This window comes from Epinephelus moara, chromosome 18, assembly GCF_006386435.1.
Source record: "Epinephelus moara isolate mb chromosome 18, YSFRI_EMoa_1.0, whole genome shotgun sequence".
Taxonomy (NCBI): Eukaryota; Metazoa; Chordata; class Actinopteri; order Perciformes; family Serranidae; genus Epinephelus; species Epinephelus moara.
The window spans coordinates 12438375-12510463 of record NC_065523.1 but is presented as its reverse complement, the minus strand read 5'-3'; the positions used below and the strand labels follow the sequence as shown (position 1 = coordinate 12510463).

General features: G+C 39.3%; 3 protein-coding genes across 3 annotated transcripts; 1 reads left to right on the top strand and 2 right to left on the bottom strand.

Moving 5' to 3' along the window:
• The first annotated feature begins 10074 nt into the window (after positions 1-10074).
• On the top strand, positions 10075-22416 carry LOC126405882 (cytohesin-4-like). The gene is made up of 13 exons (XM_050069880.1): positions 10075-10181; positions 10766-10848; positions 11123-11187; positions 14483-14549; positions 15722-15840; positions 17873-17953; positions 18109-18221; positions 18597-18745; positions 19913-20024; positions 20149-20225; positions 20345-20416; positions 20646-20794; positions 21562-22416. Exons 1-13 carry the CDS (start codon positions 10142-10144, stop codon positions 21638-21640), a joined length of 1206 nt encoding a protein of 401 aa, XP_049925837.1. The 5' UTR covers positions 10075-10141; the 3' UTR covers positions 21641-22416.
• A 1444-nt stretch (positions 22417-23860) lies between these two features.
• Positions 23861-45585, bottom strand: fam83fa (family with sequence similarity 83 member Fa). Its single transcript, XM_050069055.1, has 5 exons — positions 45036-45585; positions 34796-34963; positions 31991-32112; positions 28051-28853; positions 23861-26284 (listed from the first exon to the last, which is right to left on the bottom strand). Exons 1-5 carry the CDS (start codon positions 45507-45509, stop codon positions 26235-26237), a joined length of 1617 nt encoding a protein of 538 aa, XP_049925012.1. The 5' UTR covers positions 45510-45585; the 3' UTR covers positions 23861-26234.
• A 4392-nt stretch (positions 45586-49977) lies between these two features.
• Positions 49978-66898, bottom strand: grap2a (GRB2 related adaptor protein 2a). The gene is made up of 8 exons (XM_050070105.1): positions 66650-66898; positions 59640-59801; positions 59453-59544; positions 58950-59069; positions 56662-56851; positions 54226-54318; positions 52233-52349; positions 49978-50607 (listed from the first exon to the last, which is right to left on the bottom strand). The coding sequence occupies exons 2-8, from the start codon at positions 59715-59717 to the stop codon at positions 50428-50430; spliced, it is 870 nt and encodes a 289-aa protein (XP_049926062.1). The 5' UTR covers positions 59718-59801; positions 66650-66898; the 3' UTR covers positions 49978-50427.
• Positions 66899-72089: the final 5191 nt, after the last annotated feature.

Here is a 72089-nt window from a genome sequence, read left to right as displayed (position 1 = left end):
ACATTAATATTTGCTTAGTTCCATAAAGAATGGATGGATGGATGGATGGATGGAGTTCCATAAAGTGTCCCAGTGAGCTATTTCCTGAAAATCAGTACAATCATTAATGTGATCTGAACTTTCCCTACAATGATATGCCAAAATAAGCTCTTAAAAATGTTGGGAAAGAAAGCAACCAGTTAGCTTAAGTCTTGCATGTCTAGTTTGTGTGTAGCTGCAGAAATATTTTTGGATCACTCAGACAGCCTCAGCAGCTGTTGCATTGTTTCCAGGTGTCATTTACGCAGTTCAGTTTCTCTTTGTGCACTGATTTCTTGACGGCCCTGAAAACCAATTACCTCAGTTTCTTACTGCTGCATAAGCTGTTGAGTTCTCATATTTACACACTGTTTTCTGCCAAAGTTACATCAGTTTTTATTCTTTACAAGAGACTTGTCTGTTTTTGGTGGGGTTTTTCCTGTGCTTTTCGCACTGGTTTGAAGAAGGTGGGGATAACTAAGTAAAAGTTGATGTCACAAATGTCTTTGCTTCAATTTGATGTAGCAGTTTGAATTAGAACCTCAGTCTGATAAAACAGATTTGCTGAGTTTTTTAGTGCTTAACTCTTAATAAATGATAACTGGTGCTTTTTCCCCTCAAACTTTAACTTTGAGTGTTGTTGTTGTATGGGTCATGAATATTTAATGTTACAAAGAAAGAGCAGCTTTAAGCTAAACAGGCAATCAGAGAACAGTTAATCTCCTGTATGGTTACTGATAACGGCCATGTCGTGCCAACCTCAGCTGATGACTGACCACAGTCAGCGACTCAGTGTTGGCACAGAGATGGCATGGTGGCAGATCACAGTTGGCAGAGCCTTCGTAATCAGCCTTTGTGGCTGCAGCCATCTGACCTTGGCTGTTTTTTTTCCTTTGTCCAAATTTGGATTTTACTGCCAAGAGACGGAGGCAGCAGCAAGTGAAAATCCAAAATGTCCAAAATATCTCTTTAGAAACTGTAATTCCCAGGTGCTGTGTAAGTGATCTGCTCCTGTTTTGTTTGCAGGTGTGGGCTTTGATTACCTTAATTATTATCCAACGGTGTGGCATTTATTCCAAAATATGCCCAGTTCCATAATTACGCAGCAAAATATGGTCATTTTCACAACATGAGGAACTTTTAAAATGCTTCTGTGAACGCAAACACACTGAGAATATCTTTATCACTCGATGTGATAAATCACAACACCAGAGGGGCGTTTAAGGACAATTTTTCATCTCACAAGCCACCATCTACCCATGGTACTAATCACCCTGCAGCAGACACAAGCACTCCCCGAGGAATGAGTCGGTGTTATTGATGGTATTCCCACCAGCAGGTAACCAGGCATCACCTCAGCCCATTCACCTGTGCTCACCTGTTAAGACCTCTCTCTACTGACTGCTGAGTGTTGAGAACACCTGGTTAAGGCAGTGAAGAGAGTGCCTCTTGTGTATGAAGTTTGCTTGAGTTTTTTTGATTATATTTGAGAAGAATCTCCTGTGTTAAATCCTGCTTGCTTGATTGTAAATTTAAAGGCTTAAAAATTGCGCTCTGTGGTTACACCAGGCTGCAACAAGCGTAATACCCCTTTTCCACCAAAATTAGCATATGTACGCAGGTTGTTTAAGCAAAAAGCTAAAAACAGGCTATAGACCATTCCCATGAGTTTGCCTTTCCTCTTTTTATTTTTTTATTTTTTTTAGTGTTGTGTCATGTTCAACGTCACGGACAGGCTGGAAAACAGGTTAGTAAACATTAGAAAGCAGCAGGAGGCCTGTGAAAATATTACGATGGATACTGCTTTTTATATCTATTACTTAGTCAGTCCCTCTTTCGAGCTTGGTGCTGCTTTGGTTAGGATGGATGGTATTCTGTTGCAGCCCATCGTTGCATCTCGCCAGTAAAGGGGATAAAATCAGCTTGTCCACTTGGGTTTTGTATTTCCATTACTACCAATTGGAGCCGGAGCTAATAACTACCCATGACTACTGCAGATACATCTGACCCAGGTGTGAATGCCGATTAAAACCTTTCCCACTGCATTAAAAAGCTAGATGTAAGTGGGTGTTAGTGGGATTTTTGTGCAGTGGGTAAAGGGCTTAAGATTATCAGCCATGTTAGCAGCTTTGTGCACAGCTAAACACTAATGTCAGCATGCTAATATGCTCACAATGACAATGCTATCATGCTGATGTTAAAGGGGTAGTGCACCCAAAAATGAAAATTCAGCCATTATCTACTCACCCATATGCCGATGGAGGCCCTGGTGAAGTTTTAGAGTCCTCACATCCCTTGCGGAGATCAGCGGGGGGAGCGGCTAGCACACCTAATGGCAGACGGCGCCCCGGACTAACGTCCAAGAACACAAAATTGAATCCACAAAGTATCTCCATACTGCTCATCCGTAGTGTTCCAAGTGTGCTGCAGCCCCGACATAAAAAGTTGTTTCTAAAAACGTCATATGAACTGTTTTTAGCCTCACTGTAGCCTGTAGCTCTGACTGCTTCTCTGTGCTCCACATTCACGTGTGCGCACTTGCGCGAGACCAGCGAAAGCATGAGCTTTTCTCACCCGTGTTTACATCACGTGACACGTGCACCGCAGAGGGAGACAGCAGTAACCACAGTAGCTAAAAATAATTTGCACTACGGTCTTTTAGCAAAGGACAGCCCAACATGTCTGAAGACTTTGAAATTGAGGAGGAACAGCATTTCTTTGTTGAGCCGTATTTGTTTGAACCCGAGTATATGGACGGAACTCAGGCTACTGGACGAAGCAGCCGCCGCAGCTCATGAGCCTAACCCTCAGCCAGCCGCAGAATACCGGAGTCGAGCACTGGAAACCTGGTGGTGTAGTTGTTTCAAATGCAAAGCAATGCCATCGGATGAGGAAAGTCTTTGCTGCTCAGACTGGGAATTGGCAATGCCTGCACTTGAGAATCTGGACATCAGTACTGATGAGACTGCTGCTCTTCCGAGACCGTGCATCACTGATCACCCTGAGTGAGCACACGTGAGCGCGGAGCACAGAGAAGCAGTCAGAGCTACAGGCTACAGTGAGGCTAAAAAAAGTTCAGATGACATTTTTCGAAACAACTTTTTATGTCGGGGCTGCAGCACACTTGGATCACTATGGATGAGCAGTATGGAGATACTTTGTGGATTCAATTTTGTGTTCTTGGACGTTAGTCTGGGGCGCCGTCTGCCATTAGGTGTGCTAGCTGCTCCCCCCGCCGATCTCCGCAAGGGATGTGAGGACTCTAAAACTTCACCAGGGCCTCCGTCGGCATATGGGTGAGTAGATAATAGGCCCGTTTCCAGTGAAGGAACTTCGGGGTAATTTTACGGGGCGAGGGCTGTTGGTGCGTGTCTCCACTGCAGAAACCACCCCCAAAGGACAGAGTTCCAGAACTTTTACAGGGGCTAAACAAGTCCCTGCCTCGGAGTAGGTACTCAGAACAGCCCCAAGAAACTCCTGGCTGGGGCTTGGGGATTACTTGGTGCTGATTGGATATACTCAAGGCGGGATGTGACGTTTTGTAAATAACAACATGGTTATCGTAGTTTAGCTAGGCTAACCGTTAACCGTTAGCCGTTAGCGGTGTCTGTAATAACTCAATAAACGGTCCGTGAAAAAATTTTTTTTCCAGCGGATATTTTAGTTACAACATGATTGAGCTAGCAAAGCAGTTTTGTGTTGCTATGTGTGCCAGGAACTTCTTCAGCGGAAACAGGCCTAATGGCTGAATTTTCATTTTTGGGTGCACTATCCCTTTAAGCTAATCTTAGTTTAGTGCAGGGGCCAAAGACCCCACAGCTGAAAGAGAGATGGAGCAGGGACTGTATTGTATTAGAACTGAGTTGCATTTTAAACTGGGCTGAAGGAGGTTGTCAGGCTGAGGGCAAAATCAGCATCCGTCTTGACCTGTATTTGCTCTTCAGGTAGGTTGTTGCAAAAGGCAAAAATACTGATGATTTCTGTGTATTTTCAGAAATACATTAATTTTTTAGAAGAAAAAACTCTGAAATATTAATCAAACAGTAAGTAACTCTGAGGACTATGGGGTTGAGGACCCCCTCTTAAAGACCCAGGCTTTTGTGTGTTAGCATGCTAACATTTGAACTTAAATAATTTATCTTGTCTGATCTTAGCATTTGCAAATTAGCACTAAAACACAAAGTGCAGTTGAGGTGGTTAAAAATGTTACTAGATTTGCACTAGAAAATGATACTAAAGCACAAGTGCCAAAAACTGCAGTTCCTTGAAATGCCACTTGAGGCTGGCACCCACTTTAACATGCTCAACTTCACAGCAGAAATAAACATTTTTACAGCCTGGTTAAAAAACAGTTTGGGTCTCCATAGCTAATTTCAACATTCATGACTTCTGTACGGGGAGTGAATTTTTTTTTATAACTCACCTGTTTACATATTATGAGAGTTTAAAGTTACACACATCTAAGGACAGGCTGCTTAGGTGACAGGCTGTCTGTGAGGCGTTGCTACAGTCTATGAGTCGGATCCACTCCTCACTTCTCCACAGCTCCACCCTCATCCACATATAGTCACCTTGGGTCAAGATAGTGATGGCCAAAATGCTGAACTTGAGGCTTCGAATAAGGGAAGTCCACAAACCAGTGGGTGACTTTATGGTGTCTATGTCAATTATTTTATATAGTCTGTGGTTTTGCAGAAGTGCTGGCCATAAAAAAAATACAAAAGAAATCTTTGGTGGCGCTAGATGGGGATCATAAATATGTGTACAAAAGTTCATGGCAATCCACCTAATAATTGTTGAGATATTTCAGTCAGGACCAAAGAAGTGGACCAAGTGACAATGCCATCCTTAGAGCTAAGATTTACTTTTTGCCAGCTTTATAATCGTCAAACAGTGCAGTATGAAAACAGAGCAGAGAGATCTGCAGAGGCACTACCCAGAGGGAGCAGCATAAAGATACTGTCTATAATTGGAAGGTCTCAGCGAAGGTTTTTGGAATAACTGACACTTTTTGCGATGTTTTGTGTGACTAGTTGTACTTTCCAACACTGCAGACTGAATTGGGTAACGGCACATAATGTATGCGTGACAAGACAAATGGAAACATGAATCCTGTCACCTCTGCAGCGTCTGCACACTGCCTACATCCCTCTGCTGTAAATAGATCTGCGTGTGCCACCTGAAGGTCTCTGACAAGGTAGCATTTGCATCATGGCTATCAGGTTACTGTGGCAACCGAAAAGAATACACCAGGGCCTCGAGAGGCTAAAGACGTAGTTATGAACCAAAGTTCCACAAATGTGTCAGGTGTTGGATGATATGAGGCAGAGAAAGGGTTAATGCTGGTTGCCATTGTTGGACCCTAATGACAAATCAAAACACTAAGTGCACTTGTTTGTGCAAGCAGAGAGACTCTAAATTCCACAAATTAGGATGAATGGCACCTCAATAATCACATATATCAAGGACAATTTTCCCTCTCCTCAGTCTCACTTTGTGCACCTGCGATTTATACAGCGGGTCCAGAGTAAATGCTTATTCCTTGTGACTCGCTGCTAACTGTCAGCGCAGCAGCTGCTGAGGCCCGCTTTGGAGGCAATTACGTTCTGCTTTGACTGACATAGAGAGTCGAGCAGCATTCTAAACAATGTAAATGTTTTTAACTACTCTTCTAATACTATTAACACTTCTATTAGACATCAAGCTACATTTGCTTTATGTGGAAATTGATGCTATGGATAGATTATGAGACAACTGGGGTAAGACGTAAGAAACACACCAGTCCTATGACTAATGTCGACTTGTGCCTCTTTGTAGTCGTTTTGTCTTAATGATGGTTTTGCATCTCTGTGGTCACACTTTGTCTCTTTACAGTCAGTCTGTGTTTCTTTGCAGTTATATTGAGTCTGTTTGTGGTCGTTCTTCTTATTGTGGTCATTTTTTGTGTCTTTGATGTGTATTTGTGTCTCTTTATAGCTGTTTTTAGTCTCTTTGTGGTCATGTTTTGTCACTTTGCAGTCAATTAGTGTCTCTTTGGCTGATTTATGTCTCCTTCTAGTCAGTTTGAGTCTCTTGATTTGAGTCCCCGTGGTTGTTTGGTATCTTTACAGATGATTTGCTTCTCTTAGTGGCTGTTTTACGTTTCTTTATGGTCATGTTTTGTTTCTTTGCAGTTGATTTGTGACTCTTTGCAGTCGATTTGTGACGTTTTGCAGTTGATTGGTAACTCTTATTGGTCATTTGTGTCTCATTGTGGTTTGTTTTGTCTCATTGCCGTCCATTTGAGTCTCTTTGCAGTTGATTGGCATCTCTTAGTTGTCATCTGTGCCTCTTTGTAGTTTGTTTTGTCTCTTTGCTGTCAATTTGTATCTCTTTGCAGTCGATCAGCATCTCTTCATGGTAATTCCGTGTCTCTTTGTGGTTTGTTTTGTCTTTTTGCAGTTGAGTTGCATGTCTTTGGTTGATACGTGTATCTATTTTGAAACGCTGCTGGACTTTGTTGCCTATTTGTAGTTGTTTTTAGTCTCTTTGTAGTTGTTTAATTGACTTCTTCAGCAAGAGAAGTTAACAATGATCTCAAAAATCCCTTGGACCCCTGGGTCTGTTCTAAGTATTTCCATTCAATAATCCATTCATGGTCAATGTTCTGGCAAGCTTTTCTTATCACAAACTCCTAAATATGAAAGTCTTCGTCATTATGAACAAAAGAAGACAATGAATGAAGCCATTATGGACGATGAAAGCATCACAGACAGAACAAGCGACAGCTGGTAGATTACCTTGTCTTATAACAAATGCTTCTGATGATTGACAGAAGAGGAAATACGCTTAATTAAAAAGGGTCAACTCAGAACAATCCAGCTGCGAAGAATTGTCAGGCTTATCTGTTCCGGCGGGCATATTCATATCTGTGCTGAAATAAGTTTTCAGGAATATTTTGCCTAATCTTTTTCCACATTTTTTGTCATAGTCTGTGCCACAGCAACATAAAAGCAAGTTTGAGCTGACACGATGCATGATGTAACTTTTCTTCTTCTCACACTTGAACAGTATTATCCTCAACTGCTGAATTAAGGACCTGAATGAATACGTATATAATTACGTACTTCAACATATTTGTACTGTCTCTTTTGTGAACAAGGTAAAATGATGCTTTAGTGAGGCGGTAATTCATTTCAGGGTGTGATACATGTAAATAGTTCAGGATATATTTTATGACACATTTATAAAAGAAGTGCCATGTTTTTTGATATATGAAGCTATGACCTTAAAACTGGACAGTTGACTCTTCAGTCAACCATTCATTCACACTATTCATACTCACAGCCAGTGACCTTTGTTTTAACTGTGACTGTGTCATGTGATAATCTGTCACACAACATACACACATCCTGATTAAAATACACACTGATCTTGACTCATGATGTTTAAAATAACTAATGACTTATTGCACAGAACTTTTCCCACACACCTTTGATGACTTGCACTGTCTAAAAGTTTTTATATTATCTTTCCTCATTAATAACAAAAAACAAAAAACAAAAATGCAGTGAGGTAGATAGGAGTTTTTTTTCCTACTGTTTATTTCTTGCCATCTTGTCAATGTCTGATGTTTTATTTAAAGCTGGTTAAAGTATTTGTACAGTTTGTGGTTATTACTGGAGCTAGAAGTGACCATATTTGGGCAAGAGGGTGGAGCTGTGGAGGAGCGACAAGTGGATCTGACTCACAGACTGTAGCAACATCTCCTGTCACTCAAAGTGTCCCGACTTTAAATATGTCATTCTTAAGCTTTAATAAAATGTAAACAAGTGAGTTATATAAAAATTCACCCCCCATATAGTTGTCTTGAATGTTGAAATAAGCTATAGAGACCAGAATCATTTTTTGTACCAGGCTGTAAACATGTTTATTTCTGCTGTAAAGTTGGGCATTTTAACATGTGGGTCTATGGTGATGGAAACTGTTTTGGAGCCTGCCTCAAGTGACTGCAATTTTTGTCACTTCCGCATTGGCATTTTTGCAGCCCAGAGTTTCATTGTTAGTTACATTGTTCCTGTTGGAGGAAGAAACACAGCATCACCAGTGAAATTTCAACATTAAGTCACATAGTAGGATGTAATGCAGTAATTAAAGTAGTAAACTTCCACATAATCCACAAGGCTTTGAGTAAAAATGTTTAAATACATGTAGCATCTACAGTAAATTAAGTTGTAATGGCAACACATTAGCCTCAGACAGACTGGGAAGTACTGGAACACATTGTTGGTTTTGGTTTGTCCTGTTGACAATAATAGAAATACTGAGTATTTATTTATGTAGCCTAGAGGGACAATGCACAATAATGAACATTTCTGAAGACATGCCAGTGTTAGCAAACTAGCTTATCTTTGGACATTTGATGATGTTTTGGAACCAATGAGGTGAAAGTTAAAACTGAAATTTATAAACAGAAGACAACAACACAGGGCACAGGGCATGCAGAGCGACAAGACACAGCAGAACATTAGCACAATAATTACAGCTACAGTATCCATTATTCAGTTCATGTAGCGATGTAGGCAACATGAAGCAACAAAGAGCCTGACCAGCTTTTTTTCTTAAAGGTCCATTGTGTAAAATTTAGGGGGAATTAGTGGCATCTTGTGGTGAGGACTGCAAATAGCAACCAGCTGAAACTTCTCCCATGTGCCAAGCGTGAAGTCCCAGTCGGACTTTCTTCCGTGTTCATTGTTGAGGAGGTTTTTACCGGGAGCAGAATTCTCTGCAAAGGTCTCTTCCTCTTCAAAACAAACGGAACACTGAATAAAGCAGTTTCATGTTACAAATCTCCTACGCTGTTCAGCTTGTCAGAGATTGGTCGCCGGCCCAGCACCTGCTAATGTGTGCTCACCCTTTTTCTCTGATAACTTAAGATTCAGACGTTCTAAAGGTTTTTACAGGGGGCTGAATTATCTGCAGAGGTGCTCTCCTCTCCAAAACAAACAGACCCAGTGATGTAAACCGATGAAACACTGAATAAAGCAGTTTCAAGTTTAAAAAAAAAAATCTGGTGAATGGCACTTTCTAGAGCCAGAGTTTGGTTTGTCCATTCTGGGTTATTGTAGAAACATGGTGGAGCAGCATGGCAATCTCCACAGACAAGGACCAGCTCCCTATGTAGATATTAATGGCATATTTTCAGGAAACAAAAACAAAACAATTCATATTTTCAAGTGATTATACACTAAAGAAAACATACTTGTTATTCTGTTTCTGCAAAGATATCCCCTAAATCCTACACACTAGACTTTTAAAGACACATACTAAATGATTACTTGGAAAGCCTAAAGGCTGTCAGTGCGTGTTTTCATTCTTCTAAATATGGTAAATATGATAAGTGTAATGTAATAATATATCCTGATTTAAACCTAATACCAACATTTTCTGAGGCATTAAGAAGTATAAAGCCCCACTAGGTGGGGCTTTCTATTTAGAAATGAAAGATGCCCCCTCTGTTGAGGTTTTGCTTCCTTCCTGCTTAAGAAGACATGTTTGACACCACTTCTTGAAGAAACAAATGACATGGTAATTTGTTTCCTTTAATATTGTACAAGGTACATTTTATCAGTACAGATGTACTGTCATCACTGCAGCCAAACTACCAGATCACAGTACAATGGGATTGTAGAATATCGGGAAAATGGTAAATATCATATCATAATCCTACCTTATGAAGTAGGACAAATAAACTTTGGCTCCTATTGTGTTCCCTACCTGTATGTTTATGATATTTTATCCCTTTCTTTTGTTATGCACCTAATACTGTTTGTAGTAACAGTAGTACAGGACTGGTTGTTTCTGTAGAGCAAGTATTTGTCATACTAGATGCGAATAATAGTAGTCATGGTGTTGCATAGTTGTAAGGAATGAATGACTTCTCTGTTTCTTAAAGAAATGCCCACACACACATAGACACACACTGCATGTCAACATTTTTTGACGTCAGCAGAAATGTTGTAAGAAACTGTTGAGTGAACTCGGAGTCTCTTCAGTGTCACAGAATGGCAGCGCCGGCCCTTTTTTCACTCTGACACTCAGTTGTTTCCTGTACAGCAGTCAGTCGCTCTGCGCCATCAACAACATGGCCATATGCCGAAAAGACAGCTTCCTTTGGGGGAAAGGTACGATATTGTTATTCCTTTTAATCATTACTTTATATTATTATAAAAAGCTGCTGCTCAAAGACAAATGTCAAGGTTGTTGTGAGATGATTTAAAATAGATATATTAGTCAAATCATTTTTGTGGTTAAGTCTACAGTCCTCACTTAAAATGCTGCTCATCTACATGTTATTGGTTATAAACTTTTCTGTGATGTTTTGTATGCTTTGCTTGCACATATTTGACAGCTCTGTTATCAACTTTTGTCTCATTTGAGACCTGTGATACACAAAACTTGCAATGGGTTGAAACATCCTGGACAAACCCACCTAAAAATTAAGATGAATTTTACTTTAATAACCACAGTGCACTCAAAATCAACCCAATTCATTAAAAAGAGGAACAGAAGGAGCTATTTTCAGATCTCCTGTCATTCATTGACCACTTTTCTAGTGGATAAAGTTGATGCATGCTGGTCTGTGAGAGGGAATGTGGGCGTGAGGGAGGTTGTCAAGACAGTCCACAGTGCTGCTGACTGCTTCATCAAGTATATGCCACCATCCTGAACTGTGCTTGTCTCAGTGCTGATGATTGTTGCCCCACAGCTCCACCAAAACTCCCCCCAGGAGAGAAGAGACAGGGTGGCACCATTAAGATTCACAAGTTTGAGCTGCTGGATGACATTCAGGTATTGTGGTGAATATATCCCTCCAAGGTCTCACATTAAATTCCCTCATTATTCTTCTCTGAGCACCCACTCGTGGCAGCCTCAGCACAGCTCTTCACAGCACACAGAGACATTTCATTCACCAACTTTTAATTGAGATACGAAGGATTTGAAGGTTATTTTAAAATTGTGGGGCCCTGAGTCATACCATTGAGTCTACTGGTGTCTGTGATGTAATGACAAACCTTTGTACAAAGTTACCATCACTGCTCTCTTTCTCAACTCCCTCCCTCAGAAGCTGAGGTTGGAGATCAATCACGTCATGCCAGATATCCACAGTCCTGAGCTGAAGGAGCATAAGTGAGTATGAGGAAAATTTTGGAGCCGCAGCTACACTATGAGTCAGCTTGGCCTCTTCCCCTTAGTGACATCAACAGACTCCCACTCCACATGTATTGCTCAGTTTGACAAAGTCATAAAGCAGCTTTATTGTGATTTTTTTATTGAAGTCAGATGTCAAAATATTTTCCATTAGATGCTGCCTCTGCAGTTTACTCTGTATACCTGCTACTCAAACCTTTCAACCTGATGCTTTTGCCTTTTTTCATGAAAACACTTCACATGTTTCCAACATAGCCCTGTCAGATTAATCTAAAAGTACCTCTTCCATGCTGCCATTTAATTCAACAATTTATCCACTTCTTTAAAGGTCCAGTGTGTAACATTTAGGGGGATTTGGTGTCATCTAGTGGTGAGGATTGCAGATTGCAACCAGCTGAAACTTCTCCTGGTTTGAGTTCCCACAGTGTTCTTGTTTAGGAGGTTTTTAGCTGGGGCCGAATGATCCTCAGAGGTCTCTAACTCCAAAACCAAAACCAAAACCAAACCAAACCAAACCAAACCAAACCAAACAAAACAAAACAAAACAAAACAAAACAAAACAAAACAAAACCAAACAAAACAAAACAAAACAAAAACAAAAAAAAACAAAAAAAACGCAGTTCCACATTAAAAGAAAATCAGTGATATTCATGGAGGGGCTGCTAACTACGTTTGCCAACGCAAAAACGCAAAACCCCGAAAACCCCGAAAACCCAAATGGCCTTATCTAGAGTCACAGTTTGGTTTGTCTGTTCTGGGCTACTGTAGTAATATTGCCATCTCCGTAGATGGGTACCTGTTCCCTGTGTAGATGTGAACATCTCATTCTAAGGTAACAAAAACACAACAATACTTCAAGATTTTTTACACTAAATGAAATGTAGTTATATTCAATGTCTGCAAATGAATACCCCTAAATCCTACACACTGGACCTTTAAGGTAACTATTTCAACACGATTTCAACCATTCACCACTTTTAGCTAATGATTTTAGCTATTTGTCTATTACCTTGAACTACTTCAACTGATTAGCTATCACTTTTAGCTTACTATAGAGAATGTAAAGGTACATGATGCCGTGAGAGACAGGGGCATAATCTTGTGAGGTAGCCTACGTTATCTTTGTTACCAAAGTGTATGCACCATGGATGTATAAAGAGACATGGATACAGCATTGGCAGTGGGACTTTGTTCATTCTTAAGAAAGTTGCTCAGTGATGCACAAAGCCAAAACAGACTGCAATTTCTGCAATATAAATTTCCTGGATGATCTGCACTGCTTCCACATCATTGGGCCCATAGAGCAGGCGTACTAAAGACTTAAGCTGGCTGAGCTGGCTGCTTTTGCTTTAGCACTCTGCTATCCTGAATGGGAATAAAATGATTTAATCTTGCCGCTCTTCTAGATTTTTCTGAATGTTATCGGACTGAATAGATGAAAACCTGATAGCGGAATGAATCATTTCGCGGGGGTTGTGGCACAAAAATAATCCATTTTCTGTGTAGGCCACCATTATAAAAGAGATGTCTATAAAACTGTTAGCAGGACACCTTGAGCTGCAAACAAGGTCAATTATGACTCTTTCTATTCTGAATTTTTGATCTAATTTAGGTTTTATATTTGCAAAACTGTTCTTGAGCCGAGAAAAGCTATTCAAAAATCTGTGACGTCATCCCAATGTCAAGTCTATGTGAGCCAAGCGGGACTTTGTGGGCAGGGTGGGCGCCATCTTGGCATCTGGTATCTAGGTATTATTCAAAAACGTATAATAATACCTAGATACCTGATGCCAAGATGACGCCTATTCATTCCAATGGAGGTGCTCACCTGGCGCATACACCAAGAAATGTTTTTAGCTTCTGTGTTAACTTCCGCAGTATGAGGCCCAATGACTATGTGCAGTAATGTTTGTCTAACTAGCCCCATCCATAAGTTCCCACTCGGCTCATTGGCTTTACATTGTGATGATGTCACAGATTTTTAAAATGCTTTTCTGGGCATGAGGAGAGTTTTACAAATATAAAACCATCTTGAATCAAAAATTCATGAAAGAAAGAGTCATAATTGACCGTGTTTGCAGTTCGAGGTGTCCTGTCAACAGTTTTACAGACAAGTGGACACTGGGAGAAATTGGGCTGCAAGGCTGAGCAACTGCCTTAGGGGCCTGGTATTAGTATAAATCAGTGAGCAGGTGCAAGTAACAGAGTGGGCACCTCACAAGATTGTGCCCGCAAGTTGTTTATCCATTACTTTTAGCAAACTGTTTCCATTGTTTATCCATTACCTTAAGCCACCTAATTCAACTGTTTATCTGTTAGCTATTGTTTATTCATTAGGCTGCTTTGAATTCACTTTTCCAACAATGTATTCATTACTTTTAGCTCACTATGGGTGGTCATCACTGATGTCTAGATTAAAGGGTGCTAGAGGGTGGCTGTGTTGACATACTGCAGCAGCTCTGAGCGTAACAAAACACAGTTACAGAGCACAGTGACAGAAAGTGGAGAGAAAGTTTTGTGACATCTTGAGAACGTGTGCATGTTGCTGTCCAACTACGTATTTGGACTTCCTGTTAGCTTTTGTCGCTGCTCTCAGATGGTGATAATTATATGTCTGTGGTATGACACTGCATTCCCAGCATGATAACCACAGTTTCTCAGTACTGCTGCCCTCACGCCAGCACCCAACACTAGTTAAAACACACCCTCATGAGAGAAAATGCTCTCAAGAGTTTATTTTAATAATTCACTTACTGATAGAAAATGTGTTGATGTCCATTTAATATTTTTGATGGATGTTTTTCTTTGTTTTGTAGAATTAATGATTGTGATTCAATAATTTGGATGAGTATAATAATTAATCTGATGATGTTATTTTGAGCCACAGTAACTTGTGAGGGTTTTGACTTTTATTATTGCATGTCATGCACATATATATACCCAGCCTGCATTAAGTTAATGCTGTATTATCCAGATCCAGAATTCAGTGTACACATTGACAAATATATTACACAATGTCCAAATATATGCAAAGAATACTAATTATACATAGAACAAAGCAAAATACAGTTTGTAGCTTAAATAAAGACTCAGCATAGCAATAGATGGGTTTTTTTTGTTCTCCTCATCTTTCTCTCTTTCTTTTTGATCTGAACACTGAAGCAAGCTAATTTTGATTATTTGTTAATTTGTCATTTAATTTGTTATTTGAAAATATTGAGTGACTATCTGAAAAGTCTGTATGTTAATTCAAAATTGGTGTGTTTTGCTGCAGTAAAAATATTATGAGGAACAGAAGATTCTTACGTGGGAAAAAGAAATTCAACATGGACCCTAAAGGGGTGAGTTTGTATATCATATTTTTAGTGGTTAAAGATCCAGCTGATTTCTCTGAAAGTATTAGATGCTGTGGGAGTGTTAAGGTTCTGACAGGGCATTTAGCTGAAGCCAGTGATCTGCCACATACAGTGTGCAGCTTCATCAGACCAACACACAACAATTTATTTTGGTCACCTGTATACCTGAACACACAGCACTTTCACAGAGATATCTTTAAGTGTGTAACATCATCTTTGATGCTGACTCCCTACATGCTGTTTGATTCAAGACTTTAACTGGGAACACAATGTTACTCTGAGTCACAGTAAAGGTGCCGCAGGTGAAATCACGCTTTCACTCACTTCAGCTCCTCTGGATCTGAAGGTCAACAGCCAGATGACACCAAATATAACATCACACTGAGCGATGCGGATTTGTGTGATGTGTGTGTGTGATGTGCAGAACTGCAAACTGCTCAGATGCAGAGGAGGACTGACTAGCGAGAAAAACCACATCCTGTTCCCTGAAGTGGCGCAGAAGCGCCACTCTACCACAGCGACCTCCGTCTCTTTCTTTGCCTGTTCTCTGTGTCCTCGGTTAAAGACGGAGTCCCTCTGCCTGTGACCGCTCTGCGCTCAGGCCTGAGGACATGTACAAGTGGGAGGATGACAAGTTTTAAGACTTCTTGGGGTTAAAGGTGTTGAGTGCAATTGATTTGAAGAACTAAGCAGAAGCACACACTCGGCTTTGGCTCTGAACACCCTTTGAGATCTAGAGATTAACATCGTTCAATATTCATTCAACCTTTCTCATCTTCTTTATCTGGTGATTAGTCACAACAGCAACTCAAAAAGAGAGGAATAAAACTTTCTTGCTTAACAACCTGCAGAGTTAGCAGCACTGGTAAGAGTTTAGACACAACCACTGACCAACATTTCATATGAAAGCTTGTATGACGTGCTGCTTGCTTCCTGTCCTGTGAGTTCAAACATACAAACATGAAACATATAAAAACTCTGATTAAATGACTGAACATTTAAATTTCAAACAAAACCTAATGTGCCAAATTGTATACTGAACAACCACCCCAAAACCACACAAGTTTCTGTGTGTGAACATGGACATTACCGAACTGCATGCTCCTGGTTCCCAATACTTTTCATAAAAATCTGACTCCCATCCCTCCTTCCTTCAGGGTGTCCATTACCTGGTTGAACATGACCTGTTGGAATGGCGAGCAGAGTCGGTGGCCGAGTTTCTTTACAAAGAGGAAGGACTGAACAAGACCGCCATTGGCAACTTCTTGGGAGAAAGGTACAGTACACACACAAGTTAACATGTGGATGTGATCTCAGAGGAAAGTCAAGGCTTAAATATTCTTTTGTGCCACCACTTCTTGTTGAAAAAGCCAGCTACTTCATCACAAAGCAGAAGTAGTCACTGGTACAAACGATCACTAAACAGACAGCAGCAGAGGTGAAAGATATAGTCTGATCCTTTCAGCAAAATGAAAAGTGCAACAATGTAAAAAACACTCCACTACAGGTAAAAGTCCTGCATTTGAACTCCTATAAATGACAGCAAAGAAGCACAATGTGCTTAAATTATCAAAAGAAGAAGTATTTTTTCTGCAGTAAAATATGACTGATGCATTACTGTATCATATCTGACGTTATTAGGTAGTTAATACTGAAGCATCACTGTTGTAGCAGCATCTTTATTGTTGTAGCTGCTCGAGGTGAAGCTATTTTTAACTGCTTAATATACAGTTAATTTAGTCGAGTGGTTCCCAACCTAGGGGTCAGGCCCCCCCAAAAGGGTCACCAGATAAATCTGAGGGGTCATGAGCTTGGTCATGAACAGTGGATCTGGGCCAGTATGTGTAGTGAGTGCTGGTTAGGAGATGGGAGGGAAGCCCAGGAACAGGCGAGTGGATGAGTGGGCCAGTCAGGGAAAGAAAGGAATGTCTGAGGACATCTGGTGGAAGGACCTGAGGAAGAAATACTCAGGTAAAGTACAAGTGCCTCAAAATTGTAATGAAGTACAGTACTTGAATATGTGTACTTTCTTAGGACAACAGAGAATTAGGTATTGCAATTACAGGCAGCCGAAGTTGTAGTTACATCTCCAGGTGTGTGTTCAAGTTCACTGAATGTCATCTAGTGCAGCAAAACTTCATGTCATCCAGCTGATATTCAGACCTCAATCCAGATTTGAGTCACATTTTTCTCATGTTTTCTCTGACAGCAAACTATTTCCATCACAGAACACAGACAGTGATGGAAGATGCAGAATCCAGTTTATAGCCAAGTAGTAGGCTTGAGCCGAATACTTGAATGAAATGAGTCTTCAGTATAGATAATGCACTTTTTAGGAGTATGATCTGAGCAAAATATGTCAATATTCTACCCATGATAAAGGACTCATTTGGGTAGTTGTGTTCAATCTCTTACTCTTGTGATCAAAAGTAATCTTAAATCAAATTCTGAGACTGTTCTGTAAATAGTTTTCTGCTAAATAATAAGAACAGCAACTTCTGATAAACCCACATCAGTCTGAGGTTTAAAATAACACCCTCCGGTTAGGCCAGCCCATTTCTGATTAAACTCCGCCCACTTCAAATACAGACACAGACACAGAGTTGCTTGAACAGATACAATTATGTACTTGCCCATTCCTACCAAGACGGTTTGCCTTGTTGCTGCATGACAATAAACATACGAGAAAATTAAAATAAAAGCAAGTATGGGAAAAGTTAAGGAACATAAATAAAGACAAAAAAATGTACAATAAAAATATGAAAAAATACTATGAAAAACATGTAAAAAAAAAAATACTTGTGAATAAGTGAAAGAGCTGTAGAGTCTTGTGCCAAAATGTGCAAAATATTGATCAGGGAATGTGTCAAAATAAAGATGTAAAGTGGTCCAAAAAGTTCGACTGGATTCTGGTTTTTGTGCTTTATTTAAATATTTAACTTTGGGAGACTTTTACTCTACTTTTTTGTCTCAGTGGAAAATATTGTTCTTTTTTTTTAACCCTTTTTACAACCTTTTGCTCAAAATGAAATGTTAAAATAGCACCCATTTAAATGTAAACTTTAAATGAAGTCTGAAAAAAAAGACCTAGCATATTATTACCTAAGAGGAGAACTGGGTCAACCTGGAGAAGATCCTTATCTGTTGTCATGCACCTCTTATCTTTGTCTTCACTTTCTCCATTTTCAACTGTCTGAGCACTTCTGAACACTTCTGCTCTGAGAGAGATATATATTGACCTTTAATATTGTATTGTAACTCTCAGTTTCATGTTGGTGATTGTTATTATTATCTTGACTTTCATACAGGGAGGAAATGCATCTGCAGACACTGAAAGCGTTTGTGGGCTTGCATGAATTCTCAGATCTGAATCTGGTGCAGGCGCTGAGGTTTGTGTCACAAGATAACTCTGAAACTCAGCACGAAATGTTGCAGCAGTTTTTACCTTTCGTCTTGTTTTTCTGATGATGTAGAAATCCTCCTCCTTCTTACCAGCATGTGTTTGACATTGTGTGTGTGTTTTGACACCTCTGCCATCTTGCAGGCAGTTTCTGTGGAGCTTTCGTCTCCCTGGAGAAGCTCAGAAGATTGACAGGATGATGGAGGCGTTTGCAACTCGCTACTGCAACTGTAACCCAGGGGTCTTCCAGTCCACAGGTATGAGCAACAAAGAGGCTGTGTCTCGCCTGATTCACTCTCTCAGACAGTCCAATTAAAAAGTTTCATTACTGTTTCATTATTTTCATAAAAACCCCTACAAGACAAGTTATCTGCTGTTAAGATGAAACCGTTTTTCTTTTAATGAAACATGAGAGAGGCCACAGTAATATGCCATCTCTCCCTCACTGATCAGAGTAAATAGATTGTTCACTATGAGTGTTTTTGTTCTGGCAGCATTCACAGAAACCTATTATTTTTAATGGGTGCAGTTTATACAGCTGAAGCAGTGATAACGAGGCACAGCTGAAAACTGAAAACTGTGGTTTTCCACAATCTCCGTGTGTGTGTGTGTCTTTGTGTTGTGTGGAACAGACACATGCTACATCCTGTCTTTTGCCATCATCATGCTCAACACAAGTCTCCACAACCCCAACGTGAAAGACAAACCCAGTCTGCAGCGATTTGTATCCATGAACAGAGGGATCAACAATGGGGAGGACCTGCCCACCGAGCTGCTCACGGTCTGCTACTAATAGGCTACCGGAACCAAAGTCTTAATAATGTCCTATTGATAACATCCTGATAAACCCATGTTTGCTCTTAAACTCAAGTTCTGTACCTGTGTCAGAGGAGTTTACACACTTAGGCTAATACAAAGAACTACCTGTACTCAGAGGCTATAGAGGCACAGTGGTGCTTTAAGCTAAATGCTAACATTAGCATGCTAACATACTCACAGTGACAGCTACCACGCTGATATTTAGCAGGTAGGCTATAATGTTTACCATGTTCGCCATCCTAGTTTGGCATGTTAGCATGCTAACATTTGCTTATCAACACTACACACAAAGTCCAGCTAATGCTAATGGGAATGTTATTAGCTCTGCAGGTATTTGGTCATCAACCAAAATACTGAACAGAATACAACTTTGATCTGAAGACTAGAGTGCTAGAGTGAAACACTGAGGCAATATTGTTGAGACTTTTAACTCAAAGCACAAATGTCAACTTCATGGTGGCCCTACAGGAAAAAACACCAGAGTTGGACACCAGAGTCAGTAGTCATCCTCTGGGGAACATGAATGTTTGTACTAAGTCTCAAGGCAATCTATTGCATAGTTGTTGAGATATTTTGGTTTGGACCAAAGTAGTGAACCAACAGACGGACATCCGAAATCCACTAGCAACCCCCAAAATGTTCAAAATCTAATTAAAAATGGAGCTTTGTGAAAACAATGCATTGTCATTATTAATTAAAAAGAGAATTTAATTAAAGTTAAGATAAAATTTGGTTAGATTTTATTTTAACTGTGTTACAAGTGTAAAAAAAAATATAGAAAAATAGTCATGATTAACTTCTTAATTTAAAAAAAGAGAGCAAATTTCATGCTAAAAAACTTAATACTGAACATGAAATCCTTGCTGGAGTGTATCGACTTCTAAAAAGTCTAAAAAACCTAAATCTAAAAGCAAAAGCTTGGTTACGCAATGCATTGTAGATATCTAAAAACCGGAGATGATGGTTTAACTCAAAATTTCATTTCTTTTATTTTCAGTTTTAGGGGATTTGTATTCTTTCATCATCTCTTATTTTCTGAATGAAATCTAAATCCAGGAAAAATAGGAATAGGAAAAATCAAACTTTTTAAATTTAAACATTTGGTGCTGAAACTGACCTTCTCTTCCAGAAACTGTACGCAAGCATCCGCAGCGAGCCATTCAAAATCCCAGAGGATGATGGGAATGACCTCACGTTGACGTTCTTTAATCCAGACAGGGAAGGCTGGCTGCTTAAAATGGGTGAGATGATGTTCGTACCACACAGGAAATAAACTGAGCTGCCAAGACAAGCTCTTTCAGGAGGGCTCACAGAGGAGACAACAATCAAACCTTTTCTCCTAAATGTTTGTTTTCATTGCTGAAGGTGGACGAGTCAAAACCTGGAAGAGGAGATGGTTCATTCTGACAGACAGCTGCTTGTACTACTTCGAATACACCACAGTAAGTATCCGTCTTGCTGCTGCTACAAAACCTTTACGTCAACAAAATATGTAAATGTCAAACATCCTATTAGTGGTCAAAAGGTTAAATCTGTCTCTGATATCTGTCTCTCCCTGCAGGATAAAGACCCAATCGGGATTATTCCTCTGGAGAACCTGTGTGTCAGGAAACTACAAGACACAAGCAAACCAGTAAGTATCTTTGTACTTTTGTTAACACAGTGTATTATAGAGTGTTGAGCTTCCTCACACACACAATCTGCTGCCACACAGCTTAATGAATCATACAGCAGCTGCTAAATGAATTTCTAACATAAGTGCTCCAACAGTGAGTCACGAGGCTATCAGAAGACTAATAAAATAAACAAAGCACAAGCACACAGTAACAGTGCCACATGTGTCTGTCTTCGTGTTTGAACAGTATTGTCTGGAGTTATATAACCCCAAAGGACAAAAGATCAAGGCCTGCAAGACGGAGAACAAAGGCAGAGTGGTGCAGGGTAAACACCAGTCCTATAAGCTCAGCGCAGCCAGTGCAGAAGAACGGGACGACTGGATAGACGCAATCAGGTGAGAGCGGCTGATACTGATGAGAACACGTTGGGAGCCATGTGTCTTCAGTGAGTCATGTTTGTCAAGGCTGACGATGTAACACATGATCACAAAGAGTTCAAACAAGCCACAAAGAGGATCAGGATAAAAATCATCTGACCTCCAGACCATCACGTTTGTCATCTTAAAACTGCAGCTTAGTTTTACAGATGGGTTTATGTCCCAAACTATTTTTTGGCTCTGAGCCTCAGCTGGTTGCCCGGCAACAGCTCAGAACCCAGAAATAGACGATGGCAGATTGTCATTTTCACACTTTGAGTTTTGTACATGTTAAATAAACGTTATGTAATATGTTGATGGACGGATTTGTTTACATTTGGGCAGCCAGGCTAGTTTTCCCCCCTGTTTCCAGTCTTTATGCTAAGCTAAGCTAACTACCTGCTGACTGGAGCCTCATAGTGAACAAACAGATATGAGAGTGGTATCAATCTTCTTATCTGACTCTCTGCCATTAATTGAATGAGGATATCTCCCAAATCTATTGCTTTAGTTTATGCACATTCAAGTAGGTTTTTCATGGATCCATTTCTGAGGCCCCTAAATTAAAATGAATATAACTGTGTTGGTAAGCTGATGAGGGATTGTGTTCTTGTAGCTCTAGCTACTGCAGCAGTGACGTGACTGCAGTACAGGGGAACTGCTCACTGAGGTGACACAGGCAAAACTACTAGTACCGCTACTTTGATGATCTCAGTTTCAAACTAAATCTTAATCTTCTCTTTCAGGGCGAGCATCACCAAAGACCCTTTTTATGACCTGGTGTCTCTACGAAAGAGGAAAATCATCAGCAACGCTTCCTCCTAGGACTGAAATACGAGACAACGGAGGAAGCAACATTGGATCCTGGACGACGTGGGTTTTTTTTTGGATCTGTCATCCTGTGATTTTATGACAGAGCCTGTTCAGGAAAAGTAAAACCAAAACTGAACTGCATTTTCACAGTAATGTACAAATTAGGGAACCAAAACTGTAAAATGAGAAAACTAGTATGGATATTTTGGGCTTGCAGTGTGTTACTTCTGCAAACTGCACGCAGTACTGCAGCAGCTTCAGGGGGCTGACAATCCTACTGACAAACATCTGCTGCAGAGTGGAGGCCCAGATGGGTGGCATGGCATTCCCTCCAGGAATCTGATCTTCTGGTGCCTCCCCACCAGGGTCAGAAATGATAGAAAGTTGGCTTGTCAGTATCAGGGATGGATTACTGAATGGGCCTACTGGGTGCAGGTTCCCTTTGACTGAACCTCTGTATCAACTGACAGTTCTTTTAGGAAAGGAATGTACATGTACAGCAAACACAAAGAGATGCACCATGACTAAAAAGGGAGACAAAATGACCACAGACAAAAAATGACTAAGAAGTGACAGAAGAACAACCACAAAGAGACACGAAACAACAAAAAAGTGAAATAAAACAACAGAACAGAAAACGACCACAAAGCAAGGTAAAATGACTAAAAAGGGATGCAAAATGACCACAAAGAGAGAGGATAACACATAAAAAAGGGGCACAAAAAGGCCCATTAGTGACATATTACAACCTCAAAGGAGAAAAATTACTAAAAAGGGATGCAAAATGACCACAAAGAGAGAGGATAACACATAAAAAAGGGGCACAAAAAGGCCCATTGGTGACATATTAAAACCTCAAAAGGAGAAAAATTACTAAAAAGGGATGCAAAATGAAAGCAAACACAAAACATTGCTGAAAAGAGATGGAAATACGACCATAAAGCAAGGCAAGACGACTAAACATTGACACAGAACTACAGAAAATGGACAGGAAAATGACCATAAAAGGAGGAAAAATGACTAAAAAGGGACAAAAATTTAACCCAATGGCCACTGACACAACATGACAACAAGGAGACTGGAAAACATATGAAAAGGGATGCAAAATGATGGGAAAACAACCACAAGAGATGCAAAATGACATATTAGTCAAACAAAATCACCAAAAAGAAAATTAATAAAAAGGGATGCAAAATGACCACAAACACAAAAAAATGAACCATGAAAAGAGGCAAAATTATTTGAAAGGGACACAAAATGACCACAAAGACACGCAAAATGATTAAAAAGAGACAGGGAAATGACCACAAAGAGATACGAAACGACTATTAAGGGATGCAAAATAAGCACAAATTAACATGCAATGTCAAGAAAATAAAAAAAAGGAAAATGATAAAAAATGATGTAAAAGTAAAAATTAAAGGATCTGTTGAGGAAAAAAGTAATAGCACTTTGTTAAACCTGCTTTTTTAAATCTTAAAAAAAGCATGTTACTTATTATATCATGTAATTTAAGTCTTTTTTCTCTCAATAAATACCAGCTTTTACAGTAGAGTGCTTCATTACAGGTGAATTGTAAATAAAGTTTTAAAAAAATAGGTTGAAACAAAGATAAAATATCTTCAAGTTTTAAATTAACTTATGAATTGTACAGTATATTTTATTTAGCTTAAACATATTTTTCTTCACAGTGTTTTTTTTTTTACTGTTTTTTTTTAATGTATGTATAATTTAATGACTTTGTACTGATGGAACAATCAAACTACTTTTAAAATAAACTGGTCTATTGTACAGACTGTTTGTGTGACTGTTTCTCCAGCAGGTGGAGCTACAACATTTCTTCTCTTTTTAATCTGAGCGCTCATGATCTATTAACTTTCACTGTAACACACTATTTTAATCTTGTTATGACTGTAATGATGATGAGAAGTAAGATGTCAAGCTGCTGAGAAATCCTGTGTTATCAGATTAAGAGGGTATGTGATGCATAAAGGCTTTTCCTGTGCAGTTCCTGTCGTGAGCGTGTGTGATGCTATGTGATGCTATGATAGAGTTGTGGTTTCCTGGGAGCATGTAGAAACTGAAAACAAAAATAACATCTTTGCTTATTTGAGAATACATTTCCTCTCAATGCATCTGTCAAACATAAGAGGCTGTGATCATATTGACCTGAAAAGAAAATGTCTTCAGGCTTGTTTTTGAAAGCTTTATTTTCCCCTCTGTTCTGTTAACAGCTGCTTTACCTCCTAACATCACTTCAAAATCAACTTTATTTTTTCTTTTAAATGATTTTTTCTTGAGTAAAACCGTATCTGTAAAAAATTCTTTACTGTTGCCATGAACTGAAATTGCACATTTGATAAAAGTGATGACAGACATGACATGAAATTATTACACCAACACACTGCATAAGCAAATTATTAATTGCTTTTGTTCAGTGTCATTCACTGACAAAAAAACATACAATATGTTAGCCTGCAGAGTGACATAACATCTGTTTGGTATCACTAAAATCACAGAGAGGTCGAACTTCCTGTTAGAGGTCTGATGAACTAACTTAGAAAAACTCCAGTGACAGAAAGCCTGATCTTGTTTGGGATTGGGGAGGAGCAGTGCCTTTTAAAAAGTCCTGTCAACACCAATCACAGGTACAAAGCAGATATAAATACACTGTATGAAACACGTAATGCATAATTTTCTGTAATAGACTTCTGGAACATGTTTCAAAGCAATTAAAACAATGATAAATGTGTATTGAAAGCAGATAAAAGGATCACAGGTTCTCACGGACCCCAAATGAAAGATTAGGATTAAATAATCCCCTTAAAGCTACAGTTGGTAACTTTTATAAAAAGTACTGCCCACCTGAAGAACCAACTCTCTCATTTAACAGCTAAACAGTACACTAAACATATGTCTCTGAAAACATTAGAACAGAATCTTGATTCACATTTAATATTTGATCAGCACCGCCAAGTTTGACAGTTTGACCGCAGGTCACAAGTCATGATTGACATGATTGACAACCAGTGTTACAGTAATACATTACTTTTAGCAGTAACAAAGTATATAACACGTTACCACCTGAAATAAACTGTTTATTGTTTTTATTTTTCATTTATCCACACTGCTCCACTTTTACCAATGTGCTGCCAGAAAAAAAATGTCCCTTGAAGGTTGTTCTTTGTTGTCATGTCATTTATTATACGCTACCACATTGACGGGTGCTGGTGATCGTGTGCGTCATCATGTCCATTGCCTACACGTATCCCATCCCATTGGAGGTCACAGGAGGGGAGGAGGGACACATTTTTTTCACAGATTATCTGTCTCACCTACTTCTTTCAGAACACAGAGACAGTTATTGGAAATATGACAAAAAGTTATCTTTAGAAAAGTGACCAACTGCAGCTTTAAATGAATGTAAACTATTACATTTGTAACTTCTAAATATGCTCAGTCTCTTTCGTGATCATTTCTTTCAACCTTATAGCCACTGAAATTAACAAATTGGTCAGTGTTACACATCTCCTGTCCCAGGCTCAACAAATAAATCATTCGACCAGAAGAATTTGTCAGAAATTAGGATACATTTTCTGAAATAAAATAACACTTCTTTTAATAAGCAATAAAATATGAATTGGACTTTGTCTTCAGTCTTTACTTACTCGCATAACATAGTCTTTTCTCTTCAGGAGGATCAGTGGAGCTAATTGTAAATGTAACTTTAACTTTTAGCTAAATTCTGCTTTGTATTGTACACAATTCATGAACTCACTGAGCTTTTCAGTGAGATAACTGGCTTGCTGAAAAAGGTGTTTGTGCATGATTACATATGTTTATTTACATTGAATTTTACTTGATATTTATTGACACAAACCACTTTTTTATCTGCTGTTTTCATGTCTTTTATTCAATTTCTGCTACAGAATTAGAATTATTTGCATTTCGAGTGGTTCTCAAGGATTCACATTTTAATCTCTGCCAGTCCCATCTGAATAAACCCAAAGTGCAAACATACAAAGTCCTCACCTGGCGGTGTAGAAACAAAGCAGGCCTGTGTCAACACCGCACCACTCAGCGCGGCGTTCATTATTCACAACCTGTACAACACACTCTGACGAACACTTATTCTGTTGCCAAGGGTCCTCTGTAAGGCGGCACTCAGGGACAACAAGCACAACTGATCACTTTGCGTGTCTCCACAGCAACCAGGTGTGATGTAATCCACCCACACGACCTGGGTCACAGCCTGGGCTGCTCATGGTGATGGGGTTAAGCATACAATATAAAAAACAGAAATAATTTAGTACAAAAAACAGAGAAACTAAAATAATGGCGATGAAATCTCCCTCCATCAGCATTTTGGCTTCAATGTTGAGATTCTCTGATGGAGTGTTTTCCTCACATGATTAGTTAAACTACAACGTCTCATCAGCAGTCCCCTGTAAGGACTTTCACCTTAAGTGTAACAGGCTGGAGACGCTGACTGAAGTAATGTCACCTGGTTACAGTAAGGTGATACTGTGACTCAGCATGTTTAACCAGGAGATCCTGTGGCTCCTCTTTATAACTCCAAAGACACACTGTTCTCTTGCTTTTGATCTCATGACTGGATGCAGTTCTTCTTTTGATGCCGCCGGCGGCTTTTAGATCCTGTTGAGGAGAAAAAGAACAGATTAATTATAAAATAACAATCTTAAGTGTTAAAGAGAATACATTATATCACAATTAGGGCAAGTATAACATCTCAACACTTCTTAAACCTGCAATAACTTTTTTTTCTTTCCACTAACAAGTTATAAACACAATAGTGACATATCATCAACTTTTTAGATGATAGGTTGAAATTGTTACCAAATACTTGCCTATTTCCGTATCCAACAGTTATTGAGTAACATTATAATTCATTTGGAGTCTTGTTTGTGACCTGATGAATGTAAGTCCAATATTCACTCTCTTTTAGCTCTGTTTTTGGTCTCCACCAACTCCTCCTTTGTCTTTAGCTGCTACATGCTCCACTATGTTCATAGCTATAGTCTCTAACTGTGTCTATGTGCTGTTTGCTGCTGTGTAACCAGTATACAGTGAGTTTTAACATCTTTTTTTCTGAAAACGATGCTATGAGAGCTGAGGGAGTGAACCAGAACAGTAAAATTTGGTCCAGATAGATAAACAATGAGCTGTGTAGCTCATTTATCTGTAGGCTGATACTTATCTGTAGGTTCATCACTGCGAGTAACCCCTTTCACATCACGTCATGTCATAGATTATTGTAAAAATAGCTATTAGCTGCTTTAAACGCCAACTGAACTCACACTGTAGCCCTGAGTGTCAAAAACTTCCAAGTAGTGACAGTTGGTTACATATTTCTTGATGTATAATTTGATATGGCCTGATTTATATCATGAGTCTGACAATTAATAGGAGGTTATTTAGATTTCACTTCAACTCAGATAGGTGGAAAGGTAAACAATAATTTCAAGAATTAATCAATTAAATCATGGATATTAAAATGACAAATTTTTGAAGACTGTAACACACAGTTTTGTTTTGTGTCCTTATTGCTATGTAATATAAATACTTCGCCCCTAGTGTTCAACGCAAGAAGTTCACCTTGAGTGTTTTTTGCTGTCCAGTCTTGTGAAACACGTTCATTAAGCAGTACAAAGACAAAAACAGGACCAATAATGCATAGCGACAAATAAATGAGGAGGTCGGCCTGTCAGTTGTGTAGCCAGCTTTGTGAAATATTTTGATAAAAGATGTACGATCCACTATGCATGCACTTTATATGTTACACAGCTAGCATGCTACCAATGTTAGCAAGGTAAATATGCCGTCAAACTTCACATCTAAAAAAGCGTAAATAGAGCTCTATTACAGTTGTCAGTCTGTTAGCTAATTTGTTTTTATGCTAACCTCCTGTGACACAGTGCATACAGTCTGTCCCTAATCCGACCAGTGCAAAAATTTGATTTTTTTCAGCATACTCGAAGCTAACTCCACACCAAAAATGTGGCTATATGGAAACGAGGCATAAAGCCTTGGTCTGACAGCTCTCTGTTTTTATATCTATTTTATTTTGGGCGTTAATTTATTTTATGATTTTTAATGTTAGAACATTAATTTTATATTAAACACATCTAAATACAAAATATTCTCTTGTTTTAGGTTCTCAGATATGAGGATTTCTCTCTTTTATAACACTGTAAATATTTTTGGATCATTGGTCGAATTAGAAAAGACATCTGAAGATGTCTTCTTTGGCTTTAGAAAATTGTAACATATTTTTCACTGTTTTCTGCTTTTTTTTATTGACCAAAAAATAATTTGCAGATTAACCACTAAGAAAAGCTATGAGTAGCCTTGATTCAGACCATAATAAAACAAACAATAAAATAGACTGTGTGGGGACATACCGTCTTCGTCTGCGGTGTTGATGGTCTGCAGAGACATACTTCTCTGGATGACCTTTGAGGGTTTCTTGGTTTTGGTTTTCAGTGGACCAGGTTTATCAATGATCTCAAACGAGTCCTCCACCTCATTTCCTGCGACACCATTAGTCTCTGGCACCTTAGTTGGGGGGAAGGGGCTCTGAGGAGTGACCACGTCCTCCTGTATAGTCTCTGTGGTGTGATTGGCTCCTCTGCCTTTCAGGAAGTGCCTGAAGGAGCTTCGTTGTTTCTTCACTGCAGCTACCTGGTTCTTCTTCAAGCCCCCCTTTCCATCTTCTTCCTCTGCAGGTGAAGCAGGACTCTGTGGTGGGACTCGCTCCAACACCTCCCTGCTGTTCCTGCTGGCATGAAGGATGTTGTTCTGCAGCCCGTTCCCATGGTGCAGCCCACCAGTCAGAGAGTCGTTCATGGTATTCATGGTAGACAGGTCTTGTAGGGAACCTGTGAGGCCCATACGGTTCCCAAAAACTAAAGAGTACTTAGGATTGTGATATTTATGTGCAGGTACCCTTAGGTCGGCCTGTCTGGAGTCCCCGACAGATACTTGAAAACGAGACGTGGAGATGGGCAGAGGCTGGATTTTCTCCACCTTTGGCTTCCTAATGGGCGTAGCAATAGGCGGCTTGGTGATGTTGAACTCCTTGTAGAGGTCCACCTGCTCAGAAATGGCGTACAACTCCCTGAAGTCATTGTCGAAGGAGTCAACAATTTGTCCTGTCATCACGGTGATTGTGTTCCTGTCCATCCGGGAGGAACTCCAGGTGAAGCTGGAGGACAAAAGACAAATTTAAACCAAAACCATAAAAGTTGAGGAATAGTTCAACATTTATTAAAATATGCTTGTTCACTTTCTTGCCAGGAATTAGATGATAAAACTGACAACACTCTCAGACACAAGAATGGTGCCTACGTTTCATCCAACACTCAGCCAGAAAGGAAATAAATGTATTTACCTAAATAATTTTAAAAGTGTCTTTACACTTTGTATTTTTTTGCTAGCAGATCTTGCTTTTGAATGCAGAGTCACTTTTAGACCCAGTGAGCAAAATAAAGCTGCAACCAACATTTGTGACCGCAGCACTCTTAATGTACAGTCCTTCCAAGCATGGTGTAATATGGGAACCCTAAGAAACAGCAGGAGATTGTTCCTGTCTTTAACAGCTTTAAAAACTTGACAAAAGGTTCCACAGAACCTAATTTCTTTACATAAAGTTCCAGTCATAATGAGGTATCACACATGAGTCATCCCAGTTTTGATTTTAATGGACTGTTAATGAAGTGCACTGTTACTGATGTGGTCACTGACGTGGTTTTAGCAAAGCTGGCTGATGTGAGACACATGATGTGTGGAAAGATGCGTCATCTGTATTTAGACACAGGCTGCTGTATACAGAAGCTTAACTCTTTAAGTTGTATCCAAAATATTTAAATCAGCTTATTTTTGCAGGGAGTCTTGTTCAGGTATTTGTCAGTTTCAAGTGAGGATGAGAGTTTGTCACAAGAATTTTAGTATAATTTATAATACAGAGATTTTGTTATTTAATATCAGCTTAGCAACAACAAGAATCCTCATATGGTTGTGTAATGACCACCTTGTAACGGTCTACAGTTTGTTATATTCTATAGATCAAATTATATTCTGTTGCTGATTTTTTTTGTAATATGTCATTTTGCTTCTTTCTGTCTTTTACATATCATACATGTAAATAGATGTAAAACTACAAAATGCTTAAAGGGTGCCTGAAAAATCAGCTAAACTTGTCATCCTCTACAACAGTCTTACACCAGGTAATGCTGAGGAATACCCACTTTTCATCAGGGTTTGATTTAAATTGATCATAATGATCATTTAGTTGTGAAATATTCTCCATCAAATCATTGATTCAGTAACATCTGATATAAAGTTTCCTAAAGGAGTCAGAATACTACAGTCGAAGGTCTTGTTGGATCTGTATCTTTCCAAAACCGATGATCTGACAATCACGCATGTCACGCCGTAATTGGCCAGGTGCACCAGTATTTCTGTTACTTTATTAGTATTGTATATGTATTCAGCATTATCGCCATCTTGCTGCTCTTTATGACGGCTGACTTTTCATCCCACATTTGAATGTGGTCGTTCGGAACAACTATAAAACAATTTGCCTCCACATGTGGTTGGACATACCTTAAAGGTACAGTGTGTAAGATTTAGGGGCATCTATTGGCAGAAATGCTAGAATTTTTTATGAGTATGTTTTCATCAGTTTATAATCACCCGAAAGTAAGAATAGTTGTGTTCCCTTAGAATGAGCCATTCATATCATGGATTTATAAAGAGAACTGGATACAGCGTTGGAGGTGTGGCTACATTAATTTCTATGAAAGCTGCTCAGTGACACGTGAAGCCCAAAAGGCTAGATTTCCAAGGTATGAAATCACTCAGATCTTCCGCATCGTGGGGCCCATAGAGGCACTCTAGAGACTCATGGCTGCTGAGCATCTAAGTTTCAGTTTAGCCCTCTGCTAACTTTAATGGGGATAAAATGACTTTCCAAATGTTATCAGACAGACTGGTTAAAATCCTGATAGTAAAAAAAGTAATTTTACAAGGGTTGTGACACTCAAAAAAGTGTATCCACTCACTTTCATTTGTCTCTTTCACCCTGTAAATCTAAAGGAAAAAGTATTTTTGGGCCCTGCTGCATAACATGAAGGACCTGAATGTTCTAACTCCACTTTTGGCCACGCTGTAAAATTGGCAACAAAGCCCGGCACTGTTCCTGAGGACTTGGTTTATATCTACATACGTAGCGCGTCCTCTTTCATAGAGTTCACCATGTTGTTTCAATAGTAGGACTGAACGGACGATACAAACACTGGCTAAATAGGGCCATTCGTGTTTTCGCGTCATCCACAATAGTTTTCCCACACACTTGGCACATGGGAGAAGTTGCAGTTCTGCCATCTCACCTCTAGATGCCACTTAATCCTACACGCTATACCTTTAAATGCTGATGTTAGGAGTAAAAAGATTTCTGAGCTTCTGGGTATTTTAGTATTTAAAATGAATGATATAAATAACACATTTACACATCCTCAGTGTTTTCCTTGTACCAGTACTGATGCCCAATAATATTATATTTCCTACTCATGCATTGATCTATAAGTATTTGTTTTTACAAATCACAGTGTTTGATATTGTCACCCAACACTATTCAGATATGAGAGCAGGAATCATTCTGATACTCATGTAGGGTGTTTGTTCATTGCATTTCTACCTACTGGCAGATTTTACACTTTACACCCAACTCAGATTTAGCAGTCTGCACAAAAGCAAATGGAGTCTTCGCAATAATTGAAAGTCCAACAGCCAGAAACTGAAAAAAGAAAAACTGCCCTATGGATTTTTTGTGCACGATAGAGGCAACTCTTTTGCACGTTTTATGCGACGTCAATAGGAACAAGAACCTCTTTCTCTCCAGAGATGGGAGTGTAAGGGTTAACAAATGCAGGTGGTGTAATTATTTCACTTAACCTGGTTAATCATTTTAAATAAGCACTCAGGTGACGCACAGAAAGCTTTTTGCCTCCTTATAATAATGTCACTCAGGGTTTTACACATCTGCCTCAGTCAGTAATCATAACAGACAACAAGCTGATCTACAACAATAGATTAATGTGCAGGACCAATGGTAGATGGAGAGAGTGCTGCAGAAAGCATTCCAGTCATTCTACAGGTTTAATATGCTTCATAAAGTTGTTAAGGAGTTATTAGTGTTCTGGTCTGAGTGATTTTCTATTGTGTTGTAGCCTGCAGCTTATAGAGAAAGTTGTGTTTATATTTAAAGCTTCTGCACAGTCCTGTCCCAGCTGTCAATGGCTGAGTTTATGAGTTTGAGTGCTGCTAAATATTCATGCTCACCTGTAAGACCCGAACATGACTTTCTCTCCATCCACCAGCATGTATTTGGAGCACAGGGACCCGGGCAGCTTTCCAAACGACAGGGCCAGCCCTGAACCTCTCACCATCCGCACACGGAGATTCTGCAACGAAACGCCCGCTTGATTACACACTTGAGTTGGCTTAGCATCACACAGGTGAGCCTGAGTAAACTCACTCCGCCAAAGCTATCAAGCGTCCCCTGCTATATCTCACATGACTGATCTAAACAGATGCCAAGTCAAACTGTCACACCTCGCAACATAAAGTAAACTTTCTCAAAAAATAAAGGGCAAAACTCAAACCCTTGAGCCACGTATGTTTACTTAAAGGGAAGAGAAAAGGAAACAAAAAGGAGAAGTAAATGCTGGGTATGCACACTGGGAGGAGGCTTTCCTCTGTCAAAGCATCGTGTTACAGTCTTTGGATCTGTTTTCAGGAACTATGAATGTTCACTTGTAAAAGGTAAGAGTAACAGAGCCCGGTGCTCTCAAAAGGCCTTTCACAGCCTATCAACTGACACCACTATAACAAGGTATTCCAGTGCTCCAGATAAACTAGACTGGGGCGTCAAAACTCTGCGTACAGCAGATAAGGCCGGGTATTGTGTCTCTGTGGAGATAGGATGACGGTCTGACTCAGCAAACTGCTGTTCACTCTGAACCTAGATTAGCACTTACTGTCATACTCAGGTTCTGAAACATGTAGACAAGCATTAAATGTTAATTCATAAAAGTTAGATGACTGTTTTTAACTGTTTGATGCATAGGTGAAAAAAGGCATCAGTATTTCAGCATTTCATTTTTCAGGTATTCCCTTAAAAAATCTTGTGTTTGATACCCAACATTGAAAATTTGTATTCTTTCACTTGTTCAGATAATTAGGGTTTTGTATTATTACCAAAGATACTAAGATACCCCACAACAAGCTGCGCCAATACAATGTAATGGTATATACTTCCAGTATCCTAAGTGGCTGTGGTCGTCTCTCCGACACAAGTTTAGTAAACATCTTGTGGATGGATGAAATCAGACTAAAAACAATATAACACTATATACAATGCAAATTTAATATTTGTCCCTTATTTTGCCACTGGTTTTTATCTGCTAGCTTAATGTCTGATATCAACCAAGTGTAAGATCACGTCGGTTGTAACCAGATCCCACGAGAGTATGTTGCTAAAACACAGACATGTCTCAAACAAAGTTAATTTTCTCCTGATTTATGTGTCTGAAACAATGCCATTTCCATGTCAGAAGATCTAGAATGGTTGGGGTTGTGAAGAAGGGTCCAATATTTACTTCAGTGACTATGGGGCGAAGAGATCGGTCATAATCTGCACTCATGTTCCCTTTTCCAATTGGAATGAATGGACTCAGGACCACTGCTAGTCTCCTAAAGGGACGGGGCAGTGGTGAAACCCTGGTGACACTGATACAGGAAATGAATCTAAAATGGGCCATCTCAGTTTATGAGCAGTCTTTGTTATTATCCTGATTTTCAGTAAGTGGGTCTTTAATGTGTGTATGCATTTCCTGTGCAAATCTACAGGGATCTTTCCCACTTGTCAGTTACCTTTGGGGTATACAGTATTTACTCTAGACCAGTAGTTCCCTTTTTGCCAGACATATCCACACAGCCCTGGATTCCCTGAAGTATTCATCTTTTTCCTGTGCTCAGTTGCCGACTAGTTTTCATGCACCCTCAACACTTGGTGTACAGGTATAACTGTTGGCTCAATATGTGGATTTGTTTCAGTCAAATCATTATTTCTATTTTTCAGATTAGTTGAGCTATTATCTTTTCACCACCATGCAAATGCACAAGTAGATCTAGTTGGGAATCACTGCTGTACACCACATCTCAACGATCATTCACATCACTCACCCTCTCACTTACATTAATTTCACATTTGATGTGTTGCCTAAAATTTTCATCACTAAGTTGAGAGCTGTTTTACATAACATTCACACTTTAAATACAATCATGTGAGAAAGTATCTGCTATTACAATTAAATTACCACTGTACAGCTAAGTAGCTTAGTGGCTTAGTGGCATGACTCAGAGCAAGAGACATTGGTATTTTTTGAATTTTAAAAAGTGACGCAGAGGCTTTGAGATCACAACACTTGACAAGCATGAGCACCTCCATGCTAAATTTCAACCTTTTAGGGCAACAAACTGTAGGCGCCAAATGCTGAGGAGATTATTATGGACCAACCAACTGATCGACTGATTGACTGACCAACTGACAGAGCGACCGATAGACCAAGATATAGTGCTGCTGGTTGCAGCTTTAAATGACACTGAAAAACTCAATACCATCCTCTCTTTGTAGCAACAGTGTCCACATTACATACTCTTTATTCTTTAGTATTTTGAGAGTTGTTTTTCAGTGGCTCCAAGGCAGAGATATCAGTAGCAGATCTGAAATTCTTGGAAATAAAACAGAAGCTATCTGCATGACACCACGAGGAAGTAATGAGAAAAGATTAGATTAGAGTGTTAGTATACATAGAGTTTTTTTTAACAGCCTCAAACCAGGTTACATTGTCTGTTACTGGTGAGGATTATCCTAAAGAGCGTGACATATTGATATGAGCTGTTTTCTAATCCATGATAATTACTGCAGCCACTGCCATTGTCTAATAAAGAAGGCAGAGCAGTGACACACTGAGGTGTTTCAAACTTTCCATGCTCTCTGTGTGTTGTATTAGTGAGCCACCTCCCTCCGTGGCACTCTATCATGCTCTACAGTGTCCAGTGTTTGCTGAGCACACTCCTCACCCGCAGATGCACCGCATTAATCTGCAGACGAGTGCACATATCCAGGAAGTGGGGCACTCCCCTGGCCTCCAGCAAAGTGTAGACAGCCACCCCGCGCCGCGACGAGGCATCCAGCAGGTCCTGGAGGATCTGCAGGTCTGTCAGGAGGTCCATGACTATAGCCACCACCTGGGGAAACAGAGGGAGGACAGTTTAAATGCAGCCAAGCAGAGGCACAGCAGCAGTGGTGGAATGTGACTAAGTACATTTACTCCAAGTACAAATTTGAAAGTTGAACTTCACTTAAAATTCTCCAGTTCATGCCTCTTCAGACTTCGACTCACTACAACACCTGTCGTTACTGCACAGATTAAGATTTTAAATCCAAAATAAATGGTAAGTTTAGAAAAAGCCGCATTATTAATAGTGGTTCCCAACCTTTTTTGTCAGACATACCCCCACATCTCTATCACAAATCTTCATCAACACTGCCGTTATGTCAACCATTTATTCATTACTTTTAGCTATCAATGTTACCATTAACTATTACATTTAAGTTAGCTAACTATTTTCAACTGTTTATCCTTTTAGTGTGCTTTCAGACCTAGAGTTGTCTTCCTCTGGTCCGAATCGGGGGCTAATTTGATTACAAAGTTGCATAATTACCTAGCCTGGAAATCCAGACTCAAATCTAGAAAGATTTTGAGTGTGGCCCTCACCGATACAGCCTTCCTACCCAAGGGGCGGCACTAACTGAGGCATTTCAAATGCCGCCGCACGCAATTGGATAGCACAATGGCCAATCAGAGCAAAAAACAAGGTGACGTATTCATTGCACTAAGCCCCATTTGTTTGCCGAACAGTGGGGCTAACTGATATATTATGCTTTTGCCATATTCCGTCAGCAAAACAGCAAAAACGTCCTTCCTGGAAGCGAAGGCTTCTAGGGCAGTCTTCTGTTCCTCTCTCAAGGAAAAAGATAAGTGTAGTAGGCTTAGCGTTTCTTCCAAAGCTAAATTGAATGGACGCAGCCCTTTGGCAGCTGCCATCTTGGTTGTTTACTTTTCTACTCCTATGGCGCAGCGCTGTCCTCATCATGTTACGCCCGCCTAGAGCCCGCGTCTGTCAGATAGACTGATCTGATTGGTCCGATGGTGAGCCGGCTCTGCTCGTCGGGGCCAGATACCTGTACAGTGCAAATTCGAATTTCCTAGGGGCGGGGCATCTGGATTTCCAGGTTAATAATTGCCTGGAGTTGGTTCGTGTTCTACAAGCGGACCAGATAAAATGTTTGTGCAAGAAAGCTGCTCTTGATTGGTCAGAATTTCCATGCGGGAAAAATCCAGGAGGCACACATTAATAATAGGACTGTAACATGCTCATGATTGTTTAACCCAAACAATGTGTAATGCAACTGCAGTTGGTTCGGATCGAGGTCGGAACACGTTCGACCCACAAGCAAACCGCACCAGAGTTCGGCTGTAACCGGTACGCACCAAAACAACCCGACCGAGACCTTCTTGAAGAGGTTGGAGTTTGATTGAACCGAACTAAACAGGGCAGGTGTGAAAGCACGCTTAGCTAACTTCAGCTATATTGGTGAGCTATGTATTTTAACCATGTATCTATTAGCTTCAGCTAGCTAAGTCCCCATTTATCCTATAATCATTACTTTTAGCTACTATTCAAACTGTATAGCCATCACTTTTAGCTAATGATTTCAACTGTTTACTTAGTAACGACCTAGGTAAAAGATAAACAGCTGAATCTTTAGGGTGTGTTCGTAAATCCAGTCGGACACTCTACACTTACATGAGAGCCCTGTCATTAAACGAAACAGACCCTAACAAACCATTAAGTTAATCAAACATTCGCTCTGCTTGGTGCTCTGCTGCTCCCTCTCCCAAGATAGAATGTTTTAAATAACCGAACAGTACCATACCAACAGCGCTGTGCATTTACGAACAGTTCAGTTTGTGCCAGAGTGCGCTCTGGTGAGTATTTCCAAATGCAACCTTAGAAATTGATTTCCACTGTGTATTCATTACTTTTACTTCTACTCACATTGGACTATTTTTCTGAATTATAAGTACATTTATTTACGGTATAGGCTATTTTATCAATGACTTGGCATTTTCATTGCAGGACTTTTTATTGAGTTACTCTTTAATTCTTTAATTGCTAGTGTTACTTCAGTAAAGGATCTGTGCACTCCCTCCACCACTGGACAGCAGGACAAAGAAACGCTTTTAGATTTGTGATCATTACCGTCGCTGAGACTACAGATATTTACCCTTTCGGCCACATAATTCTGGTGTTTCAGATTCTTTTTCCTGAACAACATCCCCAACCAGAGGGGCTGGTAAAGATGTGTGTGCGCACTTTACTGATGTCACATCTGATGGTTTCTGGGTGATTATCATCATCTCGCTGCCTTTTAGAGCAGCCATACATAACCCATTTGCTCTAACATTAAGGGCTCTAGTTTCGCAGACCGGGCGCGGCGGAGGCGCAGCGCACCTGCGCTTCGCCAACTGGGTGTGGCCAGGTGGATTTTGTAAGTTTGGCATACCGTGCGCCTGGTGCAGCTACTCCTCTATCCCACCTCTGTCCCTCCTACCTGCGCAAGTCGGAAAGAGGGAGGAGAGAAGGCGTGGAGTGGGTTTTACACACATCACACCAATCAAATGAGCCCCTCTCCTCGCCCTTAAAGGTGCAGCGCGAAGGCATAATGAGAGTTTACTCAATTCGCTATGGCGGAAGAGAGCAGCAGCGTCAGACGGCCAAACTTCCCCCAGGAGGAAACTGATGTTTTGGTCCGGGAGGTCCAAGTGTCCGAATATACGGAACTGCGAGCAGACCTCCAAGGGCTGATGATGCAAAGGTAGCCTGGGAGGAGGTCACCACAATTGTGTTGCGTTTCTGTCGTGCGCGCGCTCTCTCTCTTTCTCTCTCGCAGTCTCACTCTGTTTCTTTTCTTTCGACTTTTCTAAGATGACAGATGCTGAATATATACTCCCTATCTGATGCTGTGGCTGTTTGTGGTTGGCTGAGAGGGATGTGAACTCATTAGTTTGCAGCTGTGTTAATCAAATCAGGTTGGGTTTCCATTACGCGTGCCAAACGTGCCAAACGGTGCCAATCCCCTTTGATCTGACATCAGATGTGACGGGACAGTCGATATAGAGATACATTTATGTGCTGATTGCAGATAGTTGCATTGAATAATGTTTTTTTGGGTATTTATTGCATCGTTAATGTGCCTGATATTCTGGAAACCTGCCTGTGAGGTTTTGGTGACGTGTGCGCACTGTCCGCCGGTCAGCCAAACTTCGGCTTACACCGGCTGCGCTCCCCCTGCGTTGACAGTAGACCTGGTTTCAGCTGGCGAGCTTTTAGCGCACCTTCGGCGAAGCCTTTTGGCACGAAACTGTCACTGCGCCAAGCTGGATCTGTCGACACCTCCCCCTGCTGCACTGCCACACCCATCTCAGCGCACCTCGGTCTGCCAAACTACCAAACTGAGCGCGCCTCGGGTTGCGCTGCTCGAAACTAGCTCTGCGCGGGGTTCGCCACCCTGCGCCACCCTGCGCTGCGCCGGGAAATTAGAGCCCTAAGACTCATAAGTGTTTTTCACCACTCCCACTGTTGGTAAACACAATGGCTATGAGATGCTAACTTATTATTTGTGTTGTGGTATAGAATTTAAGTATCAGGTGGTAACAGTCGATGCTTCAGAGGAACTTGTTTTTCAAGGTATTAAAGGGTTACTCAAGATAGTTTGGACGCAGTCCAGCAATGGCTACGATTAACATGCACTGCTAATTATTTCAACAGCAGAGTCTGTGCTCAGGCACATGACATAACAGTACAGGTTCTGAGCTAACAGAGAATCATCCTGTCACAAGATACAGTACATGATGTACTACAATCAGGAGCCAGTCTACACATAACTGATGCACTCTCAAATTTGGTATATTCTTATTTTCAGTGCATCTGTAACACTGTATATTGTATCAAACAAACTTCATAACTATTTGCAGTGAAGCATTTTACAGCCACGCAGTTTTTTATATCCTTGAGTGCAACTCAGAGCCATCATGTGAGGCTTTTTCCATTTCCTTATTGCAGCTCTCGTGTACATGTTTGGGCCTGATCCAACCAACAGAGTCCAAACAAGTTTTCCTGGCAGACAGCTTAACGTGTGACAACAGTGTGGTCCAATTTTAATTGGCATCAATCATTAAAAGTAAACCACGTGTGAGTCTAAATGACGTGCTACTCATTCTAACTGGTTATTAGACTGTGTATTGAGAAAAACATTTGTCCAGGGAAGGAGACAGTTATACTTCGGTCCACAACTTTGGTCTAGATTGAAATTTTTCAAGACTGACTTGATAGATTGCCATTAAATTTTGTACAGACATTCATGATCCCTCGATTATGAATACTACTGACTTTGGGAGGCCCCTGACTTTTCCTCTAGCTCCACCGATCTCATTGTCCCCACATGATGAATTTTTTTACTTTGTTAACCACCTACAGCAATAGTTTGACATTTTGGAAAACACCCTTGTTCACCTCCTTGCCAAGAGTTAAGGGGCCAGTTTATGTTTTACTACTATTACAATCAGTATTTACTACTGCTGCGTGAATGTGTGGCATTTTACTGCTGTAGATGTTTAAGGTTTTACCTCCTTTATGTACTGTTGGGTAGTTTACTGTACTGCAATGCATCATATTCTATAAGATCATCATATGTTTGTAGCACCGCTGTCATGTGGGAACCACATACCGTATCTCTAAAAAGTCAACTCTTTATGGTGTTAGAAAAACAGTCCTTGTGATGATGCATTTTCCCGCTGATCCAAGAGGGTTTTTAAAATAGTTAATCTAGCTAAAAAAAAGTAGAGGAATTGTCTCAACACATAAAGGAACACTTCTTCCTTCAGTTTATCACAAACATTCAACATCAACACATCTGGAGATACACGGTTTTCACTGAGGAGGAAGGGGATGGAAAAACTTTAAAAAGTAACTAAAGTTGTCAGACAAATGTAGTGGTGTAAAAATTACAATATGTGTTTCAGATGTAGTGAAGTAAAAATGGAAATACTCCAGTGATGTCCAAGTACCTCACATTTGCACTTAAGTCCAGAACTTCAGTAAATATACGTACTTGCATTGCACCACTGTGTGCCTCCGTATTCTACGTGGTTTCAGAGAGACAAAGAATGCACAAAAACAACACTATCTCACCTGACTGGAGAAACCTTTCATTGCTTTTTCAAATATAAGACTCTTAGCCTGCATGTGGATTGAAACAGCTTGTCCAGATCAATTTATTTTTTGCAACGCTGTACTTACTCTTAAATGTTGCTCAACCAGAGACATCATTCTCTATCTGTCATGTCAAGACCCACCTGACCTGAAAACCATTTCTACTGCAACCCAGGGCTCACTGCAACATCAATTAAACAGCTGTGTTTGAGCTCTTGCTTTGAGATAACAATCTCCTATAACCTTTATCTGCTTCCAGAAGGTGTATGTGAGTGTGTGCATGCCTTTCTGCAAGTAATGAGAGTGACAATTTGAACTCTAGTATACCAAAATACAGAATTACTCTCTCAAGTATTTGGCAGGCTTTCATGAGTACATGATTTACTTCACCTCAAGGGGAGAAATGTTGTTGGTTAATTAAGCTGTCACGGCCCTGAAATAGCTACTGTAAACAAACAGTAATGAGGATTAACTTATGTGTTGAAGTCTGTCCAATTATTCACCAGTAACAGCTCTGCAGTATGACCGCTTTCAAAGAGCTCTGACTAACCGGTCCCTCAGCCAGTCAAACTGTCTGATCCGGAAACGTCTGGCGTCCTCCACACACCTGATAAATTGAAGCAGTGTTCCTTGTGTCAGTTACAACAAACCCTATCACCTTACCTGGCCACTATAGCCTCTGGTGCTGCACGTCAAACAAATCACAGGTGAATGTTCCTCTCTTTAGTTAAAGTTTGCATACCTAGGAGGTCAACCAATCAGAGGCAGTGGTGGAAATCTGTGAGTGGGTGAGGGAAAGTAAGGCTTGTTCAGTACCAACCCTAACCTGGGCTGCAGGATGGTGGGGGGGGAGGCTGAACAAGTCTTTCTGTTTCTGCTGCAAGTCCTGATGTGAAGCTGACATTTAAAGATGCTCGGCCTCTGTCTGCAACACGTATGACTCAGCTTGTTTAAACTTGCAAATGACTCTCCCATTGAGGCACATTTTTTTTATTGATGCCTTGGGCTTCGTTAACCCTTCGCTGTTTTTATCTCTTCCTGGAAATCCTGCATGTACAGAACATGATTCTGTATTTGCATATTTTCTATGTTTTATAAATGTTCTGTATTTGTTATGGTAATATAAAGAAGTAAGTCGGTTGTTTAATTACTGCAACTTAAATTAGTCATATAATAATACTACATACTTTAGGTTTTGGAGGGAAGGTTAAGGGGATATTTCTTTACTTACTTTATTTCTTTATCTGTATGTATATCTGATCGTACTGCATTTAATTGTACAGTACATATAATTAGCAACAAGATGCATCACAGTTTGATTTTGGAACCAGGTGCAATGATGAAGTTTTGGGTTTGGTTAGTACCTTTTTCTTATGCCACCCCTTCCGCGAACTCACTGACTTCATGTGAGCAACGACGTATTTGAGTTTAAGATGAGTACATCTTCAAGATTCATTATGTAGTGTATGAAACAATTTGAGTCAATTACATTCATTCAAATGTAATGAAAATAGTTTTCCAACGACTAGAAGAGTGCACTCAGTAGAGTGCAAATTACCGCCAGGCTTTCGTCGATCGTGATCACTCTACAATGCATGCGGTGCAGCTGCGCCCATTAGAATTGACCCCTCATGGCTTCCTTACAGTCAAGATAGCAGCAAAGATAGCAAAACTGGGTTATTTTTATAATCTCATATCGTGCCAAACTAGTTAAGTTTAGAATCCATCTGCAGATGCTCCAGGTCAAACTAAGCCCAAACTTTTCTATGCATGTCAGTATTTGAGCCACAGCATAGCCCAAATATGGCCTGCACCAGACAGTAAGGCTTCTTGTTTTTAGCCGAGACGATTCCCAGAAAACTTGCAGCCCTCACCAGCAGGTTAGGACTGGTGAGGAGTCAGCAGTCACAGTATAAAACATACAATAAAACAGGTTTTTTTTAATCAACCGTGATCACTGCAACCATGACAGATCCTTGGGCATACAGTCATTAATGTGCACACAAAAAGGCTGCCTGGTCCAGTAGTTTATAGATTAGCTGCAGACGGACAGATATACAGTACACACACACACAACCAAACGCATTCTCACCTACAGGTTTTCTTTTGTTGGCATGTATTGTTTTTCCAACCAACTTTAGATTAAACCGTTCCCACTTCCACATGAAGAGAGCAGGCTGCCAAACTTCAAGGACGGATAATTGTCTTCAAGCCTACTATTAGCCAGTGCCATGAAAGAGATGGGTGCTAGCTAGCTAGTGTTCCCTGTGGTGCCTTCATTGGTTCCTGTTGCTAGGAGACTACAAAGCTGGGAAGTTTTCTGATCTGGCGAGGTGTCAGGGAGGCAGTTTGCTCTGGCTAAATTTGAGTTGCCAGAGCCACTGAAGGTTTATCTTCACAAAATATGAAGACTACGGTAGCTTGGAAAATAGCAATATGAGTGGTTAAAGGGAAACTGATGATTTTAAACCAGCTCTGTGTCACTGCAGTGTGGGCAGATGAACGGATAATTTGAGCAGTTTTATGATAGCAGTTGTAAAGTATTCTGTTTCTACTCAACACTAATACTAATTACTCATAACTACTAACATTTTTAACATCACAATTCATGATCAATCAGTAAAGTAAAAAACAGTTATTGAGGTACACATTTCAATTTTTTAATGATTAAGATATTTGAATGTAAGTAATGTGCAAGAGTGCATAAAAATAATTAAAATAGTGCTTGTTGATCAAAAAAGTTCCCCAGTGAGGATCCCCCCGGCCCCCTTGCAGAGGCCCACGCTAAGCCCCGAAGGTCCTTAAACCTTAGAAACACCCCTGCTAATGTTAGCTTAATTAACTAGTTAACTACAGTTGATTACATCCACTATCAACAGCTGGAATTTCAGATGGTAAAACAGATGATCACTGGTTAGAAATCAGGAGCCTGCTTTTGTTTACCTCTGTGTGAGGTGAAAGATACGTTGTTGAAAAAAATACTATGGATTTTTATTGTAAACCGTCATGTAAGAACAGAAAACTTGATTTTCTATCATGAAGGCTCATCGTTTGTTTTTCCTTTCAGTACAAGGATGTGACAGATTATAAACCAATTAATCATGTTTGTGTTACTGGCATCGACACAGTGTTTTTGGACACAGCTGAATGCAGGTAGGACACGTGTTAAGCCTCACACTGACATTAACTGCATTAGCTCATGAATGGCAAGTCCAACTCCTGCAAGCTGAAACTCAGTAAACCATGATAGTTAAAGTTTTATGTTATAACTCTTAACTGTCATTTTTATTTTCACTTCCTCATAAAACAGAAATATTTGGGTTTGACCAAACATGTTGAAACCTGTCTAAATATTCTCTGATGCACTGTGAATCTGGATCATGGAGTCTGTACCAGAATATCTGTCCTATATTAATGTATATCCCAACCTGGCAAATCCACGCAGAAATGTGTTCAGCTGTTGTGCATAACATGACTCAAAACAAATGTTTAAGGAGCAGTTTGACATTTTGGAAAATGCAGTTATTTGCTCTCTTGTTGAGAGTTAGATGAGAAGACTGATACCACTCTCATGTTTGTTGGTTAAATATAAGACTACAGCCACCAGCTGGTTAGTTTAGCTTAGCATAAAGATTTCTGATATTTCCCCAAGTAGATATTTTCCTCCTTTTTACTGTTGAAAAAACTATTAACAGTACATTTGAAACATACCGACTACAAAAAAAGCCCTGAATTGTCATTTAAATGATGCATATTTTTACTCAGGTTGATGTGTACACCAACATTTTGGTTTGAAAACTGTCAGTAACTTCAGGCCTTTGTTATGATTAATCCATAATTTGCATGTTAAATCTATCTTTAACAGATTAAAAATCAAAGTGCATCTTCTTTGGATGAAAATAATTGCTTTAAAGCCATTAAACACGTTGTCTCTTGTATTCATAGAGACAGGACACATGTGGAGTGACAGTAATTTATCTCTGCCTGGGGGGCTTTGTGTCTTTCATCTGTGGGAGGCGGTCACATGATCACCTGTGGCCAATCATTTTGAATATTTCAGAGGCATTGTTCTGTTGTGGACCAAGTAGGTCAGGTCAGGGGAGAAGGAGAAAGTGATAGGTTTTACTGCACGGTCGGTTATTTTCATATGGTCGTAAAAGTGTTTTTAGGGCAACCTGAAGACTGCAGGTTGAACATGGTGGTCTATGTACAGATTACATAAACTCTAGTTTTAGAGTTTAGTAGATGCAACTTGCTTTTCAAACTGTTCTTAATCTGTTCTAAGAGTTCTAACTTCTAAAATGTGGATATTTACTACTTTAATCTGCATTATAAGGTTGTGAACTGAGTATCTTTGGGTTTGGGACTATTTGAGGACTTCACCACTTCTGACTTTGGAAAACTTCCCAACATTTTATACTTATTAATCACAATTACAGATGAAGAGATAACTAAAATAATTGTTATAGGCATTTTATTCTCACATAAAAAAAGGCTTTAAAGGTGCCGTCTGTGACTTATGTCTCAATACACTTTTTGCCAGATCCAGTGAATATCTCCTCACAGGCCGCTAGCTGTCCGTTGGATGCTGAGTTCAAATATCAACACTCTCCTTAAGATTCGCTGACTACACCTTTAAGTACAAGTTATCAACAGTTAATTGTGTTTATTATGCAGCCATTTCCTATTAAGAACAAAACTGGGGGAAACACAACAATTTTAAGCAAATTTAATTTTACAAAGTAATGAGAAAGGCAAACTAATGTTCAATAATAGTGTTACACTTAATGAATGTGTATTTATAGATTGGAAACAAGTTGAAAATGTAGTTGTTTTCATTTGATTTCAGAAATAGCCTAAATAAATATATCTTTTTAAAAAATATATTGAATATAGTTTTTGTTTTATTGTTTGTTTTGCAGTTTCTAACTTTATTTTGAAAGCTGCTATATAGATTAAATTATTCACATCAGACAGGTACCTTGTGTGCCTCCTGTATGAGCCTCCTCACCACCTCCTTGATGTGAGGCCCGGGCTCCTTGGGTGGGTGCGAGTACACGGACACCCGGGTCACCCCCTTGTAGACGCCGCTGCTGCCGGGCCAGCCGATGTCCAGAGACGGGACCTCAGTGTCGGACATCTGGGGCCAGTAGGTGGAGTGGACCCCGGAGTCCGCGCTGGAAGACTCCTTGGACTTCTCATGCTCTCCGGACTCACCGTCACTGTCCGTGTCGTACTCCTGAAAGGTTTTTCGGATGCACATGACCTCCTTGGCGGAGAGGAAATCCTTGATGTTGTCCTCTTTGAGACGCATCTTGAACGCACCGTCCCCGTTCTTCAGGAGCTGCTCCAGAGCCGCGCGCTGCTCCTCGCTGTAGTAAAACTCCGGTTTGGTCTCCGGGATCTTTTCGTTAACGTGCTCATCGTCCATGCACATCAGCTGAGACTCTGCCATCTCCTGATCCGCTGCTCTCCGACGCTGCGACGCTACCTGTGCGGACAGGTAGGTAGGTGCTCAGGTGAGTCTCTCAGGTAAGAGACAGGAGGCGGGACTAACTATTGTGTAGAGGTAGTAGCTGTCAGTAGCAGTTTCATGCACAACGCGTTATTAGAGAGCTTCCTGTTGTAAGACTTTCAGAATAAAAACATTTGGTGTTAAAGGTTATTCGGAAATATGTTCCAGTAGTTTGAAAGAATTACAAATAAACAGTCTTTATGTTGACTTATTCTGAGTTTAACAATCACAGTTGATAACATATGAAAACCATTTAAAATACACTTTTGTGAACAGTTGTCCCTGGTGACATTTTGGTAAAAACTTGCCGTGGCATGCAAAAGTTTGGGCACCCCTGGTCAGAATTTTGTGTACTGTGTAGAAGATGAGTTGATCTCCGAAAGGAATTAAGTTAAAGATGAGACATGCTTTTCAACATTTCAGGTAAGATCAGTGTATTCTTTTTGTTTTGTACAATTTTAGAGTGAAAAAAATGAAAGGAGCACCATGCAAAAGTTTGGGCACCCCAAGACATTTGAGCTCTCCGTCAGCTTTAACCAGGGACTGGCTTGTTCACAGTCATTGTTCGGAAAGGCCAGGTGATGCACATTTCAAAGCTTTATAAATACTTTGACTCCTGAAACCTTGTCCCAACAATCAGCAGCCATGGGCTCCTCTAAACAGCTGCCTAGCACTCTGAAAACTAAAATAACTGATACCCACAAAGCAGGAGAAGACTATAAGAAGGTAGCAAAGTGATTTCATAGTTGTTTCCTCATTTCATAATGTAATTAAGAAATGGCAGTTAACAGGAACTGCGGAGGTCAAGTTGAGGTCTGGAAGACTTAGAAAACTTTCCAAGAGAGCTGCTCATAGGGTTGCTGAAAAGGCAAATCAAAACCCCCGTCTGACTGCAAAAGACCTGCAGGAAGATTTATCAGACTCTGGAGAGGTGGTGCACTGTGCGACTGTGCAGTGACACCTGTACAACTATGACCTTCATGGAAGAGTCATCAGAAGAAAACCTTTCCTGTGTCCTCACCGCAAAATTCAGCGTCAAAAGTTTGCAAAGGAACATCTAATCAAGCCTGATGCTTTTTGGAAACAAGTCCTGTGAACTGATGACGTTAAAATAGAACTCGTTGGACACAATGAGCAAAGGTATGTTTGGAGAACAAAGGGTGCAGAACTTAATGAAAAGAAGACCTGTCCAACTGTTAAACACAAGGGTGGATCGATCATGCTTTGGGCTTGTGTTGCAGTAGAGGGATGAATGGATTCTGTTCATTTCCAGCAAATTCTGGAAGCAAACATCACACCATCTGTAAAAAAGCTGAAGATGAAGAGAGGATGGCTTCTACAACAGGACAAGAGTTGACAAAAAACAGTCTGTGTAAAGTAGAGGCCCCTAACATCTTTAAGATGACTCTTTAGTAGTTCCACCAGAGACGTTTCTCCTCTGAGCTGAAACATGACACATGATTTCATTTAAATGACAGCTCGAAGCCGATCAGAGTAAAAATCCAAATTAGTTTTTTTTGTCTTTCCTCTCCCATTAATCATCTCACAACCTCTAAGATTTATCTTGTGATCTTTTGGAGGGCCAGACTCCGTCCTTACTTAATCATTTATAATATATCAGTATTAACAATAATGTTAGATAGAATAATGTATTAGTCACTAGAGACATTTATACATTGTCATACTGGCACTTTTACATTAGGAAAGGCTCAATTTCAAATTAAAATTTTATGCAAAGCAAATGTCTTCATCAAGAACTTGGGTCAAAAATTACAGCAACAACATTTTGAGAGAGCTCAAACTTAAAGGGCAACCGTTTTCTCATGTTTTTGTGTCCAAATTTGTCATTTGGACACAAAAACATGAGAAAACGAATAAATGTGTCCGTTAAATATGCTTGTTTTTGTGTCTGACAACATAATGACAAAAATAGCTACAGAGATAAACCCTTTTTGGTTAAGAGTGAGGTCCTTTGTGTTTTACCAGAAACAGCCTTACGTCACCATTGCTCAAGCCACCACCACCACCAGACTCCATTTAAATGACCAGTCATTTTATTATCATTAAACACACGTCATTCAAAGTCCACACAAACAAAATAAAACTCACAGAAGCTGTTGGTACGTCTTTCCACTGTTCCATCAATTACCAACTCTGGTTTGGTTGAATTAAACCCTTTATTCACCCAGTTAGATGTGAAAGTATGCTGGCTCTACACATGCTAAAATTACTGTTTATTTAAATGGAGTCTGGTGGGTATGGCGATGGCAATTTTGGGGCTGTTTTGGGTCAAAAAAAAAGGATCTTCCTCTTTCCAACAAAAGTCTATCTCTGTAAGGATACTTTCCATAATGTTGTCAGACATTTTATAAGAACAATCTGAGCCTGACAGTGGCAAAAACAAGCACTTTTAATGGACATACATTGAGGGTGCAATTGCCCCAAGTGATTACATTGCAGCCTGTTTCGCTGCTGCCAGCTGCAGCCCTCTCATTCAGTGCTGGACCAGTTTCAAAAACTTATGTTTCCATTAGTCACTTAGACACAAATATGTGGGAACACAGGGTCTAGGTTGAAAAAATACCAAAGTTACCCATTAAGTGTTCTTACAACCTCTACATTTCATTTAAGTGTCCACCACTTGTATGTGCACATAATCCACTGTCAGAATAATCATGTCACATGTAAAATGAAGCTGCACATGAAAATAGAAAGTGGTCTTGAAGGTTAAACAGTGGGTAAAGAGTTTGAGAATTAGCCTGCCTGATTAAAGAGTATTAGGTCTGACTGCTTGACTCCTCATTAACACTAAAAAGGCAGAAATATAGTAAAGTAATATAGTTGCTAGTTAATGACTAAAACTGTCTAATGTGGTAGTGTCAACATTTACTCTCAACATTTGCTCTCTTTTAAATTTAACTTACACAATAAAGCAGGCCTCCTAAACGAAGCCTTTAAATGTATTACTTTCATGAAAAATGTCAATTTTAGTTTAAAATTTGGAGGGCCAGTTTGATGGTGTTTTTAAGTGCCTCTCGTCGTGGTTTGATCCCCATCTCCTCCTGTCCAATAAATCAGCCTGGGTACATCATTAATGATAGGTTTTACATAGACTTTACCTAGATACAATGATGTTACTATAAACTTAATATTCAAGGATACATGAACTTTGATGTACTGTCACCTCTGTCTTAAGCCCAGGATATATTGATAGAATTATTGTCCTATAGCGCTCTTAAACCTCAAAACAAAAGCTTCACACAGTAATTGCAGTATGTTGAGAGAAGAGGCTGAAACATGCTGAGATTTCAGACTGTGCATTATAAACCCTTCATTACTGATTGCTCTAATAATCACTACAGGTGCATGTGTCTACCTGTTGACTCAGTTATATGTACAGACAATTTATGTATTTAAGATTTTTATGTGACACCACTGTCTGTGTGGGCAACTATTGAGTAATTAACCTGACATTTTTAAGCTTCATGAGTTAATGGGGAATACATCTTGTTTTTTTGTGGTAGTGGTGGTACTGGGAGGGGGGAGCAGATGCTACAGTCTTTAGAACAGGGATGTCCAATCTTTTTTGAAGGGGGCCAGATTAGCTGCTTCTTGCATCATATGGGTAATTAAAAGAGAAACAAATCACACACATATTACACAAATGCAACTTTTTCGTCTTTGAGTGGAAAAGCATTCCACTTTCCACCTTTCCTGAAAGCAGCAGTCCACATCTTTTACTTTGCGCTCCTTTGCTGTGGCCATATCTGCATCCTAGCAGGAAATATCTGGTGTAAGGTAATTGTTTGTTTGCTGATTTACCATCAGTCTATGAAAACACATTAGCTCTTAAAATTGGTCTGCGGGCCACAGTTGACCCTTGGACATGACTGCTTTAGAACAGTGTTTCTCAAATTGGAGTATATGGAATACTGCAGCGGGTATGTAAGATTTTTTTTTTTAAATGTTCATACAAAAAAATATTAGTCATTTTCTAAAATAATTATATCACTAAACTGAAAGTGCAACTTCTTCAAAAGACGCAGCTCCAGTGCACCAACAACCCCGTCTTGGTGGTCTGCACAATGATAAGAAATTGGTTTGCCATGAATGATGTAGTGATGTAACCGGTCATGGGGTACTTGGCTGACAAATCATGTCTATGGTGGTACTAATTGAATCCAATAGAAGACCCAGTCCGTAAATTAGGGAACAGGCTCTGCTGAAGCTTTTATTTTGAAGGTTAACTTTCCTTAGTTCTGGTTTTATTTTGGTTGGCTCTGGACTTCAAATCAAATAAAGGAGGATGAACCCTGACAGGAAGTCCTTCTAAAAAATTACTGACTTTTCTTTCTGAGTTTCTCAAGAAGGCCCCTGCACATCAAATTGATGATAAGAAAAATATATTTTATTTCAAGGAAGTAACACATCTTATTTTTGTGAAATCAGCTGAGTTTTTCATACAAAACTGTTTGTGGTATGAACTTTGATGACACTTACAACACGAACAGAAACAGTTGGATAACAGTCGATTCATCAGCAGACTGGCCAACGAGCATTTTGTAAATAAATACCTGCTGTCAGACATGTCATGGTGAAAATGATCAAACACTCCTCGTGGCAGTTTAACATGTCAGGCTTTAGGAAGTTCCTGTAGGTGTGTCTCTGCTCCTTTGTGTGATTATTATCTGAAAACACTGACTGACTCACAGTCCGTTGGGCACCGACGTCTTCGTGAACACGCGGTGCAGAGATTAGATGAGTCAGTGTTGATGTTCAAAAACACATAGTGAAGCACCTGCAGAGCAAGTCTGTGATTGTGTGCAGGAGTACTAAGTGCATCGCCTGGGGGGTTTTCTCACAGCTGTATTGTGTAGTTAGCCGGAAACAGCCCGCTTTTCCCCCGCAGCCTTCCTCTCCACCATGACGCGTCAGAGCGATCCAACACCTCGATGATGTCGCCGGCGATGAAACCGAGTTCGTCGTCTTCTTCTGCGGTGAAGTCGTACAGCGCCTTCACCTGCGGCACGGACGCCCTCTGTGGGACAGAAGAAAAATGACGAATACTTCACGGACAGAAAAATGAATACAAAAGCTTTAGTGTTAAAGATGAGTTCTATGTTTTTTAGAAAGCCTTGTTAAGGTGTTTTATTCATTATTCATGATGATAAAAACATTTCAGGATATAGAAATTTGTGTCCTCAAATCACAAATACAATTTGTGTCCTTTATTTATTTAATATCTATGAGCAGATATCTAAAGGAGAAGAAAGACAGCATTTCTATATCAATCCCCTCAAGGGGAAATTCAATTTTTCACTCTGCTGTTATTTTCCGGATCTGTGTATGTATGCAAAATCTGTAGCAACACAACAACACTTTGGTTTCGGAAGCATTCTGGATCCATTTGTAGCCTGTTTGTAGTCAGAGTAGCATCAACCAATCATGTCTGAGTGGCAGGTAGTCAGTCCATGTGGACAGGTGGAACACATTGGCCAAAATGCAATCTAGCTGTAGTCTGACTTCGATTAAGCGTCAAATAAGCTCTTCTTTTTGTTTTTTTTAAATCTGCATTCATGTGCAGACGTGTTCATTGAGATTAGACGAAACGTCTGGTGCATGAAAGAGGAAGTCTTGAAACAGATATGCAAAATATTGGCCTTTGCCCCTGGAGGTTTATTATCGTCAGACCAATTTATATAATTTTTTGTTTTCTCTTTTTATTTATATCTGTTCTTATTGTGTATGTGCACTCAGTTACACTGAAGGAACATTAATTTGTTCCTCTGTATACTGAGTGCTGTACATGAAGTGCATGTTCTAGCAACTTGGCAGCAACTATAAAGGGATGCCAAAAGTTGAATATATCAGGACAAATGGAACGACAGTGACAATGTAATAAATTACGTAATGTAAAAACACAAATTACTGAATTTAGTGAATAAAATTTGTATTTTAAACTTCTGATTCGAGGGTTTAAAATGATCAAAAAATGGACTTCTGCTTAGGGCTGCAACTAACTATTATTTTCATGCTAGATTAATCTGTCGATTATTTTCTCTTCTAACTGATTACTTGTTCGGTCTATAAAATCTATAAAAGCCTGAGATGATGTCTTCTAATGTCTTGTTTTGTCAACAACCCAAATATATTCAGATTACTGTCATAGATGAGGAAAGAAACCAGAAAATATTCACATTAAAGAAGCTGGAATCAGAAAATTTTGACTTTTCTTCTTGGAAAAACTACTCAAAATGATCAATCAGTTATCACATTAGTTGGCAATTAGTTTAATAGTTGACCACTAATAAATTAATTGTTGCAGCTCCACTGCTGTTGAAATGATGAAACAAGTCAACAGACAGAAAGTGAATAAGATATCAAGCTGTATAATCAACGAATGTTAAAATCAATTCAAAACTCCAGGTTTAGTTTCAAATGAGAGATTTTGTTCCTTTTCTTTGTTTTATATTACTATGCATTGAATATCTCAGAGTTTAGGACTGCTGGAAAGTAATTTGATGATGTCACTTTGGCATGTGGGAAACATTCACAATATTAGAAAATCTAATCATTAAAATAATCATTAGTTGTAGTCCTGCTTCAACAACTTCAGCCGAAATCCCAAAAGCACATGTGGCCTGCAGAAGACGGCGGGCTGACCTGAGGGAGAGGCATGGTATCAGATGTGCGGCGGGGAGGATGACCCGCTGTGACGGGGCTGCTTCTTCCTGTGTGACCGATAGTGTGAGCTCGCTCCTCCAGACCCACTCTCTTAGCCTGGAAAAGACAGAAGGACTTTGAAATTCTGTTTAACTGACTGTTAACTACAATAGACAAATATTAACCATAATACGGTGGAGACTGTGATTCCCCACCAGGGCCACTTAGACCCCGGTGTTACATCTGCAGTTGCTTGGAGGTAAGACTGTGGAGTATTTTAACATATTTGACAAAACAGAAACTATCTATCCATCCATCCATCCATCCATCCATCCATCCATCCATCCATCCATCTTTGACTGTTCATCCATCACACAGTCACAGGGAGCTGGAGCTGATCTCAGCTGACACTGGGCAAGAGGCGGGGTACACCCAGGACAGAAGGCCAGTCAATCCAAGGGCTGACACATAAAGTCAGGCTCTGCTTGAATTCGCATACTAACATTATATCTTATTAAGTGTGATGTAAACTTGAGTTTGTGTACATGAGAAACGCCAAGATGTAGACTAGATTAGCAAGAAGGTGTAAGTATGAGACGTGAGCTTACTGGAAATACTGCCCCAAAATGCCCCCCAAATTTTTTCTCTTCACACTGTCCAATGGCGGACTGCGAGTCAGACGATTTAAAATAATAAAATGATTGATAATAAAATAATTGTCGAGTTACATTAAAGCTATTAACGGTATCTTTTATCAAAAGAAAACTTTTTGTCATACATACACACAGAAATACATGAGACAGATAATCTGTGAAAAAAAATCATGTCCCTCCTCCTCCTCTTTGTAGTGCTTCTAATGACATTTGCATCCACCGCACCCGAGTGAAAACAACCAATCAGAGTGGAGAAGTCTCTAATGCAGCTGTCATTCATGTCAATCACGACTTATCAGCTGCAGTCAAACTAGGCAGCACTGATCAAATATGAATCAGGATTCTGTGACTGCATGGCCTATTTCTCTCCTCAAATGTTTTCAGAAACATATTTTAGTGTACTGTTTAGCTGTAAAATGAGAGTTTCTCATTTTACAGCTAAACAGTACACTACACTTGATTCCACAGGCTGGAATCGAGCCTGTAGCCACTGCAGCAAGGCCATAGCCTTTGTCCATGGGGCGCCCACTCTACCAGGTGAGCTACTCAGAGCCCCCAAAAAGTTACTTTCATGATAGTTACTAACTGTAGCTTTAAGGTACAGTTAAGAGGAAAAGTGTGGCAGCTATCCAGCTACCCACATATATCATTTCCTGTAAAACCATATTAAACACTATTCAATCTGCCATAAATAATACCGGAAACATTGGATTGAGTGAAAGAGGTAATGTTGATTTACATTTGTAATTAACATTTTTCATTAACTGTAGTTCAGACAGGTGACGTTGTGACCGATACAGTCATGTGATGCAGGGAGTATTCTTCAGTGTGAACACGTGCTGGTAACGGTACTTAATTATTATTTTTGTTGGCCTATGCAGTACTGATTGAGTATATAGTACGAAGCATGTTAGGATATGATTTCAAACACAGCCATGACCATTTATCCTCACATTCACAACAATTAACCTGCATGTCTTTGTACTGTGGGAAGAAGCTAAATAAAACCCATGCTGAGAACATGCAGACTAAATGTAGAAGGGCCCGAGTGAGAAACCCTGACCCCTCTTGCTGTGAGGCGACAGTACTAACCGCTGCACCACCATGACACCCAAAATACAAATTATGATTTTAAAAATTATGTATTTTATGTATTGTGCCAGTTGCAGCACCCGGACACTATGTGAAGAGAAGGAGAGTGTGTAGAAAGCAAGTGAAGAGCTGAAATAGTTAAAGGTAGTGAACATACAGGCAACAAGCTAAAATAATGAGATAGATCGTCACACTGAGGAGGAAACATCAGACTGATATAAAGGCTGAGATGGAGGTAAAGACTGTACCAGCTGGTTGGCAGGCTGGTCTGAAGCTCTGCGCGGTGAAGCAACAATGGGTGCAGCTGTGCCACGTTGTTCAGGCAAACTTCCCCTCTTCACCTAAAGGAAGGAAACACACAGTAGAGACCAGCACGCTGTGACTCCAGGAACTACAGCAGGCAGTTCTTTTTATATGTTCACATCAAATGTTTTTCATCTGATGTCTGACGCCATCTGGACCACAAGGAAGTTAACAAAAACCTTTAAAACATTCATGTAAACATGCAGGTTATAATATATTTTCTAACTTTCCACATGAAAGCAAACATGCACAATATACAGTATTTACCAGCATGTAAGTATTTCTTTACCTTCCCTACAAATAGACTGAAATGGAGAAAACTGGTTTGGAAATTTGACAAGAATACAAATTAAAGTTACAAAAAGTAAAATATGACATTTTAGAGAATAATTGATCAGTCAAAAAGAAATTAAAAATACATAATCAATTATTTCATATTAAAGAAAATACTTGAAAGAATCAAACAAAGCTATATTGCACAGTATTGATTATTTCCAAATTCTGATTCCTCCTCAGCTCACTTTAATTCACTCTCATTAAGACATTAAGGCTTACATCTTTCTCCTTCTGTCGTCTTTGGTTTCATTTCCTATTCTAGCACTTCTCCTTCACGTGATGATTGGAGGAAACGCACTCAGTCACTCTGCCTCTGATTTTTACATTTCATACAAATGTTAAATATACTGATATGCTTAAATTCAAATTGTTTTAAACAGATACGCAGTCAGAGATGACAATCAAACTACAAACTGTACGCACAACAGAGGGGTTTAACATTTAATGAATTGTCCCTCTCTTTATGTTTGATTCTCTCATTTCAACAATAAAAATACTTCTATTATAGGTCACGTTTTGACAACACTTGAAATGTGGTTGATCTGATATCTGCAAGTGCCACAGAAACAAGTACATTCTAGCAGATAGTGTATAAAACCCCATCTATCTGACTTCTGTCAGTTAGATTTTCTGTTATAAAAACAACATAAACATGCCACACTTAAGTCTAGTTATACAAAAAAGTAGAAAAAGATAAACAAAATACAGATCAAGACAGTACGAGACATAGACAAAATATAAAATTAAACTAGACATAGCATGTAAATCCAATAAGGTGTTCTGCATGAAGCTGAAGATGATATAAACACTTCAAGTTATTTCCATAGTGGCTCTGAATCATGATAACAGTCTGCTGCTCCTCTGACATGTAGCCTAACACACTAACTGTAAGCTGTGACATGTATTAGTTATTGTACACGATATTACATTCTAAAATATCAGATAGATTCACTCTCGAGGGGTGAGAACCAGATGGGCATGAGTGACATTTGACAAACTGTACAGGACAGCCAAAACAAAAAATGACCCTAATTTTTCCTGACTTTGTTCACTGACTTATTCTTCAATATCAAAACAGCATTAACAAGTGAGTAAGTGTACTTACACCTTTTTTTGGCTCCAAATAGTTCAGTGTGTTCAGAGTTACGACTTTTGGTTTTTGATTATTAACTCTGTATTGGTTTAAAATTCACAAGTATCCTTAAGGCAGTAGAAAGAGCTCATCGGGAGCTTTCATTTGATATACTGTACATAACTCATTTTTTGGTCAACAAGTTGTGCCCTAAGCACAAAATCCAGGTCTTAAAGAACAATATCTATATGAATTGAATTGAACTGAATCGAATTAAATTAAATATAAAGTTTTAACTACATCTATTGGTCTATGGTATTTAGGCATTTTAAATCACGCCCTGCTGCTAAATATTTGTCCCTAGTAGCAATATTTAACCATTTTAATCATTTAATTTGTTCTATACCCCTTTTTTTATAGTATTTAAAAATGTACATTTAGAAACAATTAGTCCATCCCTATTTATAAGCAAAAAATTTAAATTGTTTGAGTCATTTTGTTTTTAAGCAATACTGTTAAAAATAGTTGATATTTTCTGGTGTTCTTTGTCTTCTGTGATAATAAACTATTGATTGGACACAACAAGATATTTTAAGATGTCAGTTTGGATGTTGGGTAATTGTTCAAGAGTATTTTTTGCTCTCTTTTATGACATTTTATTGACCAAATGTTTAATTAATCAAGGGAATACCTGGCTGATTAGTTCATTGCAGCCTTAGATGCATCATCTTATTTTATACAATCTGTAAGCTTGTTGATACTTGGGGTATGTATAGATTGTGGTAGTATAGAAATCTGTTTCAATTGTCTATATCTGAACCACATGTTTAACAAGAAACCCACCAAAGTAGGTCACTGTAGTGTGACCTCTTTGCAGCACTAAGAAGTGTGGTTCCAGCAGGTTAACTGAACTATTTAAGGCAAAGGGCAAATCCAAACCTGAGCACCTGTGCTGAACAGAAATGTCTCTTACCGACTGGGCCATGGACGGACTCTTACTGTCCAAGCTGCCATCGTTGAGGTAGATCTCCCTGGTTTTAGAGATGGAGGTGGCCTTGTAGTAATCCACCAGCTTGTTTAGGGAGGTGAACTTCTCAGACCACAGGAAGTAGTTGCCTTTGCTGTCTCTCATCACTTTGAAGTGTTGAACGTCGCTCTCGTGTCTGAGGGAAGATGAAGCGTGTGGTTAAAAGTTTTTAATTGGCTGAGCCTGAAGCACTGACTGAACAGTTGAGTCGCGCTCCATCATTCCAGAGGCTGTTTCCTCAGCTGGATTGTCCTCTGCTGGTCAGCGTGAGAAACTACAACAACAAAGTTTATTGTAAAGGAATGGGGCTCATCCTGGTGGTCATAACGACGTCCTCGGCACATAAACAACAACTAAGAGTAGAGAATGGAGTTCAAGAAAGCTGTCCAGTGTGCAGTTTGAAGCTTTTCATGGCAGATACTCTGACATAAACTAACCGAACTCTGCCATGTTTACTGTTGCGCTGCTCCTGCAGCTGTCTCCAGGTTGTAAATATGTGAAGTCTAGAGTTTGCAGCACGTCAGAGGAGCTCAGGGGGCGAGATGATGAGTCAGAGTTTACCTCTTTTACTTAAACTGACGGGCATAGAGGGGAAATTTTGGTTTACTGTTTGTGACGGTTAAAAACAGACTCAATCAAGAGACATTTTAACAGATATCAATCACACTTTTAAGTGTTACCACCAAAAAACAACCCGATTAGTAATAATGATCTAAATAAGATATCATTTCAATATGTGGGTTTGTTGTTAAATTGTAATGTAACGGTTAAACAACCCAAAGTCACATCTGTTATGTCGAGATTGTTTGTGACTGAATTTTGTGTTTAGACGTCAGCTTTTTTCTATCAGCTCTCACAGCATCTGATTAGCACAATGCCACCGTGTGGCTAACAGGTAGCAGCTATTTGCACTGGACTAGTATTACCTGGGGGAATCATTTGATTTAGAAATTAACCCCCCAAACACACCGTCTGTGTTACCAGCGGCACATTCGCATTGGGATAAGCAAAGTCTGTATTTACTGACATTATCCCCAGATATGATGTATACAGTCATTTGTAACTCTATGGAACACACACACACACACACACACACACACACACACAAACACAGCACCACTAGCGGTGATGTTCTGTGTTAACCTCTTTTTTTTAATGAAGCTCTTGCGGAAGTTCAGTCAGGAAGGCTATACGTTTGCAATTTAATTCTGATACCATCTGCCATTCACTCCTCAAGTACATGCTCACTCGTTATTTCTTGCTGTCATTGACTCGGGATATCAACTGAGATATCAGCCCATCTATCATTTGATCACGTTTAACCAATAGCACAGCACCACATCCCCACTATTAGCCTATCATCTCACTGCTGTCTTTTCTGCCTTTTTATGCTGCATTTGTGTGCACCCTCCACCTCCCCATCCCCGCCTAGTCTTCGCAGATTTGACAGCTTCATCGGCTGATGAGGTCAGCAGAGTCACTAGCTGTTACCACCACCAGTGCCTGGACTCCGTGGGGGAATTTATCTTGCTGCTGCTCAGGGCAAACACCCCTCGAAAATCAAAATCTCCCTGTAGAGTCTAAATGCCTAAAAGACTTTCTGTCAAATCCTAATCATCACATATCATCTGTTAATCTTTACCCCTGTTAAAACAGCTTGCTTTGTCTGCATATAGCTCTCCATGCTGTATGGCGAGATGCCCCTAAAATGCTGTCAAACCTCCATACATATAGCTCTCCATGCTGTATGGCGAGATGCCCCTAAAATGCTGTCAAACCTCCATAATTGTCGAAGAACTTAAATATGACTCCAAAATCACCAAGATGCTGATTTGCAATAATATTTCCACATGACCTTTGTGTTTGAAGAAATGTGGTGGGTAATTTGCAGTGGAATTTTTGCTTTACAAATTACGGACGTGGGTAGATTTGCACTGGATGAAGATCACAGACAACCTCTGCAGTATTTATTAATTACAAGAGGTCAACAGGTAATACTAGTCCCGTGTTTCCCAAATCATCTTTCTGGCTGATGAGTTGGAGTAGCCCAGTCAAAGACAAGGAAATTTATTTTGTCACAGAAACCTACATTTGGAGACGAAGCTAACATATCAAACAAATCCACTTTTTTCTGGACCTGACCATTACATTTTACTGTTGAATTTGGTCGCAGTTACAGTTGAAACAAACACTTCCAAATTTGTGAGACTTTCAAGACACAGATCCTCACTCACTTCACAGAGATGGAGAAGTCTCCCGGGGAGCTCTGACATCCGCGGATCACAAAGACTCCCACATCTTTTTGCCTGAGGACCTCCTCTGCAGCGCTGCGACTGGCATTCTCCTGAAACCACCTAAACACACACACACACAGAGGATATACTGCTGCTGCTTATCTGATGTAAACCACACACACATACACACACCTGCAGCTAGTGTCACATAACCTGCTGCTCTCTTCTGAAAGGCAACTTATGAGTTTATTATCAAGAGTCACGATTAGTCTAAGTGATACTGAATCAAATTTACACAGGCACAGGTTTTTCTTATTTTGATGATGTGTTTTATCTGCAGTCCTGTTGCAAAATATGCAACTGTTGTCCCTGTGATATTGGGATCTTTAAGTGGTTTGCATAAGTGTACTTGTGCCTTTAAACAAACTGGATGCCATCCCAAATTAGGTAACAGACTCCCTTCCAGTTTGACTGCTTGTTAAAGAGGGTTTCATGTCTCTAACCTCGGAGTCTGCATCTCGATGTAGTTTTGTGGTACGAATCCTTCCTGTCCGTTCATCTCTGCTTTATACCACTCGTCCTGCGGGCTTAAGATCTGATCAGCAAAAGTAAAAATAAAAAAACAAGATGTCACGCAACGATAATGAAATGTTTTGAAGCCACACCAAGAAAATCTCATGCTCTACTGACCTTAAGTATATCGCCCTTTCTGAAGCTGAGCTCGTCGTCTGCTGTTGCAGTAAAATCATACTTTCCTTTGGCTTCCATCAGGTCCGGCTGAAGTGTCCAAAAAGGTTTAGCAATAGAAGAAAAGGTGCAAAGGGACGATCAGAGATTCCAGGACAAGTGTTTCTATGCAGGGAGAAAGAATTTGTCAGTTCTCAGCTTCTCTGAAATCTGCAGTTTGTCAAGGAAAAAAAGTTATGATTTAAAGACGGTGCTTCAAATTGCATGTTAGACAAAAATCTGATCTCTGACAGCAGAGACACTTCTCTCTCTCCGAGGTGTCCACATGTAGATGAGATAGCAGAGTGATTCTTAACAGCTGTGGTTTGAAGAGAGTCACCACATCAATTTTGGAAAGTCATAAGACGATTTTAAAACTGTTAAAAGCATACTTTTCAGATCAGAATAATTATATTTCTAACCTTTTGATAAATGCCTTTGACTCTGAGAACAATGAATGAAATGGCCAGTTTTAGGAACATTAAAAAACAATTTGCCTTAAAAGTTGTGTCTTAGCACTTGCTGAGACTGAAAAAATACACGTGCTCAGTCTCATGATGAGAGTCAGATAAAAAAATTAAGATCATGTCTGTGCGGTAAAATGAAGCTACAGCCGGCCGCTGCTAAACTTTGCTCGGCACTAAGGCTGGAAACAGGGAAACAGCCAGTCAGGCTTTGTCCCCATCTGAGCACCTCTAAAACTCGAAAATATTTTTTATCTCTTTTGTTTAATTCATACAAAAAAAAAACAAAGTAAAATGACACACTGCAGTTCAATATGGGCTTATGTGCCATAACATTATATATCTAATCTCTGAAAGAAAGCATTTCTCAAAATGTTAAATATCATTTTAAGACTGTAAGACTGTAGAAATAAATAGTCAAACAGTGGCACATCAGGTACACATTAAATCAGGTTAAAATACTAACCCTTGTGTTCCCATACATGTAAAACAAAAAGCTACTAGTAATAATAAAGACAATCTCAAAATGAACTTATTTTTCATTTCAGTGACCTTATTAACACCCTGCACGTTGAAAAGTATTACAGCTGTAACTCTTGTCTTTGCCACAAACTAGATTCGCGCATTTCATGAAGGTAGCAAAACAAACACAAATTGTTGTTTAATTAATTCAATTCAATTCAATTCAATTGTATTCCTAAAGCCCAATATCACAAATTACAGATTTCCTTTAAAGGGCTTTATAACATACAACATCCTTCTGTCCTTAGATCCTCACAGCAGTTAGGGAAAACTCCCCAAAAAAATGTTTATGTTTTATGTGATATGGCTTATGCATGACAATTATATTATTTTTCTTTGCCATAAGGTCATTCACAGACAGAGAAATGTTCAGTACGTTATTTTACATTATGACATCTGTTTAGGGTCAATGCTATATTTGACCTCTTATAGACAAATTGTTATAAAACTCAAATTGCAGATATCGTCATACCAAGGGTGTAGGTTTTTGCGTCGACATTTGAGTGGGACTCAAAGGAAACGAGCATCAAACACTTACTTTCCTGCATTCTGGTAATTTTTGATGCACCAATTCATGCCTTTTCTGCATCAATGCACGGTGTAAATGTCTTTAATTTTGTCAAAATAACAGACAAATGTGCATGCTTTAAATACTAAGAGGGTCTCCCCTTGGTCCCCCCGAAATCTACACCTATGCCTAACTTATTTGTAATGAAGCTCATAGTAAATCTTAGTTAACAAAGTGCACATGGACAGGACTCTTTAAGCAGGAGAGGTTATTTTCATTCATTCAGAGTTGATTTAAAACATCTCTTCTGCAAAAGTCTTAATTCATGAGACTTCTGTGTTTTAGGAGGATATAATGGAAAGGAACAGGATGTTGACTTAATATAAACATTAAAGACAAACAAAAGCAGCACCTGTTATTCCACTCAACCATTTCATACTTCAGTTCCTGGTAATGACACACTGTGTGGTCATGTGTGACGCAGTTATCAAGTTGTGTGCTCTCTGCATGAATGAGGACATGGAAATGACATGTGGAGAGTAAAGGAACTGGAAAAATTCATTTGTAATCTATTTTTGAATTAGGAAGAGTCACAGAAGCCACTTCTTCATTTGATAACTGTTTACCTACATGTACACAAACAGGACAGGAATGCAGAGGTCAGCATGTCACCAGTGAAAATGTAACGCTCCAATTAAAAGAGTTAAACCTGAGAGACACAGATCAACAGTCAAATTAAAACTACAGTCAGGATCTGATCCCATGACTGCAGTTGCTGTATCTTGGGTGTAACTTTTGGTTATTTTCCCACAGACGTGAATAAAACCTTCACTCTGTTTGTGGTTACGGAGTGAAGGATGTGGTGAGTTTTCATGAAATAAACTGAACTTCGCTTCGCTTCTGCACCTGTAGAGCGCTTGCAAGTTTACAACTTTGTTCTTTGAACTCAGGTACCCTGAAGTAGATATGCTGCTGTGAAATACCCACTGTACTCCCTTTCCTCTTGGGGAGAACAAGGTGCAATATACGACAATCAGAGTCTGGGGTTGCCGTACAGGGCTCTCACCTCTGATGTCACAAGCAAACATGGAGGTGCTGAGCCGAAATGGCAGCAGCTGGCAGAGCTAGCCGCACTAACAGTGCCAACAATGCTAACAGTGTTAATAATGGCAATAAGGCTGACAGAGCTACCGTGGGTCAGAGTCCTCCATCGAGTCGGGTAACCGTGGGTGGTTTTTTGTCTTAATTTAATATCCTGATGACTAATTGTTTATCTGTGCAAGTGGCAGGTGGGTGCAATATTGCACATCGTGGTTCTGGCTCAGGAGCAGGTCTTAATAATCAGACCTGTGCAGGACTCTGCTGTAGGTCAGGACGGCATTATCAGCCGTATGAGTGCAGTGCAAAATGGCGGCGAGTAGGGAGGGACTCACATACACTAACATGCACGCACAGCTGGACCCGCTACCAAAACAAAGAACAGAGAAGCTCAGAAATTACAATTTAAAGAGGAGAAGAGAAGAAACAAAGGTGATTTTATACTATGTCCCCTGACTTTCTGGCAGTAAATTTGTGATTTTTTTTCCTCATAAATATACCACTTTAATCTCAGAGAACATCCTAGCCATTTTTTGTGTGTGTAAATTTATGATTCAAGGCTTTTGACTTAAATTTACAACTTTAATGTCAGAAATTTTGTTTTTTTTCTTGAAATATTACCCCCTCCCCCCAGCCTGATGCCCTATTCTTTAACCTACAATGACCATGATAAATACACCATTGTAAGAAGAAGTCTAGCTATCTAAAAAACAAATTGCCAAATTGCTATTCACCAAGTAATGGTTTAAGTGGTTATATTTGACTGAAAGTAATTAATGAAATAAATTAAGGAATATGACAAGTGTTATCAGTGAAGGGGTAGTTGAATTTGTCTGACAGGTTTGTGTGGGTTCATCAGGTTAATAAATGTTGGAAAGCACTGTACTAAAACATATTTAGAGCAAGCTAAGAAGCTGATTAAGCCACATTTCTGGATTGCTTTTGGTTGATTAAGCAAGTAACAATTGCTACAACGTTCTGGCACCTCAATCTTAAACTGGTTAACAAACCAAACCTCACATTTGTGCCTTATGGTGTTCAAACATTCTAAAAAATGAGTACAAGTATTTTTTGGTTCTTTAAAAGTCTATTAACCATCAAGTATTGCGTCATTTCCTCCTCATTGCCACATATTTAACCTCAATAACCTCAATATGAAAAGTTTGAGGTGTTCAAAATATACTTTGTTCCGTGTTCACTTTAATAACTCATTCCCGTCTCAGCTGCTGACTATGTGTTTAAATGCAGAAATACATAAAGGGGAAATCAAGTACAATTTTAGTACACCAAGCAGTTCCTACATGACTGTGGGGACTTTTTGTCAGTCTTATCAGTAATGTCTAACTCACGCCTTTCCCGCTTCAGTCAACATTTAATCATTGATATTACAAACAGCTTCCACATGATAAGAGCAGCAAGAGAACTCTTAGAGTAGTCGGGTATAAGCCAGAACAGGACGCCATGGTGGATTCACTGACAGGAAATAGCCAAATTGTTTTGCCATGAGTCCACTTCACTAACATTTTTCAAAGGTTTGTGTTTGTGCTGGAAGTGCAAAAGGGAAGTGGGAGTGTATATTAATGAAACCAGTCTGGATCAAAGTAATGGAAGTCCTGGGTGGTTCAGTCATCTCTTTAACTCTTAGCTTTGCCTTTTATGTATCAGGGGTCAGATCTCAAACTCCTGTGTTGAGATGAAAGTCTGACAGTAGTCTTCAAATGCCTTTTTTTGTCTGACCATCAGTCCAAGACCCAAAGATTTTCAATTTATTATCAGAGAAGACCAAGAAAAGCAGCAAATTTTCACGTTTGAGAGGCTAGAACTGGAACACTTTGGGCATTTTTGTGTTTAAAAACTTGATTTAAATTATGAATTGATGATGAAAATTTTGTTTTTTGTCAAGGGCTGCCACTAACAATTATTTTCATTACTGATGAAGCGGCTGATTATTTTCTCAGTCAATCATTTTGTCGATGAAATGCCAAAAATGCCCTTTAGAATTTTTCCAGTCCAAGCTGAAGTCCTCAAACGTCACATTTTGCCTGACCATGAAGACAGTCAGTGTGCTGTCATAGACGACAAAGAAAACCACAAAGTATTTATATCTGAAAAACTGAAACCAGTGAACGTTTTGATTGTGGCCTTATGCCCCAGCCACGACAAAGAGGATAAGTAAGTAAGTAAGTAAGTGAATATTTTGTCAATTTTGCTTAAAAATAATAATTTAAACACACTGATGATAACTTGTTGCCAACTGATGTGAGGATGTAAAAAAGCTGTTCAATTTATTTTAAAGATTAAATCAATTTTTTAAATCTTGTATTCATTTTTTATTTTCACAGCAGCATTTCTTAAATGGTAATAACAACCATCTGCAATTAATAGTTTCACTTGTAAGAAGTGTTGCTTTTAGTGTTGCATTTTGCATTTTAGGTTTCACTACAGGGAGGCTCCTTTCTCAATTTGCGCCTGCATCAAATAGTACACAGTGTGTGAGCAGGCTGCAGATGCAACTCTGAATCAGAGAAGAAGAGAAGCTGTTTTATATTGTTCTTCTGTTATAATCACACTGTTCTCCATCTTTAAAAACTGTTACTTTTTACCAGCAGTGGAGGGAATATTCAGATCCTTCACTTACATAAAGGTAACAATGCTAATAATATCAAAAAAGACTCCACTGCAAAGTCCAGCCAAGAATGTCACTTCTGAGTATTGTCAGCAAAATGTATTTAAAGTACCAAGAGTAAAATGGCCCCTGTGAGTGTCACACTGTACATATTATATAATTTGTTTTTTGTATTAACTACTTTACACTTCATGCATCATATTTTCTAAGATCATCAAGTGTTTTTAGTGTGAAATCGGAGTCTAACTGAGACACATCTAGACACGGCTTTACGTGGGGCTGCAACTAATTAATTAATCTTAATAGTTTGAGTTGGGCGATATACTATATGAATATCCTGATGTGAGACTAGATATAGTATTGCATTTTGGATATTGTTAATCTAATAAGTGTTGTCTTTAGCTGGTTTTAAAGGCTACATCACAGTAAAGTGATGTAAATTTCTTAATTTACCAGACTGTTCTCGCTGCTCTATTATTTGCCTTTACCTACTTAGTCACTATATTCACATTACTGATGATTATTTATCAAAAATCTCATTGTGTAAATAGTTTGTGAAAGCACCAATAGGCAACCCTGCGATACTGTTGCAATATTGAAATAAAAGTATTTGGTAAAAAACATATGATACATATGATATTTGATTTTCTTCACCCAGGCCTACATCTAGTCTATGAAATATCAAAGAAATAGTGAAAAAATGCTCATCACAATTTCTCAGGGCCCGAGGTCACATCTTCATATGACTTGTTTTGTCTAACCAGAAGGCCAAAACCTTAAGATGTCCATTTCACGGTGATACATGACAAAAAAAGCAGCGAAACCAAACATCTCAGAAGCTAAAACTGGAGAATAGCTGCTATGGTTGCTAATTATTTTTCTATCAATCAACCATTCAATGTAGGTCTCGTTTTATGTGTGTTAAAAATACATACCCATCAGCTGTGGGCAATTTTAACAGGCATTTTTAACATCTTTCAGACATGTTAATTATAAAATGGATAGTTGAGAAAATAATCACTAGATAGTTGCAGCAGTGAGTTCTCCCCAACCACAGAGTGCAGAAGGGTTTGAACCATGTTTGCAGAGGAGGGTGTCTTGTCATGAGGGAGCAACCAGGGCATTGACCTCTAACCTTGATGTCTGACCTCGCTGGTGTCAGACATTCAGAGAGTTCCACTGAGTGACACAAAAGTCAAACATGTCATTTTTCACGAATGGGTTTATGAACGATTTAAATCAATTATTACCTCCTTTAAGTTTCTCACTAACACCAAACATTAGCTGTTAAAACCACTTCCCCAAAGTCAGGAGAGTAATACCATTCAATGGAGGAACAGAGAAGCCATATCAAGCAGCAGGATCCAGTAAATAAACACATAAACAACAAAGAAATTAAATCAGACATAAAGATTTTAAGCTGTGTTTACCTATTCTAGTATAATTTGCGTGCAGCCTGCTGTGGGCGCATCTACAGGTTATAAAAAGCTCTGTTATCAAGTTGAGTGTGGTGTTGGCTGTTAGAGATGTAGCAGAGATTTACACAAGGGCTCCATTCACTTTAAAAAAGACATATACTGTAGAAAGTACAGTGAAGATTTTGTTTCATTTTCACGTGGATGGACGAAAGAGAAGTGAGAAAGAGAAAGAGAATGAGGAAGCTGACCTGTTGGCAAATTCATTATTTCTACAAGGAAGTATGGTGTTTTATTTTCTATAAAATTGTCTGACATGTACTGAACACCGATCTTCTTACCTTCCCTCCTGTGTGGGGACCAACTTGCAGGGAGTTTATTCTAAGGCTGGCCTCTTCTCCCCCCGCAGTGTGAGCACAGCAGCATATTTGCATGAACAAATAAAAGTCCTGGTTTGGATGAAAGATGTTTTCTTGCTGTGGTGACTGGATGAAGTCGAGTAAAGACGGATGACCTGTCAGCTCCGTGTGTCTCTGCTGCGTGCGGTCGCCTCCTGCTTTGATGCTGCTGCGTGACGAGAACTGTTTCTGTTAGAATCGCCGGCCACGGCGCGTGTTGGTTAAGTGTCACTTCCGCCCTCAATTTCAAAATAAAACTCCACTTGTTGCAAGCAAGTTTCTAAGTCTGATGATGAAAGTACAGTCAGATATGATTCACACCACTCTCATGTCTGTTTAAGTATGACTTTATGATGATGATTTTATACCTAATTTTAGAATTATGATTTTTATCTAGTTTTTTTATGAAGTTATTATTGTATATTACCGAATTGTTTGACTTTATGACATTTTTAACTGTGTCTTGTAAGATGTCCTCTAGTGCTTTCAAGGATGCCTATGAATAAAATGCATCACTATTACTATTATTATTATTATTATTATTATTATTTACAGTGAAAAGCCACTGAGTTTAACTTAGCTTAGCATAATGACTGGGAACAGGGGGAATAGCCAAGCAGCAAGGAGGCCAACCATGAAAACGGCCTGGTCCAACAAAAATTGGATAATTATTAGACTTCATTATTGGTTTAAGTAAAACAGATGTGTTCATAAGTGAGTAAGAATTTTTTTTAATCAAATTTAATTGTATGTACACAAAGTCTGTCTTTTTAAAGGTCAGGTGTGTATGATTAAAGGGCATCTATTGGCAGAAATGGTTATAATAGACTACTCATCTGTTTTCATAAGTTTACAATCAGCTGAAAATAAGAATCGAATATAAGAATTGTGTTTATATTATCTTAAAATGAGCCGTATACAAACAGGGTGAGTCTTCTTCACTGAGTTGTAATACGACCTAGATACTGGATGTCAAGATGGCTCCTATTCATTCCAAAGGAGTTGCTCATCTGGCGCATGAGCCATAAAAACGTTTCCAGCTTCCGGGCTTTTTTATAATGGTGGCCTATGGAGAAAATGTTTTTTGGGCCGCAGCAGATTTTTTTGCTGCATTACCACGAGTGGCCACTGGGAAAGATTGGCTGCAAGGCTGAGCAGCTTTCCTGGGGGCCTGGTCCTCCTCCAAAGAGTCCACCATGTTGCTCTATGGTAGCCCAGATTGGACAAACCAAACACTGGCTCAACAGTGCCGTTTCAGTTCTGCGACATCACTGCTATGCCACTAAATCTTACACACTTTAAAGGAGGGCAGAAAAGATGAAGCCTACGTAATTAAAAAACATTAACCTCAGCTATGTAATCAACTTGATTGGTGACTAAAACTGAATCAGACACACATTATGAGCAGAGTGTGAAAAATGTCTGTAAGGGATCATTAACAATGAAATATTTTATAACTCTAGTAGACTCACTTTATGTCGACATATAGACCTATACATCTTAATAAAGTTATGTATCATTTTGTATTTTTTTGACATTTGTTGTAAATATTTTCACCTTTTCAAACAGCACATAAAGCATTCATGTGCTGGATACAGTAAATCATTATGCAAATGTTTACCCAGATTCTGCAAAAACACATCTTCTCATTCACTTCTTGTGGTATCTAGCATTGATAGTTCTGAGGTAGCTATCAGTCTCTGAGGTTTCTGCTGCCAACTACTCCATACAATGCTTTTAAATGTAATTTTGTTTGTGTGAACGTTGCTATGGGCCTGGAAGTTTTTCAAGTTAACACCGTATCTTTTTTTTTCCTTTTATTTTGCAGAGAATCTTGACAGTTTCCGGGCTATCTCCTGGTTAACTATATGCAGCTTCCCCTTCCTTTCCTCGTATTTTCACCACTAGCCTTCCTCATCTGTGAACACTTGATCAGTGGAAGTTTATAAATACTGTTCAGCACTTCTGCAACTGTGGTTTAGTCACACGTGTACACAAAAAAAAACCCTGAACTATTAAACCTCTTAATCAGTCATTTTTGTTATGTTAATACTGATTTATTCTGATTATCCTGTACACATTTTTAATTTACACAACATGATTTTCCATTTCAATCCAGAGATACTTGATAATTGTCTCACATCAAAAGTTCATAAATCTCAAATGTCCAAAGTTAAGAGTTTTAGCATTAATTAATTCCCTCTCATGTGTCAGTGTCTGTAAAATAAAAACAAAACAAAATGCTGAAGAGACAAACTGTGTCTGTCCAGCTTTTTACTGTGATCTCATTTATTCTTTAAAATGTCTTTATTAAAATGTCAATGTTTATTTTCATGATGGGCACCATTTCTTTTAAAGAAGGCTCTGATGTTAAAGTTAGATGCAAAATTAACATTCCATTTCTATTCAGGGCTCTAGAAGGGTTTTACCCTCAAATTCCACTTTTCTCTATTCAGTACATCATAAAACTCGCTTGAGACTGGTAATCTATTAAATACATTAAAAAAAAATTAATAATGAAAAGAACAAACAGAAGTCTGCTTTGTTTATCCATGTTAGAAGGAGTTTTTAAGCTTGTAGAAAGAACACGACGGTCTCTGTGTCTGTGCCATCTTTGCAGAATGAGGATGCATTATTCAGTAAAGATACCAGCAAGGTCAGGGAAATAGGTGCACACCTGCGTGTTGGAAAAAAATGTAGTTCATGTCTGCTCTATTTTTGTGAAAATTACATTATTGTTTTATGATATTCAAATAAAGATTCATTTCAAAAGTCTGCTTTTTACTATGCTTTCAGTTTCAAATGGACAGACAGCACTGGGTGCCTGGACGGTTGGAAAAAATAAATTCCACAGCAACATCCTTTAGTAAAGAGTAAGCGGTGATATAAAGTATAATCTTAGTTAAATACATGCAAAGCTATACAGGGATCTTCCCCGACCCTAAGGGGCCCCTAAGGCACCAGGTTCACTGTTTGGCAACTTTTTGAGGTAATTTCATTGATAGCAAATATATTTATTTATAAAATATGCACCACAAATTTAAGATATGAACTAACGCTAAGGCCTGGTCATGTAAAGACATATGTGTACCATGTATTCATCTGTATTACCAGCCCGACTACCACGTGACATATTGAGTCAGTGAAGTTCAATTTGTTCAGTCCCTGAGGAAGTCCTGTTTGTAGAGCTTTTCACCACACTGCAAAGAAAAAAGAGAGTGTAAACCATCATGTTTTGTGTCTCCATTGTGATTATATATTAATTTCTTGCAGATTTAATATGATTGATGTCGTTTTTACATCTATCACAGTGTTTAATCGCAGCAGTGTTATCATAATACATGGCACTGTTGACATTTTGCCACCAATCAATGAACGTTATGTTGATGGAGTGTTATTGTAGGTGACATGAAATCTGATTAACCTGAGTGTTTGATTGCTTTATGGAAAGGTTATTTAGCAGCAATTAATATTGTTTCACTCAGCTATATCATTCTGTCTACATGTGAATGTAACATGTGAATAAGCAAGAAAGAAAATGTATTGTATTAATACTGTAAACAAACACATTTGGGTTATAAGTTGTTGTCAAATTCTCACACCATGTTTGGTTTGAGCAGGATCAAGTTATTGAATCACATGTAGAAATTGAATTTTAATCTGCATCAATTTTAGAACACAACCAGTTAATTTGGGGAATATGGTGTAGCCATACCCAATAATGGATTTGAACTGTATTTATATCCAGTGTGCTTGGTCTAATGTTCATCCCATAAACAGACTAAAATACCTGTCCTGAAATATATGGTTGATTCCTGTGCTGTTGCTAAGTTAAATTATACAATCACCATGCAGTGTCACAGCGTGCTCTCCTCATTTATATTTAACTCTATTTTTCTTCAGTAAGTAAGATTCATTCATTCCTAAAATGTAACATGAGTGAACATCCTCATACAGTACAAGGAAAAAATGTTCAGCACAGATAAACGACTGACTGACTGCTTGGACAGATACTGAAGTGCAGTCAGCGTGTTGCTGTCAGAGTCAGACAGCAGAAACAGGCCGTTTGCAGAAAACCGTAAAGATGCATGTCTGACCTGAATCTTCGTCGTCTCCAAACCGCTCGCTGTGCACAGCAGCTGCAGGCGGAGATCACACACATCCGCCTCTCAGTCTCTTACTCAATACCACAACAAAACTGCATAGGCTGAGTGTGTGTGCGTGAGTATGAGAGAGAGAGGTAGTATATCTGTAAAGAAGTACTGGAGGTGTTAGTGGTAGAATATTATTCATATCATAATGACATATAGTGGTGTAAAAAAATACTCAGATTGGAGCACCTTGGTGGTCAAATGCTTGCAGCGAATGCCACATTACTGCAACTTGGCCAGTTTGAGTCCAGCTGGAGACATTTGTTGCAAATCTCACACCCTCTCTCTCTCCCCAACTTGAAAAGGAAACACAAAGAAAACACAGAAAGTGTCGGTACCGCCAAAGCATTGTGAGGTGCAGCGTGTTGTCATATGTTGCCAGGTCACGGACAAATACACGAATCAACAAAGTCGATAACAGTAAATCAAAGGAGCTCCATACAATATTTAGAGCATATCTATGATTTAAAGGTTTTCTCAACACTGGCTCTCAACATGGAGGTGGCTGAGGAGATGACCAGCAGCTAACAGCACTTACAACAGCAACAGTGCTGACAGAGCTAATGGTGTTAAAAAGGGGGAACCAGAGGGTGGATACTACACTTCCGTGATGACGCCATTCTGATATCAGTGGTAACTGTTGTATGAGCACAGTGTACATACATGCGCAGCTGACTACAACATCAGTCAGAGAAACTCAGATTACAACACACAGACAAAGACAGTGCGACTTCATTCTCTGTTCAGGATGCCATTACTCCACCCTATCTTTACACAAACACATAGTGGCTTGCTGCAATATTAATGCTCTGAATGACATATAAAGCTCCTTTAAATATATTTATAGTATTAAGGTAAATAACTAAAGAAATAACTGCAAATGTCGAGTGTGTCAATCAGTAACATCAGTGATTTAGGACTGGCATGATATCAGATTTTTACTTCACAATTATCGTGGCCAAAAGAATTCACAGTAGCGACTGAGATAGCTATAGAAATTATAAAATCATAATAATGCTATCAGACAAATTCATCTTAAACTTTGGTTATTGTGTGCTTTGTCTTTGTTTTTTGTAAATTGATTACACTCAAAATTATTTAAGAGGAGCATGATTCTTTACATGATATTATCATATATGTATTATTACAAAATATCAATATTATATTTTTAAAATATCAATATCAGTGTCAATACCTTTAAATCGTGACACCCCTGGTCTAGATGTGAATGT

Bases quoted from the DNA above. Each gene is read 5' to 3' on its own strand.
- LOC126405882 (XM_050069880.1), top strand. From the start codon at position 10,142: ATGGCCATATGCCGAAAAGACAGCTTCCTTTGGGGGAAAG. The intron at 14,550-15,721 runs GTGAGTTTGTAT...TCCTTCCTTCAG, and splicing joins TCAACATGGACCCTAAAGGG to GGTGTCCATTACCTGGTTGA. The intron at 15,841-17,872 runs GTACAGTACACA...ACTTTCATACAG, and splicing joins GGCAACTTCTTGGGAGAAAG to GGAGGAAATGCATCTGCAGA.
- fam83fa (XM_050069055.1), bottom strand. From the start codon at position 45,509: ATGGCAGAGTCTCAGCTGATGTGCATGGACGATGAGCACGTTAACGAA. The intron at 34,964-45,035 runs GTACCTGTCTGA...CTGTTTCCCCAG, and splicing joins TCATACAGGAGGCACACAAG to GTGGTGGCTATAGTCATGGA. The intron at 28,854-31,990 runs GTGAGCATGAAT...TTTGTCCTCCAG, and splicing joins GTCATGTTCGGGTCTTACAG to CTTCACCTGGAGTTCCTCCC.
- grap2a (XM_050070105.1), bottom strand. From the start codon at position 59,717: ATGGAAGCCAAAGGAAAGTATGATTTTACTGCAACAGCAGACGACGAG. The intron at 59,545-59,639 runs GTCAGTAGAGCA...TTTGCTGATCAG, and splicing joins GAAAGGGCGATATACTTAAG to ATCTTAAGCCCGCAGGACGA. The intron at 52,350-54,225 runs GTACAGTCTTTA...TGTCTTTTCCAG, and splicing joins ACCAGCCTGCCAACCAGCTG to GCTAAGAGAGTGGGTCTGGA.